At 34.2% G+C, this 72,089-nt stretch overlaps 5 protein-coding genes and 2 long non-coding RNA genes across 7 annotated transcripts; 3 read left to right on the top strand and 4 right to left on the bottom strand.

The window, feature by feature from the left end:
• Nucleotides 1–27,819: 27,819 nt before the first annotated feature.
• Nucleotides 27,820–29,176, bottom strand: LOC112419210 (uncharacterized). Its single transcript, XR_003009363.2, has 2 exons — nucleotides 28,868–29,176; nucleotides 27,820–28,383 (listed from the first exon to the last, which is right to left on the bottom strand). It is a non-coding gene; the product is annotated as an uncharacterized lncRNA (long non-coding RNA).
• Nucleotides 29,177–30,265: 1,089 nt separating this feature from the next.
• On the top strand, nucleotides 30,266–30,845 carry LOC25488329 (uncharacterized). Its single transcript, XR_003008952.2, has 2 exons — nucleotides 30,266–30,389; nucleotides 30,490–30,845. It is a non-coding gene; the product is annotated as an uncharacterized lncRNA (long non-coding RNA).
• A 7,428-nt stretch (nucleotides 30,846–38,273) lies between these two features.
• Nucleotides 38,274–39,054, top strand: LOC25488330 (uncharacterized). The gene has a single exon (XM_013608403.3). It carries the CDS (start codon nucleotides 38,376–38,378, stop codon nucleotides 38,823–38,825), a length of 450 nt encoding a protein of 149 aa, XP_013463857.1. The 5' UTR covers nucleotides 38,274–38,375; the 3' UTR covers nucleotides 38,826–39,054.
• A 2,602-nt stretch (nucleotides 39,055–41,656) lies between these two features.
• LOC25488331 (protein NUCLEAR FUSION DEFECTIVE 4) lies at nucleotides 41,657–45,982 on the top strand. Its single transcript, XM_013608404.3, has 3 exons — nucleotides 41,657–42,165; nucleotides 43,523–44,418; nucleotides 45,012–45,982. The coding sequence occupies exons 1-3, from the start codon at nucleotides 41,839–41,841 to the stop codon at nucleotides 45,499–45,501; spliced, it is 1,713 nt and encodes a 570-aa protein (XP_013463858.1). The 5' UTR covers nucleotides 41,657–41,838; the 3' UTR covers nucleotides 45,502–45,982.
• A 1,668-nt stretch (nucleotides 45,983–47,650) lies between these two features.
• LOC25488332 (uncharacterized) lies at nucleotides 47,651–48,767 on the bottom strand. The gene has a single exon (XM_013608405.3). The coding sequence runs from the start codon at nucleotides 48,606–48,608 to the stop codon at nucleotides 47,889–47,891; it is 720 nt and encodes a 239-aa protein (XP_013463859.1). The 5' UTR covers nucleotides 48,609–48,767; the 3' UTR covers nucleotides 47,651–47,888.
• A 4,587-nt stretch (nucleotides 48,768–53,354) lies between these two features.
• LOC25488333 (NEDD8 ultimate buster 1) lies at nucleotides 53,355–61,697 on the bottom strand. Its single transcript, XM_013608406.3, has 11 exons — nucleotides 61,243–61,697; nucleotides 58,995–59,117; nucleotides 58,797–58,893; nucleotides 58,049–58,084; nucleotides 55,730–55,917; nucleotides 55,492–55,594; nucleotides 54,793–54,974; nucleotides 54,647–54,724; nucleotides 54,363–54,465; nucleotides 54,198–54,291; nucleotides 53,355–54,090 (listed from the first exon to the last, which is right to left on the bottom strand). Exons 1-11 carry the CDS (start codon nucleotides 61,536–61,538, stop codon nucleotides 53,756–53,758), a joined length of 1,635 nt encoding a protein of 544 aa, XP_013463860.1. The 5' UTR covers nucleotides 61,539–61,697; the 3' UTR covers nucleotides 53,355–53,755.
• A 1,816-nt stretch (nucleotides 61,698–63,513) lies between these two features.
• On the bottom strand, nucleotides 63,514–68,371 carry LOC25488334 (protein OS-9 homolog). The gene is made up of 8 exons (XM_013608407.3): nucleotides 68,187–68,371; nucleotides 67,968–68,071; nucleotides 66,691–66,894; nucleotides 66,481–66,552; nucleotides 64,402–64,517; nucleotides 64,240–64,306; nucleotides 64,060–64,166; nucleotides 63,514–63,944 (listed from the first exon to the last, which is right to left on the bottom strand). Exons 1-8 carry the CDS (start codon nucleotides 68,263–68,265, stop codon nucleotides 63,797–63,799), a joined length of 897 nt encoding a protein of 298 aa, XP_013463861.1. The 5' UTR covers nucleotides 68,266–68,371; the 3' UTR covers nucleotides 63,514–63,796.
• Between the last annotated feature and the right edge of the window lie 3,718 nt (nucleotides 68,372–72,089).

Genomic DNA, 72,089 nt, shown 5'->3' with positions numbered 1-72,089 from the left:
TCAACGGCGGAGAACCTCAGAGGGTGAAGGTTCGGTGCCTTGATGTAACGTTAAGAGGTCTCAAAGATCAACTGAATGAATTCAACCAAGGAGTCAACCCCAGAGACGCAAGGAGGGTGGAATACGTTCGGTATAAACGTCCAACGCTCGACGAGGGGAGAGTATCATTCACTTGGGTGGAGTTAAAGAACGGCGAAAACGTGACGAGCATGTTTTGGGAGTACAGAATGTTCCAGTGGATTGATATGCGGGTAACGTTCCTGAGATCAACTAAAGATATCATCAACAACTTGATTCCGCCAGAAGATCGTCATTAGTTAGGGTAAGATGCATTCCAACTACAACAACTGTCTTACTTCTGAAATGGGGTAATTCAAACTTGCCAAACGGCCATGACTCAGGCATTTCGCCCAGCGTTCATGTTTTTCCTTTGAAAATATTAAATTCTTGTTATGCTGGTTTAGATGAAGGTATTAAGTGTCAAGGAATGAACCTCATTTCATTGGAACTTGAATACCATCATCTAAAGCAAGCCTAACAAAAAATTATTCTTTTCAAATGAAAAACATGAATGCGGGGCGAAATGCTTGAGTCATGTTGTGTTGGCAAGTTTGAATTTTCCCATTCAAAGGTAAGACAATTGTTGTAGTTGGAATGCACATTCCAACTACAACAATTGTCTTACTCTAGATGGGGCAATTCAAACTTGTTAATCGGCAGGACTCCAACATTTGATAAGCGTCTTGAACGCTGGTATTCAAGTGTCAAGGAATGCACCTCATTCTTTTGACACTTGAATAACAACGTTCAAGATGCTGATCAAATATTGGAGTCCTGTTGCTTAGCAAGTTTGAATTTGCCCCATTCAGGGGCAAGACAATTTTTGTAGTTGGAAAGTGCATGTAATGTAATGTTATTGTTGACATACATGTCGTTTTTGTAATGTAACAAAACCTTAATTAGACTTTTTATTTGAATTCACGCTGTCGCAATTTTTATTCGAATTCACGCTGAATTTATTCTAATTTATTTATTGACCTTACTCTAATTTTTAATTCAGTACGCACACAATCAATCATAAAATAAATGCAAGAAATAACAAAAATAAAGAAAAAAATAATAAATATAAAATATCATTTTATTAATATAATTCTTATTACATTTACAATGGGGTAAAACTAAATCTGCGAAAAAATAAAAACCACCATAAAACCTACCTCCCTGGCGTAAAACTAAAAGAAAACCACTAGAAAACCGACCTCCCTAGGGCAAAACTAAAATAAAACCACCATAAAACCTAGCTTCCTGGGGTAAAACTAAATCTGCACATTTAGTTTTACCCAATCTGGTTCTTTTTCGATGAAAGCTGCTCACTACTTATCTTTTCCCCAGCATTCCCACTACTTATCATTCTTTCTCTTTTTACACCAAAATAAAGAAGGAAAAAAAAGGAAAGGAATAAGATTCATGGGGGGGAGAGTGAGGAGGAGAGTGAGAATGTGAGTTGGTGTGAGGAAATGTGAAAGTTTAGAGGTGTATTTATAGGAGGAGATTGTGACATAGGTTATATCTACCATAAATAGGGTGAAAAAACGTGTTAAATCTTAACAAAAACGTGTAAAAACAATTAAAATGCATTGAACAAAGTCAAAAAAATGTGTGTTCTTGAGGCCAGGATTAACACTAGCGCAAGTTAACTCACATCCAGGTTAACACTAGCGTGAGTTAACTCACGCCAGTTTGGCTGGTGGTCAAGAACATGTTTTATGGACTTTGGTCGGTTATTCAACACTTTTATTAAGTTTTACACATTTTTTTTATTGTTTTTTTGACTGGATTTAGTGCATATGAAACCTATGCACTAAATAATTTTCAATTAGGCCTTTATTCTTTTTTTGTTTTGTTACATTTAGTCCTTTATTTTATATTATTTTATTAACTTTATTCTAAATTATTTTATTAACTTTATTCTAATTTTATTTATTAACTTTATTCTGAATTAGTTTATTTACTTTTTTCTAAATTAATTTATTTACTTTATTCTAAATTATTTATGCACTTAAAATAAATATTGATTCGATATTATTCATTAAATAAATACAAATATAAATACAAGTAAATGAACTAAATTAATATTTATTCATTAAATACAAAATTAGAAAATAAAAGCAAATATAAAATAAAAAGGAATGAACAAAATTGATACATATAACAATACCTCATTTTATTAATAGAATTCATACAATATAATAATTGATACACTAATTTATTCGAATTCACTAATTTATTCTACTTATTTTCTCCCTCTTGGGGTAAAAAGTGATCAATCTTCATGGGGTAAAATAGTGAGCAGCCTTCATGGGAAAATACATCATCAACCCTTGGGAGAAGAATCTTTTTACCCACGGTAAAAAGTTTATGGAGTAAAAAAATGCAAATTTAAACTTATCCCAAGGGTCAATCACTTCCCCATGTCGGCTTCTCGCTATTTTACCCCGACGATGATTGATCACTTTTGCCCCCAAAGAGAATATTAAAAAGAAAGAAAGAAGAGAAATAGAGGGAGAGAGTGAGGAGGGGGAGAAAGTGATATGGTGTGAGGAATTAGGGAAGTATGAAGGGGTATTTATAGGTGGGAATGGTAGTATAGATTGTAAACACCATTAATGTGGTCAAAAAAAGTGTAAAATAGTGTTAAAAACGTGTGGATTGAATGTTGAAAAATTGACCACAGACCAAAAAACGTTTGTTCTTCAGTTCTACACCGGCCAACTGGCGCGAGTTAACTCACGCTCAGAATACACTAGCGCAAGTTAAGTCACGCTACGTGACTTAACTTAGGTAAAAAAATACACTAGCGCATGTTAAGTCACGTAGCGTGACTTAACATAGGTAAAAAAAAATACACTATCGCATGTTAACATGCGTAAGGGCATTTTAGACATTTACTTTGAAAATGAGCGATACTATTTAGGTAATGAGCATAATTCTATAAGTTTACACATACTACCCAACATCTCTTGACCCAAATACAAAATTCATTATAAGCCCAACTAAACAAACTTTTAAGAAACAACCATACAAAAAACAATACTCTAGATTCTTCCAATTCTATCTAATATCTCTCGTTTCTATTCTCCCCCACTTTGTTCATCTCCTTCATAACTTCCTTAACCTAAATTACTACTACCGCCTCCATCAAACCCAGATCAATTTCTTCCCTCAACTTGCTTTTCTTTCTCAATCTCAAATTCTTGATTAATCGATATAGTTGCAAAATGCTCTTTTGTTTATTCTCTTGGTATCAGCGACCTCTCTCTTCACTTCCTTTCTTAGCGATTCATGGGGTTTTGATCTCATCATACTCTTCACCATTCTCATATGATCTGATTTTTTTTTCTTTTCTATGGAGTTTCTTTTTATTCTATGCTATTGAATCATTGTACCATTGAATTTTTGTGGAGAACCATAAAATCCTTCTTCTACATTGTTCTATATTGTTATTTTGTTGATTTAATGAACTGAAATGCAAACCGATTGAACTCGCCTGATCCATCACATAAACCGAATAAACCAAAACTGATTAATTTGATGGTATTAACGGACTGAGATGGGTGGCTTATCCTCATCCATGGTTTTATTCGAATTTGGGGTTTTCGCCCTAAATCCAACCAAACTGACCAGTTGTCCTGCCCAAAAAAATTCAACAAACTCGGCGTAACACCCCATATTTCTATTTTATTAAATTAATGAGAGTAAATAGACGATGTTTTATTTATTATTGTGACTGATAGGTGATGAGGATTAATATGATGAGAAAATAGAAGTAGGAGGTGCAGAGTAAAAGTAATAAAATAAGTGGGGGAGGAAGAAGTAAAATTATGGTAAGTTGAGGAGAGAAAAATTAATAATTGCTGAATAGCTCAATTCTCTACTTTAAATAAAGTGATAGAAAATTATAATAACCACTCTTGTTGATCCAGAGAAAAGAAAAGAGGATAAGAGAGCCAAAGACCATGTTTCCGAGAATTCGAGCTAAGGGGGAGAATCTTTGCACTTAGGGTATCTTATTATATGACGGGTGTGTTTATTTCTTAAGATGATGTTGTTATAATGTGAGATTGTGATGAAAGATTTATGATGAACGAATTAAAAGATGAAGTTGAAAGAGAATTGAGGAAAATTAATTTAGGTTTTTGAATTGAGTTTTTTTAGCCTTAAAAGGAGTGGATAATATGGTAGGTTGACGAAGAATTAGTGTTTGAATAATAGGGTAATCACGGGGTGAAGATTAGGGTCGATTTTGGAGAGTATAGGATCAAAAACAGAGTCAAAAAGGGTTCCTCAAGGCAAAATCGCAGCTGAACTACAATTTTGCTGTCACCGTGCGTTTTTTATTGTCTCGGTTTCGACAGTTTAAGTTCTAAATTGGGTTACGTGTCTTCATGAAAGTTGTAGATATGGTTGTTAGCTTTCACTAGCCTTTGGAGGTTTCGACAGTTTAATTTCTAAATTGGGTTAGGTATCTTCATGAAAGTTGTAGATATGAATGTTAGCTTTCACTATCCTTTGGAGGGACTCCATTTAAGCATCTAGAACTCAAGATATGGTCAAAATACTTACACAGGGGTCAACAGGATCTTGGTCTTTCCCCAAGCTTAGGAAACCCAACTTTTCTACCACTTTTTGTTCCGAATTAGGTCTGGGAGTCTTCATGAAAGTTGTAAATATGGATGTTAGATTTCATTTTATTTTGGTTGGACTCCATTTAGATTTTTAGAACTTGATTTATGATTAAAATACCGTACAAGGGTCATGCTGCGTTTTCCATTAAATTTCAGCAAACCCTTTGAGTGGACTTTATAACATCTATGAGAGAATTAGTGAGTTTAAGCAAGCCGTTAGCGTGTAGAGTAAAATTAAGGGTCCTTAAACTATATATATAAACAAGGAAGTTCCTTTAGGAATAAACAGAAGTGATTACCTCAAGGTAATAACGAGTATAAAACATGAACCAGTGATAGTGGCTTAAGACAATAGAAGATTGGAACGATGAAACTATGTATGAAGATAAAATCCTAAACTTAACGAGCCTAAAAAAATATGGGTAAGACATTATGAAGAATGATGAATGGAGTGATAAATATCTTAAGACTGAGAGCGAAGGGTAAGACATGTCACTAGGGAAAAATATGTAGGAAATGGGGATAAAACTAACGATGGATGTATGTTCTAAACATGATGTTGAATTAATGAAGAAGTGATATATATATATATATATATATAATATGTAGATATGATATTAATTAATGAATAGTATGTTAACATTGTAATATGATGAGATATGATGATAGTATAAATGTTATATGACGATGATCAACAATGTAATAAATAATGCTTATGAAAGACTTAAAGGTACAATAGAGAGAGTTGTAAGAGGGTAATTAATGAACTACTAAAGATGAAAATAATAGTAAATTAGAGTATATGATAAATGTAGCGACAAGTATATATAAAGAGCGAGAGCGTAGGAAAGTTGTTAACTTGAACCTAAAAAGAGTCAAGGTATATGGTAATGATAAAGATATGAAGAGGCGTACATAAACAATGATATAGAGATGTAGGTTAAATAAAGGGATATTGTGAGAGATGTATGTCATAGTAAGGATTAGAGGATTGATGAAAATGGGGAGATTGTTAGGATGAAATGTAAATGAAGATAGGGAGTTGTGTATGAAGAAAATGCATGACTTGAGGGGTGGTAAGGGATGTCAGTTAGGATATGAATCAATTAGGAGAGAGTAAGACGAATGACAAAGAAGATAAGGGATAAATGAAAAAAAAAGGGTTTGTTTTAGGAATAGTTCATTAATAAGAGACGAAGATAATAGAAGAACCTTAGAATAATGATTCTAATAACATAAGTTTAAATTAAAGAGTAAATACCCTAAGTAAAACAAATATATCATGTTAGCGGCTTAAGGCAGTAGAAAACTAATAAGCTGAGCCAATATATGAATATAGGAATTTATAAGTGGTAGGTGTAGAGCCAAAATGAAAAAGTAGAATGATGAAGTGGTTTAAGGTAATGAAGATGCTAGGTGAAGAAATAAGACAAAGGTAATTGGAAATAGAAAGGTGTAAGTTAAAGTAAGGGATAATGTTAGAAATAATAATAATGGTGAAATAACGATCTTAAGTTAAGATGAATAGAGTGTATATGATAGATGATGCTGGGAGAATTGATAAAACGAAATATAGCGGGAATATAAAGTCGTATGTTAAGTAATGAATGATGTTAGGGGTAATTATAGTGATGAGACAAGATAATAAATCACTTTAGAGATAAAGAATAATGAGGTAATGATGATGAGGATGGTTCAAGTTATAATTGACGATCAAAGAGAAACATAGTATTACGTTATGAAATAGTTGTGACGGAGAGTAAAGACTCTGCTCATGGTGAGATAGAATTAGTTCCCTATATGATCATTAATGATGAAACGAAATAATAAGGCATAAAGTTATTTTAAAGAGGGGAATAATTGTGATAGATGTAACGACAATGATGAGGGGGAATCTTAATTAAGAACAAATATGGGAATGTTGTTGTTAGGATGAAATGTGTTGTGCATGAGAATAGTTGTGACTGTAACACCCCGTTTTCCCAACATAAAAATTTCATTTAAAATAATCAGAGTAATCATCACAAACGGAATGTCACACTTCATAAAAATCATAAATGGAATAATTAACTAATTGTCCTTCAAAAATCAACAACATATTAATTCAATACTTCGCAACGGAATTTATTTAACATCTAAAAGTAGTCTTGGCACGAAGGCCTCATCAAACATCTCATAAAAATCCAATTAACAACTTAATTAGGTAAATTCATAAGCAATACGTAAGGAATAGAAAAGCATGCAACAAAGTTCCCATCTCGTTACGTATCAGAGCACCTAAAGACACAGTGAGGGATAGCCACTCACGACAGCAATCAACAACTACTTATTCTCGATCACCTGCAAGTTACTCATACGAAGAGCAACATTTCCAAGCAGAAGGGGTGAGATTTCACATTCAATAATAATAAGCATATAATTCATCAAAAGCATTTAACAACTTAAAATTCATCAATTAATAATATTAAATCTTCTTATAATATTTCATTAATAACTCAATCAACTTCTACTCATTATTAACTTCATATTCATCGCATTATATACATCATCACATAGCACATAATAATCAAAGCATAACCATCATCATATAACATCATAAATCATCACATCATAAACATCATCTTATAACATACACAACATAACATAATCATCATCTCATAATAACATAAACAACACAACATAATCATCTTCTCATAATAATATAAACAACACAACATAATCATCATCTCATAATAACATAAACAACACAACATAATCATCATCTCATAATAATATAACAACCACGATTAATAAATATTAATACTTCACTTAGTTCTTCATTAACAACTCGTTGACAATTGACAACTTAACAACAACGACAATGCGACTTCTACAACTTGAACTCAACATATGCAACTTCAACTTCTTAATCATGCATGTGGTACCAATCAGGGCATCAAGCCCCCAATGTATAAGCGTAAATAGGCTCACAGGGCATCAAGCCCTCAACTTACAGGGCATCAAGCCCTCAACTTAAATGAGTATGCAATAGACTCAACATCTTACGACTTAACAACTTAGACATCTCATATGACTCCAATAATTTGGATCAATATCTTACAACTTAACAACTTAGACATCTTAATGGTATTAATTCATCACAATAGCAAGACAGCATCATTTAAACATATGCAGCAAGTTACCATCAATATTAATCATCTTATATAACAATTACAACTTCATATCAACGTCTTTCACATTATATAAATATTTTCACATTTAATCATCAAAGTAAATCATCAATATTAATCATCTTATATAACAATTACAACTTCATATCAACGTCTTTCACATTATATAAATATCTTAAACTAACCAACAAACATTAATCATTTGATTCGGGCTTTCTGTAAGTCTATAACTTATTAACAACTTCCATTCCTATCCCAAGATCAACTCACGACATGGGTTAAATACTCTTAAACACCTTAATTGAACTCATAGTACCTCTAGTTTTGAGGGTTGGAATTATTCCATAAGTTTTATCATATCTCAAAAACTACAAATCATTTTCAAGTCAAACCAAAGCCACTGGAAAGCTAACTCAATTATCTACAACTTTCATGTTTACACCGAAAACAAATTCAAAACAGAAAAGGGTGAAAATTGCGAATATTTCCAGATTTTCCTGACAGAAAATCGGGGGCCGATTTTCGTCGAACCAAAGCTAGAAAATCAGCTCAGAAATCGGGGGCCGATTTTGGAAACTCGGAGGGCGATTTTGAGCTTCACAGCAGTTCAAAAATCAGTTTAACAATGCGTTTTTCACTTAAGAATCACTCTTAATTCACTAGACTCAAACACAAACTCCCAAATTTGATAAGAAACATCACATATTGTTATTCCACAACTTGAACATCAATTCATATGTTAATTCATTGGATTACCTACACTTTCAACAAACAAATTGCAATTCAAAACCCTAACTTCTTTTCAAAACTCTAACTTCTTTTCACAACCCTAACTTCGTTAACATCTTAATTCCAACAATCAATTTTACAATTAAAACAACCAATCACAACTTCTAACCCTAATTTCCCAAATTCATAAAACTACAACCCACAACATGTTAAATCCAATTCTCAGAATTAAATTACTTAGAATTAGAGAAAGTTAGTCCCACCCTTACCTTAGATTAGATGATCGGACTCTACAAGATTCTACCGCTTTCTCTTTTCTGACTCTTCTCTTCTCTTAACTTCTCACTTTCTCCCTTTTCTCCAAAACTGGTTGTACGTGAAAAATAATTCTAAACATAGTTTCTCCTATTTATCTCTTCCCATCTATTTTATCTTATTTCCACTTAATCCACTAAACTCTTTAAATTCTCAAAACAGCCCCACAATCTTAATCTTATTTCTATTTTCAAGACTTATTCTATTAAATAATAAAATAACACTACTTAATAAAATAACGACACACCACATAATCATTTAAATCACATAAATACTAAAATAAGCCACTTAATAAATCACATAATCATATAAATATATTCTAAACCTATTAAAACAATCAAATCATTCAAAGAGGGCGTTACAGTGACGATAATGGTCAGGGGGGACCTTATCAAGCTTTACAGAATGTTTCCCGTGAGGCTCTTCGAATGTCCATCGTCGTAGCTTAATGCCCTCTAGTTGGGGGGGGGGGGGGTTCCAAGGTCACGTACGTTACCAGGATCGTAGCTTCGTGGCGTCCAGTCTGGCGTACTCTAGGCTCTTGAGTCCTCGAGACTAGCTTAGCTCGTTAGAAGCATGTATTTCAGCCACTTTAATGTGGTTTAATGTGGGGAAGGATAGGGACATCCCTATATCTTGAAGGGAGAAATCGGAGTTATGCTTTCCCATGCTTTAGGTAGTTGGTTGCGCTTTTCTCTACGAGTTGTCAAAAATGTGGTTGAAATCACTCGGAAGTTTCTGATATTTGAGGCGCCTTCTGACAAGTGTTAAGGTTGGTTGCGCCTGTGTTTGGTACTTTTCTAGATGTGGTTGTGCATGATCAAATTCATGTAAATTCCAACTTCTTTCTATTTTGTAGCTTGAGGACAAGCAACAGTTTAAGTTTGGGTATTGATGACGGAATAACATATGATGTTTTTAGTGTAATTTTTTGCATTTGAAGGCAAATTATAAGTAAATTAGAGGAGCTTCCATTGGTTTTAGGAACTTTTGTATTTTTTTCATTCGAGTCGCTGTAATTTACGTTTATCCTAAATTGTGCAACTATATAGTGTTTTGATTGTTTTGTAGTGAGAAATCATGTAAATCGAAAAATCAAGACATCAAGTGAAAGATTGAGGATATGAAGATTGATGTTCAATGATTCATAGATGGTTTTTGAAGACAATACGAAATGAAGAAAATTTAAGTTTCAAGACATTTCAAGACGGAAAAACACATGAAAAGGGTAAAAAACTGCTGAAAACACACAGGAGAGGATGCATCATGCGCCTCTGCACATGTGGCCATACGCCCCTGCAGATGAGGCCATATGCCCCTGTGCATGAGGTCATGCGCCCTTGTCATCATGCATTAAAAATAGAGTCCCTTGTACACTCTTTTATTCATTTGGAAAGAAAGCGGTATAAGGCAAGGGTCAAAACATCAGGAGCTTCCAGGTAGAGGATCTCCATCCTCTTCTTGTTCACTCTTGATGTTGGTTTCCATGAGCAACTAAACTTATTTGATTAGGGTTCCATGAAGAACCCTTTATTATTTGTTAGATTCCATTAATAAAGTTTTTTTTATTAAGTTTATAATCTAATGTCTGGTTTAATTTGTATATGTCCTCCGCTTTTATTAAAATTATAGATGCAGCAATATTAGGATTGACAACCCTCGCCTCCATTCGAATAAGACATTAGTGAATTACTTAGTTTCTAATATAATTGAATATGAGTATGAATTTTGGTATATAATTCGTCTTTAGGGACCCTCGTAATTTGCAAGGGCGAACTCCGAGGATTAAAACAGAACTTGCACCAATTTATCACGGGGTTATGTTATAATTTCTTAAATACCGTTAAACATCTGAATCAACCAAACCTAATCTCGCATTCGGCAGGACAGTTAAAACCTTGCAACCACTTCAAGTCTTTTCTCTTATTTACTTTTCTAAATATATTCCGTTAATTACCAAGTTGAACTACAATCCTTGTGGAGACGATTAACTTCCTAATTGATTACTTGATACGATTTGGTGCACTTGCCAATTTCACTAAAATCACCATCACTTCTCAAAAACACGTGGTATTGGACAATTTGTTATCCTTCTTCTTAACGAAATGTGTCTATGATGAAAACAATTTCATTCTAGAGAATCTGTGTCGCGTCTACGCATATAGTGACGATGAGGAGGACCTTTGTGGCTTTGTTGAAATGGTGAAATATCTCTACGACCGTGATGAAGAGGTGAATGATTTCAAGTTTCTTCATCAAAATTGCCTTGATGGATTTGCTTGCTTTACAATTTCTCCGTCAAAACAAACACAACAACCACGATTACCACTAATGTGGTGTTTCGTTCATTGTGTTATGCAACCTCGATCTACGTAGCAATTTCATTAAGAATCTCCTCCTAATTTCTTTTTTGTGGTTTTTTTTAAGAAGCCTTTTTTGTGGTCTTAATCTCTTGATATGTTGTTGAATCATGTTGACAATGTTCAACAAAAGCTCGTTCGTGTTAGGAGCACCACCAAAAGAAGGTGGTGAATAAAAAATCTGGCCCAAATTGTAACAGCCCAATTTTTAGCTAGATTTATTTTAATTACTTTTAATTGTGTTTGTGTGTGATTAATTGTGCTTGTGTGTATTTAATTGTCGTCGGGTGCATTTACGTGGATTACCGTATTAGAAGAGTATTTTAGTCATTTGACGGGTAAGGGTAAAATGGTAATTTTGGTGAGAATCATTTTAATATTTAATGAGAACCCTTATTTTACCAAGTTACTAGTGTAATGATTAGTTTTTATCGTTAGTGACCGTTCGTTATATTTTACCGTTGTTAGTAATTACCGTTGAGTGGATAGAAACTTTTTGGAATTATGTTAGGATGAGTTAGGCCCATTAGAATTTGGAATTGAGCCCATTAAGGGAGATAACATTAGGGTTGTCATAGGAAAATATCTTTCATTCACTTCACAAAACACTTTCCTAGAGAGAGAAAGAGGTGAAGAGAAGAACAAGAGTGTTGAAGGGAAAGCTTGGGGAATCAATTTGGGTGACCTAGGAGCTGAATTGAAGCAAGGGTTAGAGATAATCAACTTCAAAGGTAAGGGGGTTAGTTATTATCATAATCATGTACAATCTTTGCATTTTCTCATGTTGTATGAAAATGGGTTGGTGAACAATTGTTGTTAAATTCGTGCTCTAGCTGTGATGCTATTTTCTTGTGCTTGAATTGATGATTATGGTATGTTTATGGGTGAAATTACATGTTTCAAAGTATGTATAAATGTTAAGTTATGAAATTATGATTAATTGATGAAATTTGATATGCTTTGATTGAAAAGAGATGTGATTCATATTCCATTAATGTGGTTATTGTTAACTGATGCTATTGTAAGTGAATTATGATTTGGGTATACTTAATTGTGGATTGATGATGAGAAATAAATTGTTGTTGATGGTTTTGTGAAATTAGTGAAGTTGAGTTAAGTGTTCATGTGAAGGACCAAAATGAACTTTTTGATATATATATGGTTGTTGACTGAAATTTTGTTATTTTTGGATGAATTGAACCTATGAGAATTTCTGTTTTCATGTTGTGGTTATGTTAGTTGAGTCGTTTGGGAGAAAACGGGTTTTTCGTGTGAAATGTCGATGTTTAAGCGTTTTCGCCAATAAGTGATTATGTGAGGTTTTGGAAAATGACTTTTGGGATGGTTGAAACATGAAATTTTTTATAGATTATGTTAGAGTCAAGTGTCAGGATCGTGTAGGTGAAAACGGCATCAAAATCCGATTAACGGTTTGCATTTTACGCGCGAAATAGTGAAAAACGCACTTTTTGGAAAAGCTGTAAGCGAACACTTCAGAAGCATACTTCAGAAGCATACTTCAGAAGCAAACTTCAGAAGCAAACTTCAGAAGCACACTTCAGAAGCACACTTCAGAAGCATACTTCAGAAGCACACTTCAGAAGCAGGCCAGTTCCAGCATCTCTTGTTTCGCGTTCTTGCGTCTTTTTCACCTATTTCTGTTTCGAATTGGCCTTTGGTGTAAACATGAAAGTTTTAGATAATTTTGTTAGCTTTCTAATGGCGTTGGTTTCAGGTCCAAATGATTTTTAGAACTCGAGTTATGATCAAATTACTACACATGGGTCATGTGAATTTTTGTGAAAACTTAGCATAACTTTTTCTATGAGTCGTGAAACTTTTCCAAACTTGATATTGGGCTTAATGAAGTATTTAGAGGGAATAATTGAGTATGTAAATATGTAATTGAGATGTGATAATGATCATGAGATTTATTTTGCTATCTTACTTGGAATATGAGAATGCTTGAATTGGTGAAACTATATGATATAGTTGATGTTGAGTGACATTGTTGATTATTGATAATATGTTGATGTGTGATGACGAATACTATGATTTATTTGTGTGGGCATGTTTTCTTGATAATGCAATGTTGTGGAGATAATCAATATAATTGGGTGTTGTCCTATATATTGAGTTGAGATTGTGATTTGTTGTCGCATTATCGAGTCCTTACACATGTCCATGCATCATAGTCGTTGTTGCTGTAAAAGGGATGAATCTTTTACTTCGAGATTATTGTAAGGCAGAGGTGAGCTTTACATGCGATGTTGACTTGTCCATCGGAGGTGACGACCTTGTTGAGATTTGGTACCACATGCATTTATGTGTCAATAAGTGCATATCATAGCATGAGTCCTATGTGAAATATGTGATTGGTGATGAATAGAGAAGAATGAAAGTTGATAATGATTGTTCGTGATTGATGTTGTGAATGAACATTTATGATTGGATAATTATTCATGTGATTGATATCTGTGGATATGAACTATCAAGTTGTGATATAAGTATTTATGCATGACTATTATTATTCAAGTACATGATATTATTTGATTTGATTATTATCTGGATTATGATAATGTAATGCTTACCCCCAGTGGTTTTAACCGCCTACTTGCCTGTATGGGTGAGTAGACGTTGTGCAGGAGTAGTCTCGGTGAGTCTTTGCTTGGGATATCGGGAGCTTCCTCCGATATCGGTGTCGTGTCGGCTCTGATCTAGGCTTGTCGTGTCGGTCTAGATTAGGTTATTTATATTTTCGTTGGGATTATTATTTTGTTGATGACTACCCGATGTTTGGGTTTTGAGATTTATCTTTTGGATATGATTTATTTGCTAATGGCATGTATATATTTGATCACTCTGATTTATATTCCGCTGTAACTGTTGAGGTTTACATACATGTCTATCGGTTTTTGAATTTTGAATAAGACGTAATCTCTATTTCTTGAATAAATGTATTATTCGCATGTTTAATTGCTTTAATAGAAATAGGAGCGTTACACAAATTGCTTTCTTGATTCTTAGGTAAGATGAACCATGGTGGAACTGGTGGAGAAAGTGTAGTTGTTGCTTTTGGAGCGCTTTCCTTCATCATTTAAGGAGTCATGTTGTTCACGATATTTGCAAAAGTTCATGTGCCATTCGTGTTGTGAATCACCAAAGAAAGGACCAGTTCATGTGCGATTCAACCCAGAGAATTTGGATTGCTGATCAAACTTGAACTGCGGTGGAAGACTTTATTTTCATGTTTTTTTGTCCTGTTCTAGACATGATTTCATACTTAGAATCATAGTTGTAAAAGACCGTTGCACTAGGGAAACATATAAAAACGATTACGGTGGCAGAACGCCTAAATGTTGGGAATTAGTGGACGAGCCCTCATTCTAGCGCCACATTATATGTACGGTGAACATTAGATAAGTGTAGTTAATCTTCGAGAATTGCAGTTATTGTTGCGGTGGTTTACAATACTCTGATGTGAAGGAAAACAAGCTTCGTCGTCGAAGGAGGATGGTGCCTACAGGCACATTAGCACTCCAACTCTCAAGTAAGTGTTTGAAAGAGGTGGATTGTGCGAAAAAATTGGGTGAATTAAAGTGTACCTGAGTATGACGCAGAGTCACACTGATATAGTCATGTAGAGCGTTAACCGTCTCTGGATTTTGTAGTGTGAACACTAGAGGTCGTTGGAGATCTTCAAAACGACAAGGATCAATTATAGCGCACTCTTGTGGAGTCACGCGCACAGGGCTTTATGTCCATCTTCACGGTGCTTCTCCGAAAGGAATATGGACTTTAGTTATTTTGGGCCTCTTTGTTAGGCTTTCCGCATTGGGCTTTATGCCGGTCCAAAAAAGTTTGAATTGATAGGAATTAGTGAACGACCTCCTCCTTCTAGAGCCAAATTATCTATTTGGAAAAGATCAGGAAAAATGTTGTGGTGGTTCACCGGTGAAGATGATTGCGGTTGCGGTGATTCACGGTGCTCTGGTGTGGAGGAATGCAGTTTCCGTCAGTGAGGAGAATGGTACATGCAGGCACATTCGCACTCCAACGCTCAAGTTAGTATGTAAAAAAGGTGGATTGTGTGCGAAAAATTGGTGAATGAGAAAGTACCTTGAGTGTGATGCTTAGTCATGTTGGAACAAAATGTGTTTCACAATGAACCTTATTAAGTTTTGATGATAACAAGGTATTAAAAATTGTCAATTGGTTATTACTAATAATTGTTTAAGTGTACAGGACCAAAGGCTACTCAAGTTATTTCAATAGGTCTTGGAAGAACAATGGAAAGAAAAAAGAAATTCTGAGCATCTGAAGAAAACTGCTCCTGAAGCTAAACTGCTCCTGAAGAGATGACGTCATCAGAAGCAGAAAGTCATCAGAAGCAAAAGTTTTCATCAGAAGCAATATCTTCACCAGAAGCTACTTTTGATCCTTTAATCAAACTGAAGATTCAAAGTTGCTGATTCTCAATTCAGTCTTATCAAAGAAGAACAAAGAATTGAAAGGGAGGTATCAACGGATATATGGATAGCACTGAGCTCTTGTCTCTCGTTAATAGAGTTGACAAAGTACAAGTGTACAACCACTACCTCCACTACTCTGTTTTCTGTCTACGCTACAAGACAAAACAACAGCCATGCCTGCAGAATTTGTACACTCAAGATGGGAATGAATTTGAAGTTTATTCTTCAAAGGACTACACCCAAATCAGGCAAAGGATCACTGGTGGATAATCAAAGGATTTCAAACGACTCTTTAGACGTGCTGATTATCTCAACGTCTCTTTCACACCTCTATATAAAGGAATGAAGACTTGAAGATTTTAAGATAGAGATACATAAGTTTAAAAGCGCCAAAACTCTGTCAATTTGATTCTACAAAGCACACTGAATTTCTGCACTGATTTGATACATCTTAGAAATTCAAAGTCTAGAGTCTTTTCTGTATTGTATTGTGAACACCACTGATTGTATATCAAGTGTTCAATTCAAACTCAATTCTCTGTATTTTTGTTTGATTAGAAGTCTCTTGCCTGCGTGCTTGAGCATTAGAAGTCTCTTGCTTAGTGCTTGAGCATTGGAAGACTCTTGCGTGTGTGCTTGAGCATTGTTTTGTGAAGTCTCATACTTTGAAAGTATTGAGCAGTTGTAATCTTGTGATTATAGTGAAATCTCCTTGGAAGTGCAAGGGGGACTGGACTACTTCCGTGTTGTGGAAGGAACCAGGATAACTGCCTGTGTCTTTGTCTTTCTTTTCTCTGCTCTGTTCTTTTCCGCTGCAATCTGACTCTGATCATTTCATCAGAAGCAATCAAACTGCTTCTGAAGTTTTATCAGAAGAAGAATCCTTTTTTTTTTAAAGAGAAAAAGAAAACACAATTCAACCCCCCCTTCTTGTGTTTTTCACCTTCAATTGGTATCAGAGCTTGCTCTGTTATCACAGCACTTAACCGTGTTACAGTTCCAGATCTATTAGAAAAACATGTCTGGAGATGAGGAATCAGTTACTCCAAAATACACAAGTGTCAAGCATGACTATGATACTGCTGACAAGAAAACAGACTCTGGAAAAGCTCCAAAGTTTAATGGAGATCCAGAAGAGTTTTCATGGTGGAAAACTAATATGTACAGCTTTATCATGGGATTGGATGAAGAGCTATGGGATATACTGGAAGATGGAGTTGATGATCTGGATTTGGATGAAGAAGGAGCTGCTATAGACAGAAGAATACATACTCCTGCTCAGAAGAAGCTTTATAAGAAACATCACAAGATAAGAGGAATCATTGTGGCTTCTATACCTCGCACCGAATACATGAAAATGAGTGACAAATCTACTGCGAAGGCCATGTTTGCTTCTCTATGTGCAAACTTTGAAGGCAGCAAGAAAGTAAAAGAGGCTAAAGCTTTGATGCTAGTTCATCAGTATGAACTTTTCAGAATGAAGGATGATGAGAGTATAGAAGAAATGTACTCAAGATTTCAAACTTTAGTTTCTGGATTGCAAATACTGAAGAAAAGCTATGTTGCCTCTGATCATGTTAGTAAGATTTTGAGAAGCTTACCTTCAAGATGGAGACCCAAAGTAACTGCTATTGAGGAAGCTAAGGATCTAAATACTTTAAGTGTTGAAGATCTTGTTAGCTCACTCAAAGTGCATGAAATGAGTTTAAATGAGCATGAAACCTCTAAGAAGAGTAAATCCATTGCTTTACCATCTAAAGGAAAGACCTCAAAGTCTTCCAAAGCCTACAAAGCCAGTGAATCTGAAGAAGAATCACCTGATGGAGATTCTGATGAAGATCAATCTGTAAAGATGGCTATGCTGTCCAACAAGCTTGAGTATCTGGCAAGGAAGCAGAAGAAATTTTTGAGCAAGAGAGGTAGCTACAAGAACTTCAAGAAAGAAGATCAGAAGGGATGCTTCAATTGTAAGAAGCCTGGTCATTTCATTGCTGATTGCCCTGATCTTCAGAAGGAGAAGTTTAAAGGCAAATCCAAGAAATCAAGCTTCAACTCCAGTAAATTCAGAAAGCAAATCAAAAAGAGCTTGATGGCGACCTGGGAAGATTTGGATAGTGAATCTCGTTCTGATAAAGAAGAAGCTGATGATGATGCTAAGGCAGCCGTTGGGTTAGTGGCAACAGTATCATCAGAAGCAGTATCAGAAGCTGAATCAGATTCAGAAGATGAAAATGAGGTATATTCCAAAATCCCTAGACAAGAACTTGTTGATTCTCTAAAAGAACTTTTATCACTGTTTGAACACAGAACCAATGAGTTGACAGATTTAAAAGAAAAATATGTTGATTTGATGAAACAACAAAAATCAACTCTATTGGAACTGAAAGTTTCTGAAGAAGAACTCAAAGGGTTTAACCTCATATCAACAACATATGAAGATAGACTCAAGAGTCTTTGTCAGAAGCTACAAGAAAAATGTGATAAAGGTTCAGGCAATAAACATGAGATTGCCTTGGATGATTTTATTATGGCTGGAATAGACAGAAGCAAAGTTGCTTCTATGATCTACAGCACATACAAGAACAAAGGCAAAGGGATTGGATATTCTGAGGAGAAATCCAAAGAATACAGTCTCAAGAGCTACTGTGATTGTATCAAGGATGGATTGAAATCCACCTTTGTGCCTAAAGGTACAAATGCTATAACTGCTGTTCAGTCAAAACCTGAAGCTTCAGGTTCACAGGCTAAGATCACATCAAAGCCAGAGAATCTAAAGATCAAGGTAATGACAAAATCTGATCCTAAGAGTCAAAAGATTAAAATTCTGAAAAAATCAGAACCTGTTCATCAGAATCTGATTAAACCAGAATCTAAAATTCCAAAACAAAAGGATCAGAAGAACAAAGCAGCTACTGCTTCTGAGAAAACAATACCAAAATGTGTCAAACCTAAAGTATTGAATGATCAGAAGCCACTCAGCATTCACCCTAAGGTACAAGGGAGGAAAAGTAAAACCTCCAAAGCTAACCCAAAAGGACCCATGAAGATATGGGTACCTAAATCTGAATTGGCCAAAAATGCAGGTGTGCTTAAGGGCAAGAGAGAAACAAAGGTCATGGTACCTAGACAGCGGATGTTCAAGGCACATGACTGGAGAGAAAGCTTTGTTCCTTACCCTTACAATGAAAGATGGAGGAGAAGTGAAGTTTGGTGGCAACCAAACTGGAAAGATCATTGGTACAGGTACTATTGGTAATTCCTCCATCTCAATTAATAATGTGTGGCTAGTAGATGGTCTGAAGCATAACCTATTGAGCATTAGTCAATTTTGTGACAATGGGTATGATGTAACGTTCAGTAAGACCAACTGGACACTAGTCAACAAGGATGACAAATCCATTACATTCAAGGGAAAGAGAGTTGAGAATGTCTATAAAATAAATTTCTCTGATCTGGCTGATCAGAAGGTAGTTTGCCTTCTGTCAATGAATGATAAAAAATGGGTATGGCATAAAAGGTTGGGACATGCTAATTGGAGATTAATTTCTAAAATTAGCAAGTTACAACTGGTCAAAGGATTGCCTAACATTGATTATCATTCAGATGCACTTTGTGGTGCATGTCAGAAAGGGAAAATTGTGAAAAGTTCTTTCAAATCTAAGGACATTATATCAACCTCCAGACCCTTAGAATTACTCCATATTGATCTTTTTGGTCCAGTTAACACTGCATCTTTATATGGAAGTAAATACGGATTAGTCATTGTTGATGATTACAGCAGATGGACTTGGGTAAAATTCATTAAAAGTAAAGACTATGCATGTGAAGTGTTTAGCAGCTTCTGCACTCAAATACAATTTGAAAAAGAATTGAAAATTTTGAAAGTCAGAAGTGATCATGGTGGAGAATTTGAAAATGAGCCATTTGAACTTTTTTGTGAAAAACATGGGATTCTCCATGAGTTTTCTTCTCCTAGAACTCCACAACAAAATGGGGTTGTAGAAAGAAAGAACAGAACCTTACAAGAAATGGCCAGAACCATGATCCATGAAAACAACTTAGCTAAACATTTTTGGGCAGAAGCAGTCAATACTTCATGTTATATTCAAAATAGGATCTATATCAGACCTATGTTGGAGAAAACAGCATATGAACTCTTTAAAGGAAGAAGACCCAATATCTCTTACTTTCATCAGTTTGGATGTACTTGTTACATCTTAAACACTAAAGACTATCTGAAGAAATTTGATGCCAAGGCTCAAAGAGGAATCTTTTTAGGTTACTCTGAAAGGTCAAAGGCATACAGAGTGTATAATTCAGAAACACAATGTGTTGAAGAATCTATGCATGTAAAATTTGATGATAGAGAGCCTGGAAGTAAAACTTCAGAGCAAAGTGAAAGTAATGCAGGTACAACTAATTCTGAAGATGCATCAGAATCTGATCAACCTTCTGATTCTGAAAAGTATACAGAAGTTGAATCTTGTCCAGAAGCTGAAATCACTCCAGAAGCTGAGTCTAATTCAGAAGCAGAACCTAGCCCAAAAGTACAGAATGAAAGTGCTTCTGAGGACTTTCAAGATAACACTCAGCAGGTTATTCAACCTAAATTCAAGCACAAATCTTCACATCCTGAGGAGTTAATCATTGGAAGCAAAGATAGTCCTAGAAGAACAAGATCACATTTTAGACAAGAAGAGTCTTTAATAGGACTGCTTTCAATAATTGAGCCTAAAACTGTTGAAGAAGCTCTCTCAGATGATGGATGGATATTAGCTATGCAAGAAGAGCTAAATCAATTCCAAAGGAATGATGTGTGGGATCTGGTACCCAAACCTTCTCAGAAGAACATTATTGGAACAAAATGGGTATTCAGAAACAAGCTGAATGAACAAGGAGAAGTAACCAGAAACAAAGCCAGACTTGTTGCTCAAGGCTACAGTCAACAAGAAGGCATTGATTACACTGAAACATTTGCTCCAGTTGCAAGATTGGAAGCAATCAGGTTACTTCTATCCTACGCAATTAATCATGGCATAATATTATATCAAATGGATGTCAAAAGTGTCTTTCTTAATGGTGTCATTGAAGAAGAAGTGTATGTTAAACAACCTCCTGGGTTTGAGGATCTTAAGCATCCTGACCATGTTTATAAACTTAAGAAATCACTATATGGCTTGAAACAAGCTCCCAGAGCTTGGTATGATAGACTAAGTAATTTCTTAATTAAAAATGATTTTGAAAGAGGACAAGTTGACACAACACTCTTCAGAAGGACTCTTAAGAAAGATATTTTGATTGTGCAAATATATGTTGATGATATAATATTTGGTTCTACTAATGCATCTCTTTGCAAAGAATTTTCTAAGTTAATGCAGGATGAATTTGAAATGAGTATGATGGGAGAATTGAAATTCTTTCTGGGAATTCAAATCAACCAAAGTAAAGAAGGAGTATATGTTCATCAAACAAAATATACAAAGGAGCTTCTGAAGAAGTTCAAGCTAGAAGATTGTAAAGTGATGAACACTCCAATGCATCCAACCTGCACCTTAAGCAAAGAAGATACTGGAACAGTAGTAGACCAGAAGCTATACAGAGGTATGATTGGTTCTCTGTTATACCTCACTGCATCTAGACCTGATATTTTATTCAGTGTATGCTTGTGTGCAAGATTTCAATCAGATCCTAGAGAATCTCATTTAACTGCAGTTAAGAGAATCTTCAGGTATCTGAAAGGAACAACTAATCTTGGACTCCTGTATAGGAAATCCCTAGATTATAAGTTGATTGGATTCTGTGATGCTGATTATGCTGGTGATAGGATTGAAAGAAAATCAACCAGTGGAAATTGTCAATTTCTGGGAGAGAATCTGATATCCTGGGCAAGCAAAAGACAAGCAACTATTGCTATGTCTACAGCAGAAGCAGAGTACATTTCAGCTGCAAGTTGTTGCACACAACTACTTTGGATGAAACATCAGTTGGAAGACTATCAGATCAATGCTAACAGTATTCCCATTTATTGTGATAATACTGCTGCTATTTGTTTGTCAAAGAATCCAATTCTACATTCAAGAGCCAAGCATATTGAAATCAAACACCATTTTATCAGAGACTATGTTCAAAAAGGAATTTTAGATATACAATTCATTGATACTGAACATCAATGGGCTGATATATTTACAAAACCTTTGTCTGTTGAAAGATTTGATTTTATTAAGAAAAATTTGAACATGCATTTTGTGTCTGATTGAAAAATTGCTTGCCTCTGAATAAGAAGTTTGGTTCTGAAGTTTATTCAGGAGCATTTTGGTTCATCAGAAGCTCTTAACTGAGGTTCTGAGGAAAATGTGCTTCTGAAGATGACGTCAGCACTAAAACTTCAGAAGTGTTATTCTTTGCTTCTGAATAGCTTGGTTAGTGGGAACGTTGGTAGTTACTTTATGTAAACAGCTGTCCCATTACCCAAAAAGTAGTTTTCTGAAGAGTCTCTGACGTGGTCTATTTGTATTGGAGTATAACAAAAAGGGCAATGATGTTTTATTCGCTTTTTAACATACTTACACGCGCCCCCAATTTGTCATTAATGCTATGTTTGTTTGTCTCTATTGAATTGCAAACGGTTTAATAAAAACACTAAGTCAATTCACACACTACTCACTTCACAACAAACACTTTCTATTTTTCGTCTTAACCCTCTGCGAAAGTAAACGCATTCTCTCATCCTCTCAAAAACTCTTTAGAACCCTAAAACCACTTCATATCAATGGCATCTTCAAGTTCTGCCGGTGGTTCTTCATCGAATATGGATATAGATACTCCTGCTTATGAAATCAAAGGAAGAACTATGTCGATTGAGGAATGGGATCTAATCATTCAAGCGGAAAATCCAGTGGATTTCACTTCTCTAACTCATCATGGATGCGACTTGGTAAGATTCTACAAAAAGCAGAAGCTGATGAGTTACTTCAGTCTTCTCAACGGTCCTACTTATGAAGTGCTTGTCAGACAATTCTGGGTAAGAGCTTCAGTGTTTGACAAAGTTGCTGCTAAACAGGAAGAAGCTCAGATGATTCTGGTTGATCCTACTTTGGAGGGAAAAACCAGAGAAGAAATGGGTCTACTCGCCTTCACTGGGACTGAGATTAGATCAAACGTCATGGGGATTCCTGTAACAATCAATGAGCATGTGATTGCTCAAGCCATGAGAAGGGATGCTTCTGGGACATACGATGGAGAAGAGATTCCTAACCCCAGAACAAGCCCATGGAAGGAGATAGTAAACAACACTATCTACGGATCAAAGGATGCTAAGCCTTACAGCACCTTAAGCATGGAAAAGAAAATGCTGCTGAAGATCCAAAATGAAAACATTTTTCCCAAAGGTGGAGGAAATGATCAACCTTCACTTGGTCACAAAGTCTTTCTGCATCACACCATCTCTCAGGAAACAACAATGAACGTTCCCAAGTATATGTTTAAATACATGATCAAGGAACTCAAGAAGAGCCAGATGGAGAACAGGAAGTTTGTTCCCTATGGAAGGCTGCTCTCCATAATCTTTCAAGAAGGAGGACTCCTAAGTGCCCTGAAAGACGTGGGTATTTATGATAATCAGAAGCTGGGAGCAGTCACAGGAAAAATAATCAATGGGGCAACTCTAGTCAAGATGAGGCTGATTTCAACTTGCAAGAAACTAGATACAGATATGCATGAATCTGATGTCATATCTGATCTAGTCACTCATCACATCCCTATCTGCAAGAAAGATCCCCTGGATGTGCAGAGGGCCTACATCTTGGACTACTACAAGAGCTACAACAAGAAAATCAGCCTGAAAGATATCCCAGAAGAAATGTATGGTGGTGATCTGCCTGTGGCCAAAGGCAGAAAATCTAAAAAGAAGCAGATCACCAAGGAAGAATACCTTGCTGAAGATGCTACTGAGGTGGGTGCTCAGAAGCATAAGAAAGCTAAGAAGGAAAAATCTGCTATGTCCACCATTCTTGAGGAAGTGGAGGATTTGGATGATGTCCCTCTTATCAGAAAAAGGACAAGGAGTACTCAAGAAACAGCAGAACAGCCTGCTTCTGAACAAGCTGGTTCTGAACAAGCTGCTTCTGATCAAGCTGCTTCTGAAAAGCCTTCAAGTCCCAAAAATAAAAGAGAAGCTGCTCTTCAAACCATCAAAAGGAAGAGGTCTAATTCAACAAGAAATCTGAAGACAGCTGAAGGAAGAAGGGAAGAAATGTTGAAAGAACTGGAAGAGAACTGGGATGAAGACTCTAGCCCCAAGAAGGCAAAAAGGACTGCAACTTCTGAGCCCATAGTCATGCCCAGTTTTGAAATGACTGAAGAAATGAGGCAGTACGCTAGAGAGGTTTCTGCATCCAAGATAGCAGAAAAGAAAAGGTTGAAGGAAGTGTTTGAGAAAGAAAGGGATGAGCGTCTCAAGGCTGCAGGGTATGTGCCTACTCCTGACATTGCTGCTTTAGCGTCTGAGTTAGAAACAGTTCAGTATGGAGCAACTCTGCTTTCTCAAGCCTTGAAGAATAAGCAAGCTTCAGGAGCAACTTCATCAGATCCAGTTTCAACAGCTCCAGAAGCAATTCATCCAGAAGCTCAGTCCTCAGGTAATCCATCTAAAGCTCCAACTAATACTCAGTCTCTATCTCTACCCTCTTCACCCTCTTCATCATCCACAGAATCAGATGACCAACCCCTTAGCCAACATATAGACAAGCTTCTAAAAACCAAACCTACCAAACTAACAGAATTTGGAACACTTGACTATGAGAGTACTCAAATAGAATTTTCAAAAAATAGGATAAAACTTTGTGAGAAATTCAATTTGCCTACTACTCATCCACTATATCCAGATACTCCAGAACCTGTTAGTATACAACAACCTGAACCTACCCAAACAAACTCACCAAATAACCAATCTCCACAAAAAGCCTCTGAAGTAGCTTTAGATGCAACTACTTCAGAAACCCCCCAACACCAAGAATCCTCAACCCTTCACAACTTAGAAAAACATCTAGGTGGTGAAATGCAACCAACACCCACTAAGGCCTCTAAGACAGTTTCTGAGAAGACTGTCTTGGAAATCCAAACAGAAACCCAAACCATCCCTGAGCAAACTGTTCAGGAGCAAACTGCTTCTGAACAAGTTGCTCCTGACCAAACAACTTCTGACCAAACAACAGAACAACAACAACAACCAGACTCACCCACTATAATAGACTTAACCTCTGACCAACCTTCCACATCACATACAACTCAAACTGAACCTTCACCCATCCCTGACCATATCCTGGAGTCTGAGTATATAGAGGAACAGCTGATTAGACTTAGTGATGAGATTCAGGCACTGATTCTTCGCAGAACAGTTCCTGCACCTCCTATTCACTATTATGATCAGTGGATGGATCTACAGAAGAGCTTTGATGAGCTGCTGGATCAGCTTAGAACTAAATGTGTGTCATCTCACTCTGCTATGCTGAAAAAGCTTTTGGATGATATGCATGAAGCAGCTAAGGAGAAAGAGCTGAATTTTGTGCCTCTGCTGGACATCACTCCTTTCTATCCAGAAGAAGAGTACATCACTAGGGCTGCTAGAATTCAGGCTGGATTTAAACGAAGAATGAGGGAAAAGGATGAGCTACTTCAGAAGAAGGATGATCAGATCAAGTATCTCTTAGAACAGTTGTATAAGCAAGCCCAACCTTAGTTGCACACCCAACTCTAGCTTGTTTTTTACTTTTGTTCTTCGTAGCTGTGTCCTTGTATCTTAATCTTCTTTATATATATTATCATTGTTTCTGGATCTTGTGCTTTTTCACCTTCAATATGTTTTACAAGCTTTAACTCTGATGATATTTACTGTTTAATGCTGCTTGCTCTGATACTCTTTCTTTTGTTTCTATTCTTTTTGTTGATGACAAAAGGGGGAGTAAATGTATAGTATTTGTTAAGGCACTGAGCCCTACTATAACCACTTCTAAATTTCTTTTAAATACTTCTGATTTGATTTTATAAGTATTTTATTGAAATTTAATTAATAAGAATAGAACTTAGGGGGAGCTTACAAACCTCACCTTAAAGAACTATTAGACTCAGGGGGAGCTTACAAACCTCTGTCCCAGTAGTCAACTTATTAATTAGATCAACAACAATTGAACATTTTAAATACTATTGTTTGTCATCATCAAAAAGGGGGAGATTGTTGGAACAAAATGTGTTTCACAATGAACCTTATTAAGTTTTGATGATAACAAGGTATTAAAAATTGTCAATTGGTTATTACTAATAATTGTTTAAGTGTACAGGACCAAAGGCTACTCAAGTTATTTCAATAGGTCTTGGAAGAACAATGGAAAGAAAAAAGAAATTCTGAGCATCTGAAGAAAACTGCTCCTGAAGCTAAACTGCTCCTGAAGAGATGACGTCATCAGAAGCAGAAAGTCATCAGAAGCAAAAGTTTTCATCAGAAGCAATATCTTCACCAGAAGCTACTTTTGATCCTTTAATCAAACTGAAGATTCAAAGTTGCTGATTCTCAATTCAGTCTTATCAAAGAAGAACAAAGAATTGAAAGGGAGGTATCAACGGATATATGGATAGCACTGAGCTCTTGTCTCTCGTTAATAGAGTTGACAAAGTACAAGTGTACAACCACTACCTCCACTACTCTGTTTTCTGTCTACGCTACAAGACAAAACAACAGCCATGCCTGCAGAATTTGTACACTCAAGATGGGAATGAATTTGAAGTTTATTCTTCAAAGGACTACACCCAAATCAGGCAAAGGATCACTGGTGGATAATCAAAGGATTTCAAACGACTCTTTAGACGTGCTGATTATCTCAACGTCTCTTTCACACCTCTATATAAAGGAATGAAGACTTGAAGATTTTAAGATAGAGATACATAAGTTTAAAAGCGCCAAAACTCTGTCAATTTGATTCTACAAAGCACACTGAATTTCTGCACTGATTTGATACATCTTAGAAATTCAAAGTCTAGAGTCTTTTCTGTATTGTATTGTGAACACCACTGATTGTATATCAAGTGTTCAATTCAAACTCAATTCTCTGTATTTTTGTTTGATTAGAAGTCTCTTGCCTGCGTGCTTGAGCATTAGAAGTCTCTTGCTTAGTGCTTGAGCATTGGAAGACTCTTGCGTGTGTGCTTGAGCATTGTTTTGTGAAGTCTCATACTTTGAAAGTATTGAGCAGTTGTAATCTTGTGATTATAGTGAAATCTCCTTGGAAGTGCAAGGGGGACTGGACTACTTCCGTGTTGTGGAAGGAACCAGGATAACTGCCTGTGTCTTTGTCTTTCTTTTCTCTGCTCTGTTCTTTTCCGCTGCAATCTGACTCTGATCATTTCATCAGAAGCAATCAAACTGCTTCTGAAGTTTTATCAGAAGAAGAATCCTTTTTTTTTTAAAGAGAAAAAGAAAACACAATTCAACCCCCCCTTCTTGTGTTTTTCACCTTCAAGTCACGCTTATGTAGCCTGTCGCGTCATTTTTCGGAGATCAAGGCTATTTGATTAGCTTTTGACTCACTAATTATTTCACGACTGAACATTTAATTTTATTATGAAAAGGGGGAAAAAGTTCAAACAACCCCATATTGAAAAGATTTTGGGTTCGGGGGTTAGTTACATAAAGGGAAGGTACTAGCACCCTTTATGTCCGTAGTACTCTACGGGAACCTCTTGGATTTTATTTAATTTTCGTGCTATAACTTGCTTGCTTATTTTGAAAAGAAGGAATTAAAGTGGAAAATAAAGACCTAAATATCTACATTTTTTATTGTTTGGAAGAACATGGTCCTCTGCCTACGTACCCGTGAAGGATCAAAACCTCGTAGTTCGGGATAGAAACTGATGTTTGATTTGTTGAGTGTTTTTTATTAGTTTTGAAAAAGGTTTTAAAATGAAAAAGCCGAGTGGCAAAATAAGCTTGATTTGTGTTTTTTATATTAAAAGAAAGAGACTTGAAGTAAAGTTAAATTGATTGAAGTTTGATTAAGAAAGAAAATAAAAATGACGGTCACTTGATTTAAGATCAAGGTTTATTGTAAAAAAGTTTTTTTGTGATTTTTGTTATTTGCATGTTTTTGTGATTTTGAATAATTGGACTAAAATTAAACTAACGAAACATAAAATAAAAACGTAGGTACCTCATGGTAGCGTTGGACCACCACAAGGACCTTTGACCTAAACTATAAAGCAAATAAGAGGCATACACACACGCACACACATGCACCTACGACTATTACATAAAAGCCTATTTACATTCTAAGGTCTGCAGAAGAAAATAAATGACAAGAAAATAAATAAATTATTTACATCAAAACCTAATTTACATTCTAACATCCATGGTCTAAAAATAAAATAAATGACATAAATAAATAAACATGCATGAAAGAATAGAAAATAATAATTACAATGCTAAAAGATAAAAATAAAATGCGAAATAAAGAAATAAAAATGGGGTTCAATCACAAGCCGGGGGTGTGGGTTCTTGTTTTCTTTCTTCTATCTCTTCAACCACGTCCTCACAACTTAATTTCCTGTTAAGAGATGACAACTTTAAGCAAAGAAAAACAAACGCAGCAAATTAATTATCCAGCAACTGAAAAAATAGGCACGACAGTGTTAGAACTTCTGTGAGAAAATGGAAACTTTAAAAGAAGAAAGAAGCCACGACAATATGAGTTCAAACAATTGGAAACGCAGCAATAATGAAACAAAAGGATCAGCAATCAATCAAAACATAGCAGCAGCAACTGAGAAATCAATATAAGTATGTACGGCTGAATTGAAAATTGCATAAAAACTAAGGTTTCGGAATATATGTGTAGTAATAGCAACCGGCAAAGAAAGTGAATTAGAATAGCACATGACAGTAGCAATATGAAATAAAGACATGAAATATTAACGTAAAGCACCTTAAATAAGAAACATATAATAATATAATTGCAAAGGGAATTAGGATGAAAAGCAATAACAAAGTAATGGACAGGGAATTGAATTGTTTCAGCAAAGGGAATTAGAATGAAAAGCAATAACAAAGCATGTTTCAGTCATGAAAGTATTAAAATTATGCGGTGGCTAACATGGATTCAAAAATGGAATGAGGGTGTAACTATCTCTAAGCTACGGCAGCTAGGGTTTTGATTTTTTTGGAATATTTGTGCGTGTGAAAATTGTGTTGTTAGGTTAAATTGTGTCTGTCAATTGTGTTCTGTAGGTTTCAATTTATAGTGAAGGGATTTGGGTTTAGGGTTTGTTAAAGGAGCAGAAAAATTGGTGGCTTGGGGAGGAGAATAAGCAGTGTTGTTGCTGGATTGATAAGGTTGAGAATTGGATTTGAATGAGAAAGAAAAAGAAAACGTGTGACAGGTTGTTTCTTGGATGAGGACCATTTTTTGGATTTTTATCAAATAATAAAAATTAAAATAAAAAGATAAATAATAAAAGAAAAGATTATACAGACTTGACATTTTGGACTTATCTAAAAAAAATGAAATAATTAAATAAATAGATAAAGATTTAACATAATAAAATGAAAATTAAATGATTAAAAAAAAAAGAATAAAAGATGGAAATTTTAACTAAAAATAAAAAAAATAAAATTAAAGAGAGAAGAGGGCCCGACTCAGAAAACCTAAAACGAGGTATTTTAAAATACCTCTCTATCGAGTTTTTCACTTAAAAATCATAGATTGATCAGGGTTAAACGACACGTGTCAGTGGGACCTTAGGTCAAAAATTGGGGTATGACATAGCCAAAGAGGTCGATAACTGTATCCAGGTTTTACGACATGAATCTTAGAATGCTTAGTCGTGCGGGTTTCTCGGTGAGGATGACGGCTAGGATTTGATCTTGATGGGTTCATGTGCGGTAATCTGCACAAGGCTTTCACGTGAAACCTCATGGTGCCTCTCTCTGAGTAATATGGGCCTTAGCTTCGTTTGGCCTTTTTCATTGGGCTTTATGCCGGTCCGGAACAATATATATCACTTAAAATAAATATTTATCTAACCAAAAAGTATAAAAATAAAATGTTTATTTGATAATATAGGATAACTACCCATTGGATCAGGAGTTACTTCTCCCCTAGGGATTAGCAGTTTAGCAATTTGGGTTGAAATACATGTCTTTTGATTAATCAAAACATACATCGTTACAAATTCAGATGTTTTCATTCTCTATTAATGAATTATTGATTAAATTTTCATTATCTTTTCAGGTTATCCATTTTCTATCATGAAAGGATAGTACAATTTTGGAAATTTTGGAAAAAAAAATAAGACACGATCCATAAATGTTTCACATTACCTCCTTACTAAGTGTGACGAAGGGCCAAATGCAATACATTAATTTCCTTAAGAGGCATTTAATAATTATTCTATGTTTAGGAAGGGTTTTCTACAACTTCATAAATGCTAAAAGCTATTTAATTAATCTAACAATAAGCATTATCAAATTTGTCTAATTATAAAGATTTTATCTAATTATAAATAGATAAAATCGTTGATACATGCAAAGTAATAAAAGTATGACTAATAGTATCAAATTTGTTTATGTTATGATGTACTTTCTTTCTATATTTCTTATTTCAACGTACTTTGAAAGTAAGCCATTTTTTATCCTTTTCAAATTTTCTTCTTTACTAGTTGTAGATAATATTGTGTCCCATTTTAACAACATAGTTTATTTACTTTTTCATTACAGCAAAATTGAATTGTATTGATGATTCTGATTGCCCATATGATATGTGCGATCCTGGTCTTCTACCAAGGTGTTTGAATGGTTGGTGTGACTGTTCTAGATTTCAGCCATGGCCCATGGATTCAATGAGTAGCAACCTAAGAGAGTTCACATTGCCTAACTAGAATATTTGACATTTAGTTATTTTGTTTACGCCCAATTTTTTTTATAATCTCAAAAACGTTGTAGTTATGTCCCCGTGAGCTTAGTTCAGTTAGTAAGAACAATGCATAATATATGCAAGGCCTGAGGTTCAAACCCTAGACACCACAAAAAAAAAAAAAAAAACGTTGTAATTATGACTTTGTACTCTTTGATGATGGTAATGAAATGAAATGAAATAAAAAAAACCGAATAATTCTGTCTTGATTGTATTCTTCCCTTTTAAATTTGAAGTTATCACAATGACCTATAATTTAGACATATCACTTTTTCTTGCGAACTATTAACTATATGGTACATATTAAAATAAATAACATTTGTACTCAAAAAATTCAAAACCAATTGAAGATAACACGATCCTTTATGTAAATTATTTTACAGCCACATTATATCTTCACGTTGTAGTTTTAAATGAATTCATATATTTTTTATACCCTTACTAAAAAATTATTATCTCAGAGGATCTGAATCAATTAAATGCTAATTTTTTTTTATGATTTCTACTTTAACTAGATAAATACCAGTGCTAGGTGTGAACCTAAATTCCAAAAATAATTATTACTATTATTTAATTAAAAGTAGAGTTTGATTCGCAGCGGAGAGGATATCACACTAACTTATAACAAACATAATTCATATTTCACTCTCTTGAAAATTATAATAATATTAACATCGAATCTTTTGCTTTTGAAAGTACTTTCTTTTATATCATAAATAATGGTTTTCTTGTACAAAACTAAATAAGTAAGCATATCCTTTTTCCCGTGTCACTATCTGAGTGGTGCTTTTCCCCAAAATAACATACGATACAAGACAAGTTTTCATGGAAGGCATGTACTTGACTCAAAGACTCATAACCTATTGATCTACGGTTTCGCAACCGCAGGGCCAAGCCAGTAAACACAAACCACGAAGGGGCGAGTTTCGAGAACATGTAAGCAATTAAGTCAAAGTCGTATCACATCACAAACATGATATTTAAAACCTTGAAGAATATACTAGATCAACTCAATCCACATTAATGAAAAAAAAATATCATTACATCATAAGAACCAAAATCTTCACAAGCACAATGCCACAATTTAATTCCAAAATAGTCACAACACATATAGTCACCAATAACCATCTTTATAAGAACATTAACATATAATCACCTTCATCGTCTCACACAGTTACACTTATTCACCAAATACAAATCATCATTAATTTTTATGGATATGGACTCAGTCCTAAGACCTTTATGAATGTGGTACCACGCCTTTCATCGTCATAATTTGCCAGAGATATGTTACTGGACTTTTCATCGTCATTTCATCTACATAATTCCTAGACATGACTCTATATTCATGCATGAACACCGACTCATCAAGTATATACACGTCTTCACATGATCAACAATTCACATATCAATGCAAGACTCTTCCTATTATGCACGACATCAAGACAAAACATATCGTCGTCATACACATCATCATCATGAACATACATTATAATATTCACACCACAAATTTTAATCAACATCAGTATTCACATCATCGAGCAATTTTAAGAGCGCCATCTACAACACAAGTTGTAACCATCACTACTTTGTCATCTAAAAAATAACATCAATGGTTATTCATCTCAAATTAACATCTCACTAAAAACATTTTTCATATTTTCAATCACATATAATCATATTCCTACCAACATTTCAATATCAATAGTCATGACATGCCAAAAATGCAATTCAACGACTTTCAAGTATTCATTACATAACATCACATTTATATCAATCATTGAATAATTAATCAATCCAAAAAATTGCGGCAAATCAAGCATGAGCACCCACAAAATTCATCCATGACTTCAAATACGACGTATTCACATAGTTTAAATCCGGCAACACCTTAATAATATTTCTAATACCTCTTTTAACCTCACACGTCTAAATTTGCACATTAATTAATTATTCTTTTAAAGGGTTACAACCGTCGCAGCAAGCCCCGAATGAACTTTGGGAAATATGGCTTTCCTTTATACTCATGATCTCAAACTCTTCTCTCTCAATCCATACCTGGTTTGAAGCTTTTACATAATAGAAGGAATTCAACGGCAGCAGCAAACTCGACCATTTAACATGTTAATCACTCAGTCCTATCAACATCGCGAATCGTAACTAAAAGACCATGCAATATGGAAAACGACCAACCAAAGACAAAGTCAATGCATTATTATTCATAAAATACAATTTAAAATTACTTGACTATTTCGACTGTTATTTAGCAAAGGCGGAAGCAAGTACGACTGTTATTAAGAGGAAATCTTGGTGTCTAAGAATTAAGGGAAGTCATAGAATTGATTAGAGGAAGAAAAAAAAAATTTGAAAAATTATTAATTTGTTTAAACATTTGCATCTATTTATTCTTATAAACCATTTATTCAACTTATAACATTAAGCTTATTATAATGACGATCTATATGATTAACACTTTGAAAGTACAATAACTAGATTCAATATAAATATTAATTAATTACTTAACTAAATTATTAAGGCAAACATATCAATACAAATATGTAAAAAAACATTGTCGCACTTCAGTAAACACTCTTAAAATAGTAATCTATCATGATACTATTAAGATATACGTGATATGTAGACTCTTAAAATCTGATAAAAAAAAAAACACACACACAAAGACGCAAGGCACATTCTTACACACCCACCACAACGAAATCTGATAAAAAAAACACACACACAAAGACGCAAGGCACATTCTTACACACCCACCACAACGAAATCTGATAAAAAAAAACACACACAAAGACGCAAGGCACATTCTTGCACACCCACCACAACGAAATCTGATAAAAAAACACACACACACAAAGACGCAAGGCACATTCTTACACACCCACCACAACGAAATCTGATAAAAAAAACACACACACACAAAGACGCAAGGCACATTCTTACACACCCACCACAACGAAATCTGATAAAAAAAAAACACACACGCAAAGACGCAAGGCGCATTCTTACACACCCACCACAACGAAATCTGATAAAAAAAACACACACACAAAGACGCAAGGCACATTCTTACACTCCCACCACAACGAAATCTGATAAAAAAACACACACACACACAAAAGTTTGTTTTTTTGTGGTGGCCGGGATTTGAACCTCGAACCTTGCATATATTATGTATTGTCCATACCAACTGAGCTAAGCTCACGAGGACACACAAAAGATTGTTGTCACATAACAATTAGCAGCACAACATGAAAATTAATAACCAAGCAATAACAGAAATAGAGAATGCTCAAACTACAATAAGTAAATAGGTCTAAAGTAATCCATACTATGATGATGTATATTCTTCTATTGTAGTTGCTTCTACTCCCTTCTCTTTTTTAACCTTAAACTAACTAATTTATTTTAACAAAATAAGTTTAACATATAAGAGATATACAAATTCATTCAAGTAGAGAATACATTTCACTAGTTCACAAAAATCTTGAGTTTTTACTCTCATAGAAGTCACCCAAGAAAAGGTTTTACGGTCCAATCTAAAATTGAAATACTATGATAATATTCTAAGCATGATCCAGAAAATGCCAAACATACACTAGTCATAACAAAATAAATTAAATATATCAAGAGAGAAAAATTATCTCATTTAGAGCAACATATTTAGAATCAATGATTTATTCAATATGTGACAATGTTCAAAATACCATGCGAAGGAACAATATAAGAATGAAAAACTAACATTTATTCACATAATAAAAATCAAGGTTCTAGCAACCTATGCAACCAAGCTTTCAAGATAACAAGTTCTAAGCTGTTTGAGTAAATTAGTACAGACTAATATACCTTGTTCTTAGAAAAGATAAACACATATATTAATTTAGCTTTCACTAAATAATTATTAAAATATATAGTGGTAACCAAAAAAAGTCAAAGAACATGATTTTTTTTTTTTCTTTTCCTGTAGACCGTGTATAATATGTCTAACAAAACATGACATTACAATTTCAATTTCAATTAATCTTCACACAAAAGGGTTATATAATTTATTAAAAAAACGAAAAAACTAAAAGAGGAAAACATAGTAATTTTTTTTTTTTAAGGAAGGAAAACATAGTAATATGTAAGTCCTGCTTACACACTATCAATTGAGCTAAGATTTTATAGAATTCAAATAAAATAAAAACTTCCAAACAAAAACTAATTTTGTAAATCGTGCGAATCCAAAACCAGTAAGATAAGAAGAACACACAAGCATAACGCAAACGAACTTAAAATTTCTACATAGTACACAAGGTATCATAGACACGTACCACTCATAGTGATGCATATAATCACACATAACACGAACACACGCAAGCAAAACACAAACATGATTTACACATGATGTACGATTGAACAAACCTGCTCTGATACCATTAATGTGACTCATTAAACCCCAAAAATTAATTATTACTATTATTTAATTAAAAATAGAGTTTAATTCGCAGCAGAGAATGTCAAATAAAAACTTTCCTAATAATATAAGAATTTTTCCATAAGATCAGGATATCACACCGACTCATAACAAACATAATTCAGATTTCACTTCCTTGAAAATGATAATAATATTTGTTGGAACAAAATAAGTTTAACCAATGACTCTTGAGTTTAGATGATAACAAGGTACTAAAAGTTCAATTGGATATGTTAATATTTGTTCAAGTGTGCGGGATCATAAACTAAAATTTATATGTCTTAAAACCAAGTATTGGTTCTGGAAGAACAAATTAGAGCAAATAAATTTTCAAGGGAAGTTTAGTTGCAAGTCAGAATCTGAAGAAGTCAGAGTCTGAAGACCATCCAGAAGCTGACAGTCTGAGTCTGATGTTCACCTAGAGACTTAAGTGAAGAACCTGAAGTTAGTTATTATGAATATTTGAAGACACAAATATGCAGAAAGGAATAGAAGGTTGGAGTAACGAATATTCTGAAGTATAAGAATGCTTTGGATGCTTATCAACAAAGAGAGGACAATGAAGGACAATAGTACAATTGTACAACCACTACTCCAAAATTTCATGCGCATAGTAAAACCTACAATTGTGTCTCTACTAGATTGAAAAGTTAAATAGCTATCAAGGAATGGTTTTCAAATTATTCCCTCCTAGGACATTTACCATATCGAGCAACAAATGATCAATGATGATTAATCCAGCTTCTACAATGACTCTTTGATGCGCTGGCACCTCTACAATGTCTCTTTAATACCTCTATATAAAGTAACGAAGACTTGAAGATTAGTAGAGACTCTACAACATATTACATGTGCCAAAACTCTGTTGAAGTTATTGTGCATCAAACCCTTAAAATTGCTTATCAACTTTCATATCTTAGAAATTCTTTAGTCTTAGAATTTGAATTGTTTTGTATTGTGAACACCACTGATTGTATATCAAGTGTTCAACCCAAACTTATTCTTTGTAATTTGTTTGTTTATGAAGTCTCTTGCTTTTGTGCTTTGAGCATAGGAAATGTCTTGCTTGTGTGCTTGAGTATTTGAAGTTTTTTGCTGTGCTTGTGATCTTGTGTGATTATAGTGAAAATTTCCTTGGAAGTGCAAGGTGGACTAAACTACTTCGGATTGTGGAATGAATCATGATAATTGTTTGTCTCTCTCTCTTCTCTCTCTATCTCTTTTAAATCTGATGCATAAGACTTTGTACATTGTTCCAGAATCTGAACTCTATCAGACTCTAGACTTAGTTAAAAAGAAGAGAAAAAGCTAACACAATTCCCCCACTCCCCCCTCGTGTTTTTCTCACCTTCAGCCTTGAAACTTGAAATAAATTTTCTTCACTTTGTGTTGTCTTCAAATACCTTCTAAGAACCATTGACAACTCCTCTAAATGACTTCTAATTTGCCTTCAAATTGCAAAGAAAATAACTAAAAACATATATAAACACATCATATGTTATTCTATCATCACTATGACACATAATTATGGACACAGATAAATGCACAGATAATTAAATTTTGAGTGTTATTTGAACAACCATTTGATTGATAACTTTTGAGACAACCATAATTTACAAAGAAAAAGTAGGCATTTGCACGAAAATCAAAGCAATAGAGATAAAGTAAAAAATAATGTGAATATAAAAGAGAAAGTTGTCACAAAAATTGTCAAAAAATGGATGTTCAAATATCATTTTTCTTAAATTTTATTGTGTCAGGTGTATGTTGGTGTTCTACACTAGATAAAGTTGTATATTTTAAATGACATAAATGAGATGAACCAATTATGCGAATGGCTGTTAAAGAGAATTTTGATTGGCTATTGAGTAGTATTGAGTGGAGGAAGGTGCAACATTCATTGCTCGCCAAACTCAAACGACCCACTTTCAGGGATTTTGATGCATGTCCCACAAAGCCATGGATTTAGGCGACGCGCTTGATACTTCTCTAGTGCAATTACATTCTCGAAGTTTAATCTAAAGTGTTGAGCCTTGATTTTTCTACTTCCTGCGAAATAAAATCGTTGATTGATATTTCTCTCATTTGGTTATAAAATAAAATAAAAACTATATATAAAAAGTTAGGGAAATGCTAATAAGTTTTATAATAACTTATGTATTTAATATATTGAAATTTAAAGTGTTCATGAGCATAGTTTTAAAAATCGGCTCAGACCGGCCTATCGATACGAGAATCAAAGGTATGACCAGTTCAAGCTGTTTATTAGATTGGTCGTGCAATTGAACCAGACAAAACCAACATAACTCGGTAAAAATCGGTGGAAACCGATGACTCAGTAGGTTTGTCAAACATGACTGGGTTAATATGAAGCGTTTTAAATTGTGAAATGAAAAAAACGAAAAGAAGATGGTTCGGCATATCAAGAAGGTCAAGAAGCAGAGATGCAGACATATCCGGCTAATCTATAAGGAATATGATGAAAATGATTTAGATCTATGATGTTTGGAATATTAGTGAGTTGTAGTTTTGATTAGAGAGAATAAAGTGAAAAGAACAAATTAATGTATCCGGGAAGGTTAGGAAGGAAACGGCACTGCAGCCCTCTAAAACTAATGAGAAAAGTAGGGTTATGCACTTATGTACAAAACACGTGAATATGAATGGGAAAAGGCCAGACCCCGATTTAGTCAAGCGGCTCAACTAGTGGTTTAGTGGTTCGACCTATGGTCCAGTGACCACATCGAGTCGACAACCGGTTCAATTTTTTAAACTATGTTTATAATCTTCAATGAATAATTTTTTAATTGACATTTTTAAAGAATATATGTTGGGCAATTTTTAACAAAATTGAAAGAGTTGTCGTAAACTTAACTAAATTAATAAGAATAATGCATAATATATCTAAGGTTTAAGGTTCAAATCCGACCACCAACAAAAAAACCGAAAGAGTTATAAGACAAAGAAGATTGCCTCAACAAACAAAACAAATAAACAAAGATATATTCGTGACTGTATGGTGAATAAGCAAAACTTTGACCGTCAGTTACTATATAATAACAACGAGAGAAAGTAGGAGTCAACAACAACAAAAATAGTAATAAAATATCAGCATATTCCATTTCAAGTGCATAATCCCTTGAAATATATTAATGGTGAGAGGAACGTTAGGTTTGCCAAACCATTCCCTTTGCTTTGTATTTTTTGTCCATCTCTAAAATGTCCGCATCCTACAGAAGAAATTCAAGCGCACCTGTTCTCCGATCACCATCGTCACCGCCATCTTCCTATTCATCTTCCAGCTTCGCTACCACTTCCTTCCATCGATCCACGTCGTCTACATCTGTCGCTGGAGAGGCGGTTAAACGGCATAACCAACGGAAGAAGCGAACATGTATGTGCTCTCCGTCAACACATCCCGGCTCATTCCGGTGTAGACTCCACAAGAACTCTACCTCATCCAAGACATCCACATCGAATCGACATAATGTGCGGAGATCTGCAATGGCGAATTCGCTTGTGAGAATCAGCCGTCTTGAAGGAGAGCTTGTTAAGAGAGCGCTGGAAGCGCTGATTCGGAGGTGTTCGTATAACCAGCGCAGACGTTGCAATTTCCAGCCAAGACCTAGCAGATTCTCTGTCATGTCTAAAGTTGAAGAAGTTGCATGAATCATTCTATGTCTACATTGTTGAACAATTCCGACAGATATATCTTTGTTCTGTTTGTAGATAATTCGTATTGATATTCAGATTGTAGAGTAAGATGCTGACAAATTATTAATTTCTTGCAAAATGTTGCAGCCTTTGATGGCAATCAGGTTCAATTCTTTGAATTTTGATACCCTAGGAGAATCAAGAGAATCGTCTCGTGTAAAAATTTGACAAAGCCTTTAAAATTATTAAGATATCATCCTCTTTGTATATTTTGTTGTAGAATCTAAAAAATATTTAATCTATCTCATGAAATCTTAAAAAAAATATTCTCTATTGAAATCAAAACAAGATTATTTAATCTTTCTCGTGACATTTTGTAGACCTTAAATAGGATTTAATCAATTTCAATTTAGAAAAATTCATTCGATAGATGGAATAGTAATTTGAATAGTTAGTTAAAAATTGATATATAGAGCCACCACCTACGACAATGCTTGAAGTTTCTGCACCTAATTTCATGGAAACAGTTCTATTTAAAAATTACAAATATAAAATTTAATACATATAATGGCTCCATAAACGAGTATACATTGCATAAGATTGTCAAGAAATTAGGGAATTTTGAGGTAGATTTTTCTGTATTAGTTTTATGATTAGATTTGGATCGAAATTGGAATTTATCTTCTACTTAAATTATTATTTCTACTAATAGGAGTGTTATGTTTGAGAATGCTGCTAGTGAAATATGGAAAAGCAGGAACGAATTGGTTTTTTTCAATCGTATTTGCTCAAACATTGAGATTATGCATTAAATTGATCATCTAATCTATCTTAAAAAAAAATAAAAAATCAACAGAACTTATTTCAGCATAAGGTTCTACTGCAAAAGCATTCTGATTAATATCTTGTGGTCTGCTCCTCCACTTGAGTGTCAAAAAATGAATGTTTTTGAGAAAAATGATGCTTATAGCATTTCATTTATAATAAGAGAGTTAATTACAATCGAGAACATCAAAGCAAATGGTGAGGCTAACTAATAAAGTGGTCTGCTTGCAATAGCATGAGCTACCACATTTGGTTGGTCTTTTATCTCTAATATGTTGAATACAACATGCAGGAGCAGATCCAGTGGATAGTGTGTGGTGAGGGTGTGCCTCTAATATTTTTGCATGATGAATATTTTTGTCTGCACCTCAGACCAAGTCTGAAAAACTACTCTCACAATTCAATTTCACACTTTTCTTTAACTTTCCTCTAGGAAAATTGTTGTTCACACACTAAAGAAGGCTAAAGCACATTTGTAAAAGACCGAAATACCCTTCGACGGTTAACTGTCGTCGGCTGCTTTTTCCTCGGCAGTTAGTTGTCGCCGATTTTGTAATTCCTCAATAGTTAACTGCCGATGCAACCTGATGCCTCTGGATTGGCAGAAGCTTTTATTTTCTAAACCTGTTATGTATTTATAACACATAACACAACCGGTTGAAATGTTGTTTTTACACATAATTAAGCCTAAACAATCAATGTTTCAAATCATAAAACAAATTGACGCAAATTCACAAACTTAATTTAACCAACATTTTAACCATTAAAAAAAAAGTAAGATATCCCAACGAAAGTAACAAATGTCATGAAATTAACAATAAACCAACAAATGTCATAAAAAATAAAAACAACTCCTAAACATTTGTACTAAAAACTCCTAAAAAATCAGTCCTTGTCTGATGATGTTGCTTCCTCCTCGGCATCATAAGCCTCCTGGTTAATACAAGTGCCAACTGCTCCATATAATGGCGCAATGCCGCATACAACTGGTCACTGCTCATCCCTTCCTGACCCAAGTAATCATCCGCCTGGCAAACAACGCAAACAACGCCATTAACCATATCATAGGTATCAGACGAGCCTCTCCTCATTTACTGTGCTCAGAGAAGATCCTGGAATAGGTGGCAAAATCTGAGGGTGAGACACACGTACATACCATAGCATATATCCATCCTCGAACCGCCATGGCATATCTTCTATCGGCTGGCCCCAACTATAATCCTTAATGGTGTGATGACGAAAGTCGATGAAAACGTGTGGAATATGAGAAGCTCGCATAGAATGATTAATACTACTTGTGTTTTTGTGGAGATGGTTGAGTTGGTTTCCGTGAAAATGGAATTGGATAGAATTGGAGGAATTTGAGAAGTTTTGGAAGAAAATTAGAAATTGATGTTTCTGTTATGCGGTTTTATGTGCAGGATGCATCGACAGTTAACTACCAATGGAACCAGCGATAGTTAACTGTCGAGGAAACTTCGGTAGCTAACTATCGATGATATTAACTAGCGGCAATTAACTACAGAGAGAGAGAGAGCTACAGTGGTAGTAATGCTAGTAATGACATGGAAACTAAATTAGTCAACACACAACCATATTGTTGTCATGTCACTGCCACGTCAATAATAATAGTGACAAATCACCAAAACTGACATGAACAAAAAAAAAACCCAAAAATTATGAAATAGGGAAACCAAAATAGTGGTTTTAAAAATGAGTGTATCATTACCTCAAAAAAACAAATGAGTGTATCAAAATTTCATTAAGTTAAAATAGAACAATCAAAAGTGTATTTTAGCGTTTTTTTTTTTTTTTTTATATTACCAAATTGAGTAACCTGACAAAATCAATTTAACCGATAACATAATTTATATGATTCATGTGAATGTAATATAACAATTATTGAAAGCAACCCACACGAAAAAAAAACCCAACTTGTCACGTTTTTTGGTAATTTCCCTTTGTTGTCTAGAACCAGAAACGTCCAAGTCCAACACATCGATTTTGTACGGCAATTACAAAAAGATCTAAATTAGTATCCTAGCACCTTTTTCACTTCCCTTCCTTTCCCTTTCTCTTCTCAAAAACACAATTACACAAACCACGCTACTTCACATGTTTCTTCACCTCTAACTCATTTCCCACTCACTCAATCTCACTCTATATAACCAAAAACCCCAAAACACAAAAACTTAGTAACAAAATGACATTAACTCTGAAAGGAGGAAGCAGACCACCATGGGTAGGATTAGGAGCAGCAGTTTGGGTACAAATAGCCTCAGGAAACACTTTTACTTTTCCTTTATACTCACACTCTTTGAAATCTGTATTAGGTTTTAACCAAAGACAAGTTACACTTCTTGGTGTAGCTAATGATATTGGTGAAAACGTTGGTTTGCTTCCTGGTATTGCTTGTAATAAGTTCCCACCTTGGTTAATACTTTGTGTTGGTGCTTTTGCTTCTTTTATTGGTTATGGTGTTCTTTGGCTTGCTGTTTCTCAAACACTCACTAATCTTCCTTACTTGTTGGTATGTTTGTCTCACTCACTCACTGTTAGATCTAATTTCACTTTCTTTTTTTAAAACTCCGGCTTAGACGGACTGATCCGGGACGATAATTGCTCAACAGCCTCTCTTAATTGCTCATCTCATCCGATCATAACTCCGGATGTGCATTCTTTAGCTTAAAAAGCCGATCCGGTCCTAACTCCTAACTTCCCATGCTTGTTTTCGTGAGTTTTTGAGTAATTCAAGAGGCCTATTGAGTAATCATCATCCAGGACTGATCCCACCGGACATTGGTGGGCCCGGTTGAAGCCAGAGCAAAGCGTTGTATGGATTGATATTGATTTAACAGTATGTATTCGACTATGCATATATGATTTGATATGTGTTTGGCTTTCTTTTTTGAAAGTTAGGTGTGTTTTTGAAACTGCATCTGTTTCTAAAAGTGCTTATTATATGAATTTGGTTGTTTTTTTCTTTTTCTTTTAAAGACAATTGCTGGATTTGTGGCTTATTAAAGGAGGTAGGAAGTGGAGAATCATAGAGCATTAATGTGTCTAAAACTGGAATATTTTTTAATTCTTTTATCGCTATTTAAATATGTTTTTTTGTTGATAAATACTATTGAGATTTTTGTAGATTGTGATTCAGTAATTCCTACATATTAAATTGTTTGTTTAGCTCAATCATTTTTTTATGCATATTCATGTACATTTTTTTTTTTTGACAGTTCTGACATGTAACCTTAGAATTGAAGAAATCAAATTTTACTGTCTTCTTTTTGTGCTCCTAACTGAGCAATGTTTTCATTTTCTTTTGTCTTCATATTTATTGAAATTTTAATTTATGCTGCGCAAAAGTTCAAGATAATCAGCCCTTTTATGAGGAAACAAAATTTTAGTTGCAAAAATTTGTATTTTTTTTCCTGGATCTGGATTGCTTGCTGTTAAGGCAGAACACACATTCACGCAATCAATGATGATATACACCCATGGATGAATTTGAAGGTTCAAATTCATTCTACAGTGCGAGTGTATGTTGACTTGACTAATGGCGATCCAAATCCATTGTTTTTTTGGTACAGTGTAAATAATGAGATTTGAACCTATGACTTCATGCATCTACTAATATACCCTTCCTGTTGCCCAATAAACATGTTGTATACATAAATATATAGATACATATATACACATCCCACATGCAACGGTTCTGACATTAGTTGACCTTGTCTGACTTCATTTGTCCAAAGATGGGAAAAAAATGTCCTTGTGCAATTTTAAAATTTTAGTTGTGGCAGTACAGAGTTCAATGTTGCATTTTGCATCCGACATATTTTGACCGAAAAGACCTAATTGTGATTTACTGATGTATCATGTTGCAGCTTTGGTTTGCCCTTGTTATTGCTACCAACAGTAGTGCATGGTTAACCACCGCGGTTCTTGTGACCAACATGAGAAATTTCCCTGTTAGTCGAGGCAAAGTTGCAGGAATCCTGAAAGGTTATGGAGGGCTTAGTGCTGCTGTTTTCACCGAAATTTACAGCCTATTGCTTCATAATTCTTCTTCTACGTTCCTCTTGTTTCTTGCAATTGGTATTCCAGTTGTTTGCTTCTGCATGATGTTTCTTGTTAGGCCTTGTACCCCAGCATTGGATGAAGACTCGACATCTAATTCTCATTTTATATTTATCCAATGTTCCAGTGTTGTCTTGGGTGTATATCTTCTTGCAACTACAATATTTGGCAATCTTCTTTCATTTAGCGTTACAGTTTCCTATATTTTGGTGGCTGTGATGATTTTTCTTCTCATGGCTCCAATTGCCGTCCCTATAAAGATGACATTGTATCCTAAATCAGCTTCCAATTCTGAGCAACAACTTGGATCATCTGACTCACTTGGTCAAGGCAAAGATGACAAAATAGAGCCACTGCTTGGATCTTCGTCAACAGGAGCACTTGGAAGCTCGAACGATCAGGATAATTCATCTGAAATAGCTATGCTTCTTGCATTAGGTGAGGGAGCAATAAAGCAGAAGAAGAGAAAGCCTAAACGCGGGGAAGATTTCAAGTTTACTGAGGCCATAGTAAAGGCTGATTTCTGGCTACTGTTTTTTGTTTATTTTGTTGGTGTTGGCACTGGTGTTACTGTTCTCAATAATCTAGCCCAAATAGGTATTGCACAAGGTGAAGAAGATACCACAACCTTGCTATCAATTTTCAGTTTTTGTAATTTCGTTGGTCGGCTTGGTGGAGGAGTTGTTTCAGAGCATTTTGTCAGGTTTGTAGCATATACTTATGATGACTGAATATAAGATTTATCCTTAAGCCGCTATCAGTTACGATTTGAAAAAAAAAATGGCGTGGGCCGTTTTTGTGCAGCGCGCACTATTTAGTGCATGTTTGGATCTGCTGTGAGATTAATGAAATCATGGTCTCACCGTGATTTGACAAAAGCTAAACTTTCGAGTTTCAGCAAAATCAAAGTGCCACTATAATTTCGCAAAACTCACTGCCAATCCAAACATAGACCAAGGCCTATTTAATAAGCTATTACATATAAGAGATTATATTTTAGCTGATATTACAATCGAAGTAGGAATGAACGTAAATTCCACCTAAGTTGTTTCGCTTATTTATCTTTTGAAAATAAGTTGAAATCCTTGGGTCACAAATCAGATCAAATAAGCTATTTTAAATGCCGTCATTGAACGCTGATAATAAGAATCTTTATGAACTATAATTCAATTTCTGAACACAATGAAAAGAATATTTGGAATAGATTATCAGCAGTATACTACAGTGGCATAAAACTCTCAATTTTTTCTGCATTTAATTGATTGAACCAATTTCTCTGTTTTTGACAATTTTCAGGACAAAATTGATTCCAAGAACATTCTGGTTGACATGCACGCAGACAGTCATGCTATTGGTATACCTTCTGTTTGCCTTTGCTGTCAACGGAACCCTTTATCCTGCAGTTGCATTTCTTGGTGTCTGCTATGGTGTCCAAGTTTCCATAATGATCCCGACCACTTCCGAGCTTTTTGGTTTGAAGAACTTTGGCGTATTTAGCAACATCATGTCATTGGGAAATCCACTTGGAGCAACCCTATTCTCAGCTCTGCTAGCAGGTTCTATATATGATAAAGAGGCAGCAAAACAGCACGGTATTAACCTTCTTGCTTCTGGTGTTTCCTGCGTCGGTGCAAGTTGCTTTAAGTTGACGTTTTTCATTCTTTCTGGTGTTTGTGCTGCTGGTATCATCTTGAGCATTATTCTGACTTTGAGAATCAAGCCTGTTTACCAAATGCTATATGCGGGAGGCTCTTTCAGACTTCCTCAAACTACTTCGAGTCGCTAAGATGGCAGTAAAGTTAAACAATGAATAAAAACAGAAACAGTCTAGGTCTATTATTATATACCAATGGCTGTGGTCTCCCCTCCTTGTCTTTCACTGCTATGTATACATAGTTGAGCATCAATGACACCACCTTTTTAGTCGTATGAAGTTCAAAATTTTGGTATGTCACATGTACAACACCTTTCTTAGCATGCTGGTTAGGCTTAAAGATGATACTGGCCAATGAGAAATGAGTTTGGGCTAATGACTTGAGTTTTAAGGAATAGAAATATGATCTCTACTATGTGTGTATAATGATCTGTCGGCTCCATATGTGACGATGCAATCACTGAGATATATATATGTATGTGTATTAGCTATTATTTTCGTTTGTCTGAAATTTTCAACTTAATTTGCTTTTGTGATTGTTCATGCATTTGACAAGTAATGTTATTGTATTTTTTATTATTAGTACTGATATTTATACAGAAATGTTAACAAAGCTGCTGTCAATTGGGCTCCAAGTACTGATATTAACATAAATATTTAAAATTATGCAATTTGATCACTTTATTAATATTATAATAATTATGGATTGTCGTTCTTTATTTCTGGGTGACATCAAATATGCCCAGAAACGACCTTAATCATGAAAAACACGACTCCACTAAATATCTCCACTATGGAGATATTTAGTCTTGAATTGTATAACAAGTGTTGCATCATTTCATTCATAATAATGTGTTTAAGACAACGTGTTACAAAATTTGCATGAGTTATTTCTTCAAATGATATTATAAGAAAAGGGTTAATAGGTCTTTACCCCCTTTAATATAGGTCATTTTCGGTTTTTCCCTTGTAAAATTTTTATTCTGATTTACCCCTATAAAATATTTTTGTTTTGATTTACCCTCTAATAGGCCAAACAAAAACGAAAATTTTTTGAAAAAAAATAAAATTGGTTTTTGTTTGGCCTATTAGGGGGGTAAATCAAAACAAAAATGTTTTACAAAGGGTTGAATCAAAATAAAAATTTTACAGGGGGAAAACCAGAAATGACCTATATTACAGGAGGTAAAGACCTATTAACCGAAGAAAATTATAAATTCGTTCGGTTAAATGTGATATTTGTCATGCCTACTCATATATTGAATGGGCAAGTCATCCTAGTATATTGAAAGTAGTTTTCTCTGTTAATTGAGCCTCTCAACAAATGCACCAATTTTATGAGCATATAATTTAATAGAGAGAATGCATCAACAAAACTTATGGTTCCACTTTTAGAATGATCATAGTTGATTCCGGAGGTGTTTGGTTACTGTCAAGTAGAATTGATTTTGCCTTTAGAATTGATTCTACTTGAATTTAGAATTTGAAGCTTTTGATTTTAGAATTAATTTTTGCACACATATTTATAGTTAAACTCATTTTTACATAAATGTATCCAAACACAAATCACTTTTAGTTAGAAATACTTTCAACCAAAATCAATTATAATACATAATCAATTCTATCAAAATCAATTCTCCACACCACACACCCAAACATACGCAGACAATATTTGGATTGGTGTTCACATGGGAAATATCGCGTCCAAATGCACTTCAAACATGGTGTTGGAGAAGCTACAAAGAGTGGCTATTAGATTTTTCCACGTATAGAGAAAAGGTAATGCACAAGGTGACAACTACATTACTATTAGAATGTGTGTTGCTAACATTCCTCTTGTCTTTATTATAAATAGTAGAAGACAAAAAATTATTTTGATTGGTGTCAATTCAATACAATAGAGTTACCTACCTTGGTAATTAAGAATTTGCCAATGCAGAAACAAACATGTACCTAGTTAAAGAACAAATAGACTAATAAATCCTATTTAATTGGTGAAACTTTCCTATCTATGACTCATAATGTACATGTAACTTTCCACATAAGAAATACTCCGTATGTAAGTTGTAACCAAGACTATCATTAGGAAATTATATATATAAAAAAAGAGAGACTATGATAAGGAAAAGGACACAATAACTATTGCTATATATTATGATCCTCTCATAGTGCAGATATACAACTTGCCTTTACTATAACCTTTCAATTCATGCCAAACGTCATGTGAAAAGTAATTGAAACAATATGAAACATTCAAGTGGACCGTGAAAAACAGAAAGAAGCACCAAAGGAAAGAAATATTGCAATAAAACAATCATTTTGCATAAGAAAACATTCGTGTCACAATAAACCTAGAAAAATAGAAGAAAATTGCTTTTCTAACATCAAAAACTTTCTAATACCAGATGGAAGTTACGAAACTACCTCCGGCGGTATTTAACTATAGTTGAGTTTTTTGGTCATTTCCATGTATTTCTAGGAAACGATGGATGTCAAAAAAGCAAGCTTCAAAATAGAAATCAAGTTGGTTTAAGATCGTCAAACAATGCACGCCACAATACAGAATCCTCAAAATCATAATCATCTCTTGTCATGTTGTAAGGACTTTGAAAATCAATTTGGTTTATTGGCCCTGAAAATCTTGGACTCCTTGTAGTGTCCATAAACCTTCCATCAATAGGTCTTTTTCTCACTGGACTTCTATTAGTGTAAACCATTTTTGAATTCAATTTTCCATCAAGAGGACCAGAAAATTTCAACATTTTTTTGTTGCTAATTACCATTTTCTCACTATGCATTCTTCCATCTAAAGGCCCTGAAAATGCTATTTTCCTATTTCTATGCATACCTTTTTCACCTTTGAGTTCCTCACTCACCAATGCTCTTCTCCATTTCCCTTGGTTCCAACTTTGCTCTCTTTGCAATGACATCATGTTCATGTCTTTTGCTTCTTTTTTTCCTTCATTGAAAATGATCTTGCTAAGACACTTCTTTAGGTACTTTTTGATAACCCCCGAAAGTCTATTACTGTTTTTTGGAACTTTTTCATTTTGGTTCTTGACAAGATTGAGAATTTCTAGCCTGTGTTTGGCTATTGAAATTCCCATGCTTTGAAGAAACTCGTGGTTGAAGTGGATGGAGTCTTGTAATTGAAGCTCATTGCGGGTGAAAGTGAGGCTATACTCGTAGAGTTGAAAAGGGTCTAGGTTGGTTTTTGACAACCATGAGAACCAATCCATAACCAATGAATATATAGCTAGCTATAAGCTAGTACTACTAGTAGTATACTTCATGATTGAGATAGGTATTTTGATTTATAAGGTGTATAATTGAAGTGGTGGAAGACTACTTAGAGTTGAAATATAAAGTGCATATATGTAGTGGATATATGGTTTAGCGCACCCACCTAAACCCTCCCAAGTGATACCTAGCTAGTGACTATTGGAGCACATGGGATACGGTATAAACACAAATGTAGTGCATATTTGATTTGATTAGTTCCACTTTGTAGTTGTTAAAATTCATTTGAGAGAGGTAAAGTTTTGTTCTACAAAAATAAAACGATATTTATTCATTCAAATTGATGGATTATATCAGATACAATAACATGTTCAACATTAATAAAAAAACGTAAAGAGTGAATTTGCAAAGAAACGCACATCGCTCAAGTTAATAGCATGCAACGACAAAATATTTACAAATAATATGATAAAATTTAAGTCACAGAAATATTCATGCTTCCATATCTGCAACGTTCGAATCATTGATTGAATTTGTAATCATCAATCTTGAAAGGAACCAAAGGAACACTGCAACAAGACTCAAAATCAAATAATGCCGCACAAGACGGCGAACAGCGTAATGTTACACCCAGGCAACGAAATCACGAAAAACACAAGGAAAAAAAAATTGATATATGTGGACACCACTTATTTTAAATTGAAATAAAGGGAAACAAAGATACATATGTATGATTCTAGGTTAGAAAATGATTTAGTCCCGTGAGCCTAACTCAGTTGGTAGGACAATGCATTATTATATGCAGGGGTTGGGGTTCGAATCCCGAACACCTCACTTATTCACCTTATAAGGTGAATTCTAGCCACTAGGCTACCTGACAAAAAAAAATAAAAAAAGACTTAAAACCACCCTTTCTCTACGAGTGAAGAAGAAAAAGAACTCAAAGAGGTAAAGTTGTAGAGAGGATTTATTTTACTACTATATAGTGGACTGAAACTAAAAAATCTAAAGTAAAAGTTCTAGATGTAAGTTATAATCCACTATAAAGTAGTAAAATAAATTTGAATTAAATTGAAACATAAATTTGAACCATAAATTGAATGGATTGGTTTCAATTTGAACCATTAAAATAAATTGAATCTAAAGTAAAGGTTCAATTTGAACCATAAATTAACACATTTATAATTAGTTATGGATGTATAATAATGGGATGATGATGTTGTTATTTTTTTTTTTATTTTAAATTTCTGGAGTTTTTTTTATCAATATTGATAAAGATGATGAAAAAAGTGGAAGGAAGAAGATGAAGAAAACAAAAAAATAAAATAAAATGTGATTTAACAGCCAAAACATACGGAGGGGTAATTGACTAACGTTTGACAATTTCATGGGGTTTTTTGAAGTTTTTTAAAAGTCAGGGGGTTCTTGACGAAAGTTACAATTTCAGGGTTTTTTTTTTTTTTTTGCCTATTCACTCTTTATTTTTGTTAAAAAGAAATAGAAAAATAAAGGGATAACAATCTAGCCAAAAAAAAGTGGTTAACACTGTACTTAATGCGACATTCTAATATAGACCTCTTATTTTTTATTTATTTTTTTATACTAGAAGAGGGCAGAGCTCAACTAATTGCAATATAGACCTCTTAAAAATGGTCTAAAAGTTTAAAATTAATTTCCCAAAGAAGGTCCAACAATGAGATCTCACCATTTTTAGTAAATCCCACATTAATTTTTATTTGTGACAAAATACACTATTTTATTGAATAGAGTAAAGGTCTATTTTATTTTTCAGGTTCATATCAAGTGCACCTTTCACAAAATCAATTTCTTATGACCAAACACACATTAAGAATAGTTGCCCTGCTGTCTTGTTTTATTTATTTCCAATTTAATTTCCTTGTCTGAAATTAAGGATTTTGAGCGTGACAAAATCTTAGACTATGTGGAAATTTTGACATTATGGGCATGGATATGCTGCATGTTGTATAAGATAATAAAGGGTTCCAATTCTCGAAATTATAAATGATAATATAGGATCTGGGGATTGAGTAATAAAATTAGATTTGAGAACTTTACAAAAAGATTGTCAAATAAACTTTGTTTGGTCCTCCAATAACAATAGAAAATAAAATGAAATAAAACAAACATGAAATCAAAATATGCGGCTGTTTTTATGGAGCTTATTTTCTTGACAATGTTAGATTGCGACATCAACCGGTTAAAGTGGAAATGAAATGTGTAAGTGGCATCATGGACCCAAGAAAATAAAGTAATTAAAAGCACAAAATCAATTTGGTAAACTAACTACTTTCTTGACAATATTAAAATGCTCTGCAAGGAAATCGAAATACAACATTGGTGCATGTTCTCGGAGAACAAAATATATGTGCAGATTTTATGACTAAGGAAGAGTCACATACAAGGTGCTCTGTTCGCTGGAATTGCCCTCCGCCTGATATGGAATCTCTCATCCTGAGAGATAAACTTGGAACTTAATTTCTTCTCTCCCTTTCTTTTTTTCTTACTAACTACTACACCCATTGCCTACATTATCTGAAACTTCAAAAGACACACCTTTTCAACGTTCAATCTCAGTTAATTACTAGTGTTTACCAGCCTGATTTAGCACACAAAAGAAATTATTGGAAACAGTGTGATACTGTGATCAATTTTAGTGCTGGTTGTTCACCGGATTGCATAAAAGTAACTATGCTTGTTTTTTCTTGTATTGGATTTTGATTATGGTTTATATGATTGTATTAAATTAAGCAAGATTCCTTAATTAAGCAATAGATAGAAAGTTTTTTCTATTATTGTTCTGTGGTTGAATTTTGGGTAAATAATGACTTAGAGTTTTATCCTAGGTTTCCTCTCGCTTTATCTTTTGAAAATTGATTTGTAAATAAATTTTCAGATGATATCAATCTCAATATGAGACTCTTGACAATAGTGTTTATTTCGAGTGATGATAAACAAGGTCAGTATATTGATCATGGATAAAGTATCTTTGAGGTATTATAACTCGGCCAATTTTAGACTAAAGTTCATTGCTAGAAAAATTGAAATTAGAGATGGGTGATTCCGTCTTCAAAATATAGGACAGAATCAGAGACAAATTTCTTCTGTTATTGATTTATTTGTATCTAGGTCGTTAGATATGGAATTTATTTGTCTTTATCCAACATATATGTCGTTTATAGTGGTTGACATAAGAAGAGAAATTTGTCTCTATTGAAGACAAATAAAATGTATTTATACAAATAATTTCATCTTTGAACGTAGTCTCCAATATATTGAACTTCGTATCTATAGAGACGAACCAAATAGTATGCCTCTATCTATCCAATAAAAATGGTATTTATAATGGTTGACAGAAGAAAGTAAATTTGTCTCTATTGGAGACAAATAAAACGTCTCTAAATGCAAATAATTTCAACTTTGAATGCCATCTCTAACATATTGAACTTTGTCTGTATAGAGACAAAGTGAATATTATGTCATTAATATGAACATGTTTTCTTTTACTATTTTGTCCCGAAATTCTATATATAATTTGTTTATTGTTTTAAGTCTTATTTGTAATCGAAGGCTACAAAATAGTTTCCGTGATCATAGTTCAGTTTTTCGAGACATTGTAATATGAGAGGTTGAAGTTCGGACCCTGAATTATCCTAGGTGAAAGTTTTTCTATCTTTTTGATTAAGTAGTAGTTTATGCTTTGAGTGATGTCATTCGTTTTTGTAAAGCACCCTTTCAATTTAGATCACATACTCCGCACAAGTGTGTTCTTAGAAAGGTTGTGAAGTTTGGAGTCAAATTTTGTGTTCAATTTGTTCAAAATCTATTTTTAGTGATTTGGTTCGATTCATATATTGCATTGCATGTGTTGAATCAAATCATTCAAGCTCTCGGGTGTTTGGCTTATGAAAAATTGTTCAAAATCAATTTTCTAGTGATTTGATTCGATTCATGTATATTTTGAATCGAATCATTCAAGCTCTTATATGTTTGGCTCATGAAAATTGATTTTGAATCTATTCAATCATCATCTGGAATCATTTGAATTGATTCAAAGTTTCTCTGATTATACTCAATCTTCATGCAACCCGGATTTCATATTTTACACAGTTGAATCAATTCAAGACTTTTCTAATTCGATTAAACCCCATTTTTTTAGTGTTATTTTGGGCCAACTTACTCCTATCTCACTTACCTATATATATTTCCATCCACTCATTCTCTCATTTATAGAATCATTTTTCAAACACAGTCTAAAGTCTCCAACCTCTCCTTTTCATAACCTTCATCAGATTAAACACTTTCTCTAAGAACTCTTGTAGGATTTGAGACCTAGATTGTTAGGGTATTGTAGGACTTGTAAGTTTGGTTCTTTCAAGGATCTTGGTGGTGGATCAAAGATCTAAAGCAAAAGGAGGTACTTTTCACCTCCAAAGGTAATTGTGGCGGTTGTTTCTCAAACATTCAAGGGGATCGAAGTGGAGGCACAACAAAGAAAATCTTTCCGAGTACAAGATCAAAAGATTGCATGCAAGTTTGAGATTCAAAGACCTTATGGCTGTCCGATTTCAAGAATGAAGTCTTCAAGAATGAATCTAGAGTGACTTCTTAGCATTGAAGATTATGAATCAAAAGAATTTATATAATCATAAACTTCTAAACATTATAGCCATTAAACGTGACAACATCAAAAGAAGGACTAGGACTCGCACCGTATCTTAAAGTAATGATTACAAGTTTATGATTACATAAATTCTATGACTTGCGTGAAGAATTTCATACTCTTTTCGGAATTCTTTTGATTACATAGAAAGAAAGAAATATCCACCTACTTTGAGAACAATCTCAGCAACATGTTGTCAAACAGTTATGTCGTTCAACACTTAAGCCTGACAACATTATGTTTTTGAAAATTTTCCCTTAAACTTTTTAGATAGTTCGAAAGCAAATTAAGTATTTAATATTATATCGACTATCGACTAATTATTATAAAAACCCTAGGTTATGAGCACAAATATACCCATCTAGATATTTACATGAGATCCCTGCATCATAGAGCAGAAACACATTCATTGTCTTTATAATCCTGCTATTTACATAAACTGATAATTAGTCTTCAAATATCTTCTTATTTGGAAGCAATACCTGCAGACTCAACCATAGACAAGTACTCAGTTATGGCTTCCCCTTCAATATTAACTTCAATGTCATAATCAGTAAAGGCATCTCCTTTAGCTATATCTGCAGAAAGCTCATCTTCCATCTCCACATCTCTTTCTTCTGTTTTATTTTGATCCTCAACCTCATTCATTTGGTCTGGAATATCAGAACCAACATTTTCTGGTAAAGGGTTAGATGAACTTCCAATACCATCAAAAGCAGCAGTTGAATTAACTTGAGGTTGTGCTGTCAGTCTTTGCAATACTTCTTCTAAATTGCCGCCTTCTTCAAAAGCAGCGACCACTGCAGAGAAGAAGTATATCAGAACACAACAGAACACCCTTATATCTCTATAGCTAGGTTTCACCTTTAGCACATTACTGTGGCTAGAATATAAATAACTCAAGTACCTCTCGATCTTTCAAAACCCATTTGCACAACTTTCTCAATTGCAGAATCTTTTGCTTGTTGCTGTCTTTTCCTTTTCCTTGACTCGATCTTAACCTTTATGTTGATAAATGTAAGTATAAATATTGTTTGAAGTTGCGTATAATTTGGTTAAGACATATTGTTACCTGTAAATGAGAATTAGTTTCTGGATTCGTCAAATCATCCAATGCCTTCTGAGTATCATTTTCATTTCTTCTAAGGGCTTCAGCAGCAAGCTCCTTCTCAAACCTGCAAGATGTAAGAAGTTTGATGGAATGTGAAGTTTTGTGAAACACTTTTACACTTGGAAGAAATCTGAAGAATTTGTATATGTTAGAAATGCATACATGCAATCACAGATGCCACAACACGAATAAATCATAAGCAGCAAAAGCCGATGCATCCAATACAACAACAAAATAACACTCACCCAATAGTGACCAATTCGTTCAGTCTCTCCAGATCCACGGCCTTCTTTAAGGGGGTCACCCCATACTGCTTTTGCTCCCTGGAATAAAATATTCAGAAACTGAGATAAAGAAAATGAAAAGTCAATAAACATCAAGTTGCACCCACCTAATTTCATCTCTTCTTTTTAAATCTTCCTCGTCTTTTTGCATTTTCTTTGCCTTCTCCTCAACAAGGAAATCAATGGCACCCCCAACATCTTGATTGTTCATTCGCAGTGCTCTCTTTGCATCCCTTTGAGTGTAGCCCATACTCATAACAAGTGATAAGGCCTCATCTGGCACTTGCAGCTGTAACAAAAAAGAACATTGTATAGAAAGAAGAGTCAGACCCATCACGATTCTATTGCAGGCAGTCTTATCTTGCATTTGCCAAAAACTGAATCCATGATTCAAACCTATGACCTCCTAATCACAAGAAAACATCTCCAACTGTTGCATTAATGCTCCACTTCATTGTATAGGAGAGCAAACAAATATTTACATGTTATATGCATACTATTTAGCTAGACTCTCTGTTCCTTTTCTTCTTCTTTGAAAGAGAAAATGAGGCTGAAGGGGAATATATTGGATGAAGGTAGCAAAATTGGCCATATCAATTACAAAAAAAATCTGAAGGCAGAAAATGCTCAATTAACAAGAGAATCATCAAAATCAGTAAATGTTGACTTTACTCTGATCTCAATGATATATGACTGCTACCAACTATCGTGGTGATCAAACAATGATACCGAAAACTGGAACATGGGTAGAAGTTATTTTTCCCCCTACTCAATTTAACACAGTAGGCATCAATACTTCAACCTACCTGAACAAACTTCGCTTTTGCAGAGGCTAATGCTTGCCTTGATTTCTCCAACTGGCCAGAATGAAATGCCACCACCCCTTCAAGCAGCTCTAGTCTCAAATGCCTTTGTACAAAAATTCAGCGAACATAAAGAGTGAAGAAAAAATAACCAATAATTAATCTACTTTTAATTGTGTCCCAGTAGCTTGAGAATTTCAAAGGAAAAAAAATAGATAAACAATCAGCTGAAATAACTCACAGTGCAAGCTCTGGATAGCGACCACCTTGTAAGAGTCTGAGGCGGAGAGAATCCTTCCCATGAGCACGTTCAATTCCTGCCCTAGCCATTTCAAGGCGCTTTCCAGCATCTGATAACCATCTAATGTCCCGTAGCATGAAGTAGCACCATACCATGTCAATTTGCAGTATCGGAACATTGTCAATAAGCTGAATAAACAGAACGACAGAAATTATATTAAATTCAGATTAAAAGACATGTGAAAAAGAATTTGGCTCCTCTAAAGGAGAGGAGAACACTTAGAAAACTGAAATATCAACAACTGAAATACTGATAAAGTACAAGCAAAAACATACTCCCTCTGTCCATATATAAAAGCACCTTCTGATTTTTTTCACTCTTATTAAGAAAAGTTGGTAGTGTACTAATTAGTTAATGTGTCAATTTGATGTATAAATGTACCTATAATACCCTTTGTATGTGTATGTGGAAAATTACGCTTTTTCATAGTCCAAGAGACTTAGTGGTATTAATTAGGGGTTTATTTGGAAAAGAAGCAATAAATGTATCTAGTAATTTGAAAAGGAAATTATGTGCAGGGACAAATTTTTAGTCAAATGAGTTCTTATATTTAGGGACAGAGGGATAATGAACTATGATGATGCATTCCTTAAATTTTTTTGTCAAAGGTTATATGATTCTACACATTCCACTTTACAGTGAACCCTACACTTTGAATGAACCAAATCCTATAGAAAATCATCTTAAAAGAAACCAATTGGGAATTAACCGCATTCTGTTGGGATCCTTCTATGAGTAAGAACGAATTCACAAATGAGTATTGAATATACAGAAGTAAGAAGATTACAAAAAGGAAACGAAGAGAGAAAGAAAACAGAAAACTGTACCATGCAAGACCAGGGAAAGCAAAAGGTATACAATGAACACATAAAACCACTTTCCTTTCACGCTGGACTAACCAGTCATAAAAGTCAATTATTCAGAGATATCCCTCTTTTGTATTCATTGAGGCTATTTAAAAACCTAGCAACAATAACCAAAATAACAACACGCACTATTCTGAACAACCACAATACAAACCAACCAACTAACAAACTAATTGCTCTAACAACTCTTCTCCAATTCCCCTTTATTCTATATATTTGGTGTTAATAGGTTGAACATCATGGAAAAGCGAACACCTAATTATAGTTTTGCCACAACTTTACATGCTCATTCCCATTGGAATTTTCTTTTTTAGGTGAGGGCTGCACGGATAAGTTAAAATTGTTTCTTCAGGGTCTTGTCTGTCCTAAAATTTTCTAACTTTTTTAGGTTAAACGTTTTTTGGGGCTGGGAGAACTATTTCTCTCGTCAATTAGATTTGAGGGAAAACAAAAGGAATAATGTTAGATAATCTGGTTAGTTAGTTAGTTAGAGTAGGATATCACACTGTATGTAAATAATGGAACAGGGGAGAGGTCAAGAGTATCTAGTCAACTGAAAAGTATTGCTGCCTTCAATTGAGGCGTTTGGAGGTGTAGACAAAATAGTTAATAGCGGATAGCGGCGCGTAGCGGCCGACCCCAAAAATGCTATAGCGGGATAGTGCATAGCACTATGACCGCTATTTCATAAAAACAAAAACAACAAAAATAAGGAAACAGAGAGAGCAGAATAGAGTTTTATACAAACAAAACAGAGGATTGTTTGTACAAACTACAAACAGAAACAGAGAGAGCAGTATGGAGTTTGGAATCAATAATAACAAAGAAAACTAGAACAAAAAAGTAACAGGACAACAGAGTTTTGAGATTGTTAAACAAAAAAATAACAGGATAACAGAGTAAACACGACAAAGTAGAGGAAGATTTACAGCAGAAGTGAAGAAGTTTAACAGAACAGCAGAAAAGCAGAGGAAGATTTACAGAAGTACCCTTTTTTTTTTAAACCAATGACAATTTTGTAGTTTCTCTTAAAATGAAATAGCGGTTCTAAACCGCAAAACCGCCACGAAGCGTTGCACTGCTATAGCGCCGCTATCTCACACCGCAACGCTATGGCTTGTTGCGTAGCGCTCCGGCACCGCACCGCACCGAGCGGTTGCTATAGCGGCGCTATTGGCCGCTATTGACTACTATGGGTGTAGACCCTCAAAATTCTGCAGAGTTGCAACCAAGGGGATTTTTCCAATTCTTTGCAATAAAAACTGTCGATGACTATTAAATAGGCAGCTAAAAAGCAGTTTAGAAGAAATAAATTTATAACTAAAATAAATAATTGGTAGGTAAATTCTGTTATATGCCACAATACAAATAGTCTATAGACTGGACTACTCACCTCAATAACTTTTGGATCACAAATAGAGAATGACTCCTGCAAAGCAAATTACACATGGAATTTTTTAATTAATGGCAAGAAAAAAAAAAAATTGAATTAATTAATTTTGATAAATATAATACATAAATTATGAAAACATCAAACAGTTCAAGCTTTTGAAAATGTTGCACCATAACAACGTATTAAAGCCTTTTTGACCAAGTGGACCCCTTGCCACTGCCACCACCATCCTTCTAATTAAAAGGTGAGTTTCAGCAAAAGGTAGATGGGATTGTGCACTGCCAACACTTTAAACCAAAAGGACTCCTCATGAGAGGACATGTTTGAGATATAACATAAAAACAATCCATGTATTGTGATAGCTTAACCTTTATGGCTGGTTAATGAATAAGTCTTAACGAAAAGAAAGTAAGATAGAAGATAGGGCCAAAGTACAACTTCATTAATTATAAGCCAAAGTAACACCAATGTTTGTAAAACTCTTGCTCAGAACTCTTATCGTTATAAGGAAAGATAGGAAATTAATTGTGTTTGAAAACTCCTTGGCGTGTACGTGTACCCTAATGAAAGTGTACCCTAATAAAAGCATTAACTCAAATTTGACAATTCTCAAAATGTTAAAGTGCATATTCCTCATATTTCATTGAGCACAATGGTTATTTATACTGATAACATTATTCTGCTTCTACAACAATTTCAAAACCATGTTTGAAGACAAATGTAATCCTTATCAAGATAAGGAACTAACCTCTCCCATGGTAAGCACTTCAAGTGCATCTTTGTAATTTCCCTTTCTGATAAAACGCTTCCCCTTTGCATGAAGCATCAGTCCCATCATTACTGCCCTGCCAAATGATAACTTAAGTATCACTTCAACAGTCCAAATGGTATATTGTATAAAAACTAATTCCACCAAGATGCATGGAAATTCTGCAATGGTTTATACCTCTGATCAATCTCTGTTCCTAAACGTACTTTCTGTCCACTTTGATCTTCAACTTCTATGTTAAAGTCTTCAAGAGGTAATGAACCATCAGCATGCCTTTCAGCCAATGCAGTTGCAGCTGCCCTGTTTGCATGAAATTCAACTAAGCTTCAGAGAGGGTAGTAAAGCTAACATAGTACTGTAATCAGATTTGTTGGTATCCTTTCTTCATGATTTATCATTAGCTGTAATAGTTACCTTAGTTAAGGGATGTTAGATCTGATCCCAAAATTATAGGATATGATAAGATCATAGTCCTGTTCAGATCATATCTAACAAGTATATAAATGATTGTATAATCATGGTTATATTTCTCATGTATATAAATGCATGTACAATCCCGAATGGGCAGACCAAATCAAATATCCATTTTTCTCAATAAAACAACTAGGATAGGAAAAACTTGCAGCAATTACGAGATTAATCATTCCTGTGCTAAAAAGTGTTTGGGAAAAAACTTTTAAAAGCTAAATAAAGTGTAAACAGTAAAATTAATTTCTGAAATATGTATATATACACAACACATACACACACAATCATTTCATGTAATTATGCTTAAAGGAACATATTAAATTCTTTCATAGAATTAAACCCCGCATAAAATTCACATTTAAGGCTTAACTCAGCAATTAAACTATATTCATCAGCCGCTCATGTAATTTCTATCATTCGAGGAACTATTACAATCTATGTTTTAGTCCTCAAGAACTAAGCCGACTACTCACGCTGAAACAAAATTGCATATAAAACAATTTTAAAGTGTAATAATACACACTTTATTACTTACCGGTTGTGTATTTCCTATTGAATAAACAAAGAAATGGTCCAAAAGGAGTAAATAGTAAAACATTATTTACCAAAGGATAAAAGTAGTGTTTGATAGACAGGTTAGAACAGAACAGAACAGAGCATGAGTTCTGGTCTACACTTGGTGCATTCTAAAAATGGAGCAAAGCAGAAAATAGGAAAAATAAGAGGAACAAAAAGAGAACATAACCCTACGAATCTACAATAATGATGTGCATATTGCTATGGGTAATATATAATATAAATGATGCCTATGCTAGTCTCTGAGTCGAAAAAATCACCAATTTAGTCCTTAAACTTGAAAAACTGCAAAAATTCCTAGGATAATTATTTCAAAATAATTCCAACAATTGAAAATACCCATGTCACAACCCTAAGAAAAAAATTTAGGGACATGATGGAACAGGTAATGATTAAAGATTTTTAATTTTAGGAATCATTCTGAATTTTTTTTTTATTTGAGAAACCAAATTGCGCCAGAGTGCAATTTCAAAGACTAAAATGGTGATTCCCTAACTAACTAACATGGAGTCTCCAATTACATTACTTCCGTCAATTTAGACCACATTTCATGAACTTCAATCACTATTAATTTGATTTACAAAATCTACAACATATTCATTTACTAATTTGACCACTAAACGTATATTCAATTTCAATCATCCCAGATTTTGAAGATACCAACCAACATTACGTTGATCGGAATAAAACTTGACTCGGATACCTTAAGCAACATCTATCATTCGAGCCGCGTCATAAAAAATACATGGTTGGAAAAGGGAGACCCCGCTAAGCTTTCTCAACCGAGATTAATCAATCTATGAAGCATGGACACTCAAGGTGTGTCCCAGTGTTTGACACAACAACGCGTCCGACACTAACACGACACCGACGCATATAACTATTGAATGTGATTTTTGACACGACAAAACACATATAATTACACTGAATGTGATTATGATTTTCTTAAATTATTGACAGTGTCGGTGTGTCTGTGTCATCAAATTATTAGTCTCTATCGTGTCATTATCCGTGCTTCATAGTTAATCATTAACAACAACGCCAGCACCATAAACATAATTGGTGATTCCCTAACTACCTAACATTAAAATGGTAATTCCCTAACTACCTAACATTACTTTCTCAAATACATGTTTGGAAAAGGGAGACCCCGCTAAGGTTTCTCCACCGAGATTAATCATTTATGAAGCACAGACACTCCTCAGGTGGCACCCGACCGACACAACACTGACACATATAATTACACTGAATTATCAAATTATTAGCAGTGTCGGCGTGTCCGTGTCAGTATTTGAGCTCCATAGTTAATCATTAACGACGGAAGCACCATAAACATACTTAAAAAAGAAAAGGAAGTAAAAATATAGAAAAGAAAGATTACCTAATACGAGCAAGCCTATGAGAGCTTTGTTCCTCAACAACAAGAGACTGACTCTGTTGAGGAGAAGTAACAGTAGCGAGAATCTTGGAGTTATTTTTGATACCTAATTGGGTTAGGGTTAGGGTTTTATCATCATCTTTGAGAATTCTACCAGCACAAATAAGGTTAATGAAGTGAGGGTTATCGCAATTGGATCGCTTCGCAACTTCTTCACGTAATGAAGAAATTGTCCAATTCTCTAAATCAACTTCTTCTAATACACCTGACCATGTTCCTGCTATCTTCAATTTCGCCATGTTGCGATCACTCCACTCGATTCTGTTGATTGATGATTGTTAGTGATATTCTTAATGGAGAAGTTAGTTTTGTTAGGATGGTATTTATAAGGGGAACGGTTTTTTTTTTTTCTTCTTTCGAGGTTGAGGAGGACCCACTAGTCACTGAGAATAAATTAGGGAGCAAGTTAAACATTTCCGGGGTTGTGTTTGGTAGAGTAGATATAGGGAAGAGAGAAGTTGAAGAGAAATAATGAGGTTACCCTATTTCTAGGGGTGGGCATGGTTCGGTTAACTTAAAAAACCGAATCAAAGTTTTGAAATGGTTCACCTGAACCGAACCATTTCATGTATGGAGCTAACCGAACTGAACCAAAGTTCAGGTAGTAGAGAAGAGAGATTAAAAACATATGGGTCCCACATAAAATCTCTTCTTTCCAAAACTGACAAGAAACATAAGAGTGGTAGTAATATTTTTCTATTTTCCTATTATACCCTTCTATCCATTTAATTTTTTATTTGAGCAACCATTTAATTTTTTGTCTCTTGTAACATTATAATTTTTTTCCACAGTGAACTTTATTAAGTGGTACAACGACAATTATACTGGATAGAGAACAAGTGTTAACCGTTGTTGAGGATAGAATGGTCATTTTGTGGTGCAAGAAAACAACTTTTGCAGCTTAAGGGGGTGTATTGGATTAAGATTTTAAAGGACAATTTTTGTTTAAAAAAGTCTTGAGGATTTTAAAAGACTTTGCAAGATTTTGATGACTTTGATGATTTTAAAAGACCATTAAGGATTTCAATGGATTTAATTTATAAGATTTTAAAGGATTTGAAATGATTTTATGAATTTTAAGAAATAATTGAAAAAAATATCATAACACACTCTCTTTCGCAAAATCTCAATAAAAACTCTTTTATTTATTTTAATTATTTTATTTTTTACGGGAGAGCTAGAGCTAGAGCTAGAGAGAGAGAAGGAATCAGAGAGAGAGAGAGAGGAGAGGAAAAGAGAGAGTAAGAGAGAAGGGAGGAGAGAGAGGGAGAGATAGTAAAATCTTAAAAGGAAAAAACAATCATAAGAAATCTCATGTTTTCATGAAATACTTTTTCATGCTAAAATTTCACTAGAAAATCCCACAAAATCCATCAAAATTTAATTTAATAAACAATCATTCGAAATTTGAATAATTTTGAATACCACTAGACTTTTTTTAAGTGATTAAAAGTCTTGATTGAATACCACAAGACTTTTTTTAAATGACAAAGAATCTTGATTGAATAACACAAGACTTTTTTTAAATTGGAAAAAATCTTGATTGAATACCACAAGACTTTTTCATGATAAAAAAGTCTTTTAAAATCCCTTAGAATCATGATCCAATACACCCACTAAAAAGCAATTTTCTAATTTTTTTTTTTTTTGATAAACATGACTCAGGTCTTAACCTCTTTGAGCCTATTTTTATTTATTTTTTTCCTTTTGTTACAAGGGAGGCCCTTGGGTATAAACCACAAGGGTGCCTATTTCTAAATCTTTTAGGTGTTATGCAGACATAAACATTCACGCAGTCAACCCGGACACAAACGGTATGTCTAAAGACGTGTAATTCATAAAATGGAATTATTAAAGAAAAGAGGGTAAATATTTATGTGCTAAACACTTGCTGAAGTGCTAACAAATGATGTCATTTTCTTACTTTATATACTATTACTAACATAATTTTAAAATGACATGCCTTTTTAGTGCTAAACATGCATCACAAGTTCAAACATTCACAGATAACACTATTTTTTCTCCAAATAATAATAAGGGTTAATGGTGTTTTACCCCCTGTAATATAGGTCATTTTTTGTTTTCCCCCTGTAAAATATTTTTTTTTTACGACTTTTTTTTTTTTTTTTTTGCAGAATTTTTTCTTTATTACCTATTAGGTAGGGGGTATTCCAAAAAAAATAAAAATTTACAGGGGGTAAATCAAAAAAAATATTTTACAGGGAGTAAACAAAAAATGACCTATATTACAGGGGGGTAAAACACCATTAACCCTAATAATAACAATGAGCAGAAGAAAATACAAATCTTGCATATGCTCCAAGAACCTCCATTAGATGAAATACACTTCACAGGAAAATGTCATGGAAGATTAAAAAGCACTGTCTATCCCCTGTTAGGAAGGAAGGCTTGTAGAAAATGCGTGATCTAATGCCGCTTTTTGTTCATTGTAGAACCTACATGCTGACAACATCCTTTTTCATTGTGTATATTTACATTATTGTTCTGAATCATTAATTTCTGAATCTGTGACCATAACAATATCCATATCTCTGTCTTCTTGTTTCACTTTACCATCCTTGTAATCCTTTGGAAGCACATTACAGTCGATGGTGTGCCATACTGGTCTCTCCTCTTGAAACAATCTAAAGAAAAATGAAAAGCTCAAATGCATGGTGGGCGTGCAAGTTCCTATGTTCTAACTTAATAGAAGTAAGTAGTGACACAAACTTCACAGAAAGATGGAAAAAGAGGACTTACGGGTGCTTGCATAGTGTAGGGACTTGAACTGTAAGTGCATACTTACAAGTTGAAATCTCTGTAATTGAACTGATCATTGCTCTGGGTTCTGAGCATACAAACCTCACCTGTGATAAAAGATATGTAATAGGTGCAATGAGGACGAGAAGAAAACAGAAGTAGATTTCTGTGATTTCATACCTCAGTCTCTCTTGGCTTATTCGTAAGATCACATACGGTTCCATTGGTATATTGGTGAGCATGATACCTGAATGAACTTAATATATTAAATATTTGTTCTCATCACAGCATATATACCACATAGTGAAACCATTCCTACTAATAGCCCAATACGGAATGTACCTTTGTGAAGCATCCTTTGATCGGGGATCCTTAAATGTAGAAATGTCAGAAAGATTTTGGTTAAATGCAGCTGTTGCCTCCGGATCGTATACGCCCAAGATAAATTCCTGGACTACCTGTAACGGAGAAAAATGTACATTGATTGTTATTTATTATGTGAAAAGATATGACTCTACAAGATTGGTTGTTGTTGTTGTTGTATATGATTTCACAAGAATCTCAATAAAATAAAACAAAACAGAAGCATATAAAAGAAAACTGCTAAAAGCACTTCTATGACTTCTATCAAAAATCATAACCAGTATGGTAAATGAACCAAAGGCCCAAACCTCATGGAAGTTGTATAAGAATTTGGTCTGGAAACAAAAAACACAGGTTTCCCAATTTGGAGACTCGGTTGGAGCTCCAAGTCAACTCTTCATATTTCCATACCTTTCTTGTGAATAGGCGACATGGATACACAGCAAGCCATCCATGATCACCAACCATACCCTATTACTCGGCGCTTCTAAAAACAATTCATACATATAGATGAATTCAATTTCCAAGACCAAGAACCCACTAAACATCACCTGAGATTTCAATGAAGGCGCTACCACTTTTCCTAAAACTAATATTGTTAGGGTAAAGTAGGCAATGAAGAAATAATGGCGATATCATCCAAGTTACTGCCAGTCTTTGAACACAACGTGGATGTCATTAGCAAGTGACTCACACCCAAAAGCAAAGGAAAATGAGGGAGAACACTACATGAACAATTCGGCGTTTAGAAGCCAGAACACTAATGGTTATCCAAGAAGGGCGAAAGTTCTATTGCTCCGAAGGGAAAAAAAGACAAGAAAGGATGAGTTGCCTTTCGAAATGACTCCAAGGTTGGAAGGCCATAGGTCAGTGAATCTAATGATCAGATTCATTAAAGGTATTAAACCAATCGAACAGCTCAAATTTAAACAAGTGCCAAATATTTGTTTGGGTGCAGTGGAGGCGTGGAGGTGGCACCTTAGCAAAGTTGAGCGTTTTATTAGAACACTGGAATATTCTAAGAGGTGCTTGCAATAAGCACTCAATGCAACTTGCAACTGCCATACTTAGCCTTCTAGTCAAAACAAGAAGCTCAACCTACCGCTGATTCACCTACTAAGCTCCGCTGAGGAGGCTAGTGTACTTTACTGACCCAAACCTCACATTGAACTCGTGTAAAGTTTAGGGATCAAACAAAACACAGTTGGCTCAATCTAGAGGTCCAGCTTGGAGCTCAAAATCAGCTCTCCACATTTCCTACCTACCGGGTTACTTCATAACATAGACACTGAGCAACCCATCCATGATGATGAAACAAACCCGCAGCTCAGAAATTAACATTGAGGAGGCTGGTCAATCCTCACGCTTCACTGTATGGATCCCTGCTTCCCAAGATGTATTTATAGGGCAAAACATTTGCACTCTAAGGGCCAGATTTCCATGTTCTCTAAGGGCAAGATGTATGATATTGATGATATTGTGAAAACCTAGCCTTAAAGCTTTGTAAGAACTGTAACAACAAAATTGCATCGGTCTACTACTCAGCATCACAAGAACTTATTACGAGAAAGAAAATACAAATTTTCTTGTGGAGCAATCCAACTTGCCTTGTGATGGTGTCCACAAATTTTACAAAAATGCCCTCTCTGTCTATTACTGGGTAAAAGGATAGAATCCAAAGCCCGTACAAAGGATTGAACCCCATACAAAGTTGTAACTGGATCCCTTACAGCAGTTTTATGATGCAGCAGCCTGTAGGGACCATTAGGCTTGGAAAGAGAAACTTGATCTCTCTAAATCTAAAGACTTCAAAGTTTAAATGTTTTAGGAAATATGATGAGAATGTTGCAGATCAAATTGTATTCTATCCAACTCTCAGGATGCACTAGCAACATACCACATTATCATGCAAAATTTAGTAAACTGATTCAAACTCATTCATAAATGAAATTCCTCTCGCAAATCCATTACATTGGGCAACTAACCAAAGGATGAAGCAAATAGAAGTTTATAAAAAAGATAATCAAGGGTCACAACTGAATGCAATCAAGGGGATACCTTGTCATCCTCCAAATGTAGTTGTCGAAATTTCTTTTGATAGCAAAACTCATAAGACCACCAACCTTCTTGCTGCAAAAAGCACGTTATCCAATGTAAGGAAGTTATTTACAACAAGACTTCTAAAGGAACCAAACTATCTGTTTATAAACTTTAACATATAATTAACACGTCGCCATTCAAAGTTAATATAGAGATGCAAATACTAACTCTGATAAAGCATGGACCCTTCAATATTTCTAATAGTTCGTCTGGTGTCTTCTGTTTAACCCTTTTCTCAGTTTCAACAATCATGCTGCTAACATTGTGCTGCATAGGAGGCTTTCCACTTTTTTCCTTTTCCACCTTAGGCAAGTAACATATGAATTTCTGTCCATTTTTATCCGGTACAACTAAAGATTCCTGGTCATCATCCTGTAAATTCAACAACACAATTTCTTAACAGAAGGTGATATGATAAAGATATACAAAGTTGGCCATCACCACACCCAAAAGGAGGATTGAGGGGAGTGGGGACATTCAATTATATTATTTAATTGTTAGCTATGAATGACGTAGTCACGGATACTGGACACAAAACTTGTCCGTAGACACAGGTAATAATTTAAGAAAATAGAAGTGATTGAATGTAAACCACATATGTTGGTGACTCGGTGTCTTCCCTGACATAGAGATCAGACACGCCTTCAACATGAAGTGTCAGTACTGCATAAATTTCAATTTTGTCAAATAGTGGCCATGGAGGATTGCGACGGAGAATTTTATGACAACCGTCAGGGCCAATTTGGGAAGGATAGCGACACTATGGCATTTTACGGCGACTCAAAATGGTGGATTTTTGGCTTTCCGCCTTCCGCAGTCGTTAACACTTATAGATTGTCAATCTTTTCCTTATAGTCAATTGACATTTCTAAAACTGCTTAAATCTCCTATCTCAGAAAAAGGACGAAACCCACTCTTATTCCCAATCTCTCTGATAATATCAACTTATAACACCGCAGTTAAACCCATCGTTTTGATTCCTAACCAGCATAGATACACTATACGAAACATTTCAACCGTGGTAACATTCAAGAATCAAGATATATCTAAAGTGCAACTTAACAAGTTAAAAAAAAAAGAACCAACATCACATTTCATTTTTTGAGCAAACAAACATTTTTGTCCTAAACTGTATGAGGCATTGCCACTATAGTCCCTAAATGTATTGACCAATAAAAACAACCAAAATGAGACTTAAGGATGTGTTTGCAATTTTGATACATTTAACAACCAATGTGACAACGAACAGACACCGGACACGACACTGACCCCGCCGCTAATAATTTGAAAATAATCATATAATTCAATGTAATTATATGTGTTGTGACGGTGTCAGACACGGGCAGACACCTAATCCGATGAGTGTCTGTGCTTCATAGACTAGACCAAAACGGTGGCGTGCCCGTAAAAACACAGATAATAAAATAAAACAATAGATAGCTTACAGGGTGAAATGGGGAATCTTCTGGATGAAATTCAATCTTGTATTTCGGTTCACGAGAGCTTCCACTACCACCACCACCACCACCACTACCACCAAATATACTACCTAATCAAATTAACATCATAACATTAAACTCACAAAATAAAAAAATTGAAAACCTTATGGATAGAATATTAATCAAAATTTACAGCTTAATTTAAAAAGAGTAGAAAAGAATTACCGATATGAACAGGGAAGATTTGTTCAGCAAAGACATAGGTGAAAGACAAAGCGATGAATAACAAAAACAATAACCTCATTTTTTTTTTTTCTTGTTAAACCTCACAACTTAACACAAACGCGATTCTAATGCTGTTTCAGCTTCGTTCACGCGTCTCAGCAATGATACATTCAGAGATCTCAGCTTCAAATGTCATTTTGTTTCGCACAAAGAAACTTCGACGTCATGTCACCAATCCGATTTTGCCACGTGGATTGAAGACTACCTAATGGAAAGACTCTTTTAAAGGACCCCACATATATACCTCATTTATTTACAATTTATAAATAAAAATTCATATTAAGGATTGAATGACTTCAATAACAATACACACTAATAAGGACAGACTCGGATGAAAAATATTTAAATAGGTTACATTAACTTTACATCATTAAACAAAATAATTTATTTTTTTAGGGGAAAAATAATTTATTTATTAATATATAAATTACCTCATAATATTTAATTATAATTCTTAAAAATAATTATAATTTTTTTTTGTGGCGGGGATCCGAACCCCGGACCTTACATATATTATAAAATATTTATTTATTCATATCAACTTAAATTTCAGCCACATTTGCTAATAATTTGACAATGCAAAAATTAACAATACAAATTTTACATTCCTTTATTAAAAAATAATAATGATTTGCATGAATTACATTTTATTTAAAATGATGACAAATAGATAAAATAATATTTAAAACAACTATTACTTTTGGTGACTATTGATGTAGTAAATTCCGAAATGCATGGTTTACCGATGTAGTAATAAAGATATCGTTTCGACAGAGAGTTATGAATTTGATTGACTTTCAACAATGGTTAGATGAGAGTTTAAAGTTAAAAAGTTTGGATTTTTATTTGAATTAAAATAACAATAATAAAAAGCGTTTTGCGATTATTGATTCGTCATAAAGACAAATCTTTCACAAACCAAACCCTAAATCTAGAACCTTATGTTGAACCTATTTTCTAAAGACAAGTTTCACTTTAGTCTATCACATATCCATTCGATCTCAGTGAGTGCGTTTCTCTAGCAACCATGTATATTCTCATGATTGTTTGCTATTGAAATCCTTGAAGCTCACAACTCATATTAAGGATTGAATGACTCCAATGACAATACACTAATAAAGACTCCGATAAAGTGTGATTAACCAACAAAACATGATTATCATTAATGTAAACTTGAATTATCAATTAAACTAACAAGTAAAAAACAAGAAGCATACTAGACATTTTAATAGCTTTTGTAAATGTAATTAGTCGAATTTATTAAATTTGTTTTGTTGTGTGGTTACATTTAATGTAGACCACATTGTGATGCTTTTATTCTAGATGTAACATTTAATAATATGATTACAAAAACATATATATTTAGGATCGAAGTTTTTATGGGTAGGAACGCAATATCCGTGACCTTGATAATTGTCATGGCACCATTGTCTACACGCTTCCATTATGCAATCACCTGGTAGAATGGTGATACATCCATCGCTTGTCAATGCTATAGCTGAAAAAGTAAAAAGAATAATTACCATAAAAATAAAAATAAAAAAGGGGATTTAATGGTCCTCGTGAGTTTAACTCAGTTGGTTTGGACAATGCATAAAATATACAAGGTCTGGAGTTCAAAACCCGACCACCACCAATAAAAGAAGGGGATTCAAGCCCTAAAAAATGTTTGAGTTTGTTATAAGATTTTTTATTTATTTATCAAAAGACAGTCACAGGATTCTAGCACAATATTTAATGTATATTTTTAAAATCATCAAATAATGTATAATTTTATGTGTTTAAATGATTTTATCCAAACAAGTATTTCTTTAAATCTACAAGACCTTTTTATCACTAAATTAATATCTCTCCTTTAAACAAAGAAGCTATATTATAACTCCTATAAGCACATATAAATTATTAGAGGCAAATAAATTAACATCAAAATAATTGAGAGATAAAGACCCAATTATCAAACTCTAAGATCAATATGTCATTTTGAAAACATACAATATTTTTGTGATCGTCCCCTCAATATATGTGTGTGTGACTGTGTTTTTTAATATATTAGAAAATAAGATCTCAGATAATTAATATCTAAAATTATGAACAATATAATTATCTAGAAAACAATTTCTTTTTATAAAATTCAGAAAACGATTATTAATTCTTGAGTAAAGAAGCAGTTATTATGATCTTAAGATATGATAATTGGATGTTTTTATAGAATTCAATATGAAATAATTAATCCTTTCAAATAAATGTTTTATGTGTAACCAAAAAAATGGAAATTTTTTTTGTGACATGAAGCTTTCAAATTGTAATTTTTTATTTTTGATAGGGGGAACCTTTCAAATAATTAAACCCAAGTTATATGGACAACTTATTATTATAATAATTATTTTATCAAAAAATTATTAAGGTTTAACATATATATATATATATATATATATATATATATATATATATGAGTCAGCCGTTGGTGTCAACAGATTCGTTGACACCAAATCTCAACCGTACATTATATTTAATCAAAGGCTCATGATAGTTTCTAATTTAACTCATCGTGTGCACCCTTTCTCTCAATCTCACACTATTATTGTTTTCAGTCATTCAAAAACTCAGATCGCATATATGATCGGATCATGATTTATTCTTATTTGCATCTAGATCTATTCTCTCTTGGTTAATTCCTCACATTGATCACATCGCATGAAGAAGGTGTTGAATTTAGGGGTATATTAGATGATATTTCCTCTAATGATGGGATTTTATGTATGGGAATCAATCACAACTCATCATGACTTATCAATATTAAAATTGTTAGTTTGTAAATCATTGAAAATAATGACACATCTGAATGCAGATTATATCTATATTTGAAATGAATATTAAAGAACCTTTAATTGAATTGTTACCAATTCCTGGCATACAAAGAAAAAATCAAGATTTGTCTATGCTGGATATGAACGGCGGCGACTATGTAATTGAGAAAAATCAAGAACGTTATGCACAGATTGAAAATCCAGTCTGCGTATAAGGGGAAGTAAGTTTTTTAACTATTGAAGAGGACGATAATATATCGGACCGAGTGCAAGGATTGTACACATTAAATTAACCGTGAGTTAACTTATAAACTATTGTAAGCTTTTGATTAAATATAATGTACGGTTGAGATTTGGTGTCAACGAATCCGTTGACACCTGATGTCAACGGATCCTGACTCTCTCTCTCTCTCTCTCTCTCTCTCTCTATATATATATATATATATATATATATATATATTAAATGCGGCAAATACAAAGGTAGGTTGTATTATATTTGATATAAGAAGAGCATACCTGAAAAAATGAAGGCAATGAAGATAATTTGAAGGAAAGAAAATTTTGTCATTTTAATAGTTTCAATATAAAAAACAATTATAAAATGGCTTCTTCTCTTGTTAGGACAAAACCAGAGGTTTATATAGGAAGAAATCAATATAAAAAATAAAGTAAATAAACATAAAAATTAGTATATGATTTAAACTTTTTCCATATAAATGAATTAGTCAACCTCTAATTATTTTGGATGTTGAATACAATTATGACATGAAGTTTTTGCAAGATTCATGGGCAAATCTTGCAGAAGTGGATGAGGATCAGATTAGGACACATCAGCAAGCACAACAGGACGTCATTGCAGCAGAAGCTGACATTGACAAGCAGATCAGTCAAGAGGTACAAGCTCATATTGACAAAACAACATTCCAAACCTATGGTGCTTTTGTTCCACTCATCTAAATCACATCATTATATCTTCAAATAACCAACAAGTTACTTTCACCTTTGTCATTAATAATCAAACTGTTTGTATCTCAGC

Source organism: Medicago truncatula, chromosome 2, assembly GCF_003473485.1.
Source record: "Medicago truncatula cultivar Jemalong A17 chromosome 2, MtrunA17r5.0-ANR, whole genome shotgun sequence".
In the NCBI taxonomy this organism is placed as follows: domain Eukaryota; kingdom Viridiplantae; phylum Streptophyta; class Magnoliopsida; order Fabales; family Fabaceae; genus Medicago; species Medicago truncatula.
Note: the sequence above shows the minus strand (reverse complement) of the source record. Positions and strands in the feature narration are given on the sequence as shown.

Excerpts from the sequence above, each read along its gene's own strand:
- LOC25488332 (XM_013608405.3), bottom strand. The coding sequence starts at position 48,608 with ATGGATTGGTTCTCATGGTTGTCAAAAACCAACCTAGACCCTTTTCAA.
- LOC25488331 (XM_013608404.3), top strand. The coding sequence starts at position 41,839 with ATGACATTAACTCTGAAAGGAGGAAGCAGACCACCATGGGTAGGATTA. Across the intron at positions 42,166-43,522 it reads CTAATCTTCCTTACTTGTTG|CTTTGGTTTGCCCTTGTTAT; the intron begins GTATGTTTGTCT and ends ATCATGTTGCAG. Across the intron at positions 44,419-45,011 it reads GTTTCAGAGCATTTTGTCAG|GACAAAATTGATTCCAAGAA; the intron begins GTTTGTAGCATA and ends GACAATTTTCAG.
- LOC25488333 (XM_013608406.3), bottom strand. The coding sequence starts at position 61,538 with ATGGCGAAATTGAAGATAGCAGGAACATGGTCAGGTGTATTAGAAGAA. Across the intron at positions 59,118-61,242 it reads CATAGGCTTGCTCGTATTAG|GGCAGCTGCAACTGCATTGG; the intron begins GTAATCTTTCTT and ends TCATGCAAACAG. Across the intron at positions 54,725-54,792 it reads AAAAGAAGAGATGAAATTAG|GGAGCAAAAGCAGTATGGGG; the intron begins GTGGGTGCAACT and ends ATTTTATTCCAG.
- LOC25488334 (XM_013608407.3), bottom strand. The coding sequence starts at position 68,265 with ATGAGGTTATTGTTTTTGTTATTCATCGCTTTGTCTTTCACCTATGTC. Across the intron at positions 66,895-67,967 it reads AAGATTCCCCATTTCACCCT|GATGATGACCAGGAATCTTT; the intron begins GTAAGCTATCTA and ends TTGAATTTACAG. Across the intron at positions 64,307-64,401 it reads TCAAAGGATGCTTCACAAAG|GTATCATGCTCACCAATATA; the intron begins GTACATTCCGTA and ends AAGTTCATTCAG.
- LOC25488330 (XM_013608403.3), top strand. The coding sequence starts at position 38,376 with ATGTCCGCATCCTACAGAAGAAATTCAAGCGCACCTGTTCTCCGATCA.